The sequence below is a fragment of the Anas platyrhynchos genome, chromosome 15, assembly GCF_047663525.1.
Source record: "Anas platyrhynchos isolate ZD024472 breed Pekin duck chromosome 15, IASCAAS_PekinDuck_T2T, whole genome shotgun sequence".
Taxonomy (NCBI): domain Eukaryota; kingdom Metazoa; phylum Chordata; class Aves; order Anseriformes; family Anatidae; genus Anas; species Anas platyrhynchos.
In genome coordinates, this window is record NC_092601.1 from 859,730 (window position 1) to 929,484 (window position 69,755).

General features: G+C 46.9%; 2 protein-coding genes and 1 long non-coding RNA gene across 3 annotated transcripts; all 3 read right to left on the reverse strand.

The window, feature by feature from the left end:
- Window positions 1-12,490: 12,490 nt before the first annotated feature.
- On the reverse strand, window positions 12,491-17,819 carry LOC113841348 (cysteine protease ATG4A-like). The gene is made up of 7 exons (XM_072023877.1): window positions 17,697-17,819; window positions 16,997-17,184; window positions 16,809-16,887; window positions 15,778-15,923; window positions 14,647-14,703; window positions 13,378-13,489; window positions 12,491-13,107 (listed from the first exon to the last, which is right to left on the reverse strand). Exons 2-7 carry the CDS (start codon window positions 17,177-17,179, stop codon window positions 13,043-13,045), a joined length of 642 nt encoding a protein of 213 aa, XP_071879978.1. The 5' UTR covers window positions 17,180-17,184; window positions 17,697-17,819; the 3' UTR covers window positions 12,491-13,042.
- A 5,257-nt stretch (window positions 17,820-23,076) lies between these two features.
- Window positions 23,077-39,816, reverse strand: LOC119716183 (uncharacterized). The gene is made up of 3 exons (XR_011803596.1): window positions 39,666-39,816; window positions 23,973-24,071; window positions 23,077-23,179 (listed from the first exon to the last, which is right to left on the reverse strand). It is a non-coding gene; the product is annotated as an uncharacterized lncRNA (long non-coding RNA).
- Window positions 33,761-37,078, reverse strand: LOC113841616 (ATPase family AAA domain-containing protein 2-like). The gene is made up of 4 exons (XM_072023762.1): window positions 36,932-37,078; window positions 35,969-36,059; window positions 35,221-35,535; window positions 33,761-33,777 (listed from the first exon to the last, which is right to left on the reverse strand). The coding sequence occupies exons 1-4, from the start codon at window positions 37,061-37,063 to the stop codon at window positions 33,761-33,763; spliced, it is 555 nt and encodes a 184-aa protein (XP_071879863.1). The 5' UTR covers window positions 37,064-37,078.
- Window positions 39,817-69,755: the final 29,939 nt, after the last annotated feature.

Below are 69,755 nucleotides of genomic sequence, written 5' to 3' on the forward strand. Positions count from 1 at the left end.
AACTTTTGGGTAGACCTGTGCGGTGTCAAGAGTTGGACTTGATGATCCTTAAGGGTCCCTTCCAACTCAGGATATTCTATGATTCTATGATTCTATGATACATTATAAATTATCAATATTCTCATTTCTTATTTTGTTTGTTTTTATTCCTTTTGTACCCTATTAAACTCTCTTTATCACAGTGCACTGGTTTGTTCTTATACTTTTTCTTATACTGTGGAGCCCAAAACTGCACTCAGTACTCAGTACATGGAATACCAAGAGAGACTGCCTGTCATTTTCTCTTCTCTGCAGAAGCTCTGTTGCTAACACTGTCCAGAAATCACCACTGTCACAGACAGTAGTAGCATTCCCTCCTCCCACAGTTGGTTCTTCCCCCCCAACACTTAGACACCATCCAGAAAAATAAGAAGAATAATACTAATAAAGTAAATAAAATAAAATAAAATAAAATAAAATAAAATAAAATAAAATAAAATAAATTAAAATAAAATAAAATAAAATAAAATAAAATAAAATAAAATAAAATAAAATAAAATAAAATAAAATAAAATAAAATAAAATAAAATAAAATAAAATAAAATAAAATAATAAAATTAATTAAAATAGTCAAAAGCCGTCAGGAAGGCAGTGGTGCAGACTGTGGAGAGCCTGGGTTCAAATCCTTCTTCTGTGAGGCTCTGAACCTATATCCCACCACAATCTCTCTGCTAATGTATGGCAGGGAAAGGAGGAAGAAAGAACATATCTCCTGCACTTTCCATTTATTGTTGACTGACAATTCTGTAGAGTTATAAAGCCTCAATCAGTGAGATACAGGGTTCTTCTCACATTGTCTCACTGTGCCCTAAGTGGAACAGCTCTCATTTAATAGATGCTTCACCACAAAATCATGAGTCATCTGCAGTTTTGAACTTTTCTGGGATCAAGTCCCTTCAGATGGTTGAGGAATCTGCTCCAGCACCTATGTAAACTGGTGCTCTACTAAGCTAGTGAGTGAACAAGAGAGAAATCCTCTGCTAGATGACTTGACAAATTGGGTCTGAAAACAGTGTTGAGGCAGAATAGTCCACGATTTTTGCCTTGGGTGCACAGAGGGACTGGGTGTTGTAGACTTCTTTTATTCTTCATTAAGATAAACATTTTCAAAAATGTGCTTGTTCAACCTTGCTCCCACTGTGTGCATGGGAGGGAGATAACTGAAGGTGGGGAGCGTTGCTTGGATCCTGCAAGTGGCTGAGGTCCAGTGGGGTTGGAGGCTTTCTTCCTCCTTTTGGAAATGCAAAGCAACCCTGCACCTCCCCTGCACTTGCAGGAGGATCGTGACAGCCCAAAGCACAGCGGCTTTGTAATTGCTGCATACACTTCGATCGGATTTACGTTTGGTAGCAGGGGCCTGCAGGGATGGCGTCTGTGAGAACAGTCCAGACAACAGCCAGCTGCAGATAGCTCCAAAAGGGCCCCGGCGCTTGCCAGAGCTGAGCCAATAAGCGATGTTGTTTGCACCTCTGGGAGAGCAGATGTAAGAAGGGGGAAATACTGCTGCACAACAGAAGCTGGTAGAGCAAGGAGTGAGAAGCAGCCCTGCAGCCCCCAAGGTGAGTGCAGCAGGAGGCAGGAGGTGCTCCAGGCTCACAGCAGCAGTTCCCCTGCGGGCTGTGCAGGGAGAGGCCCCTGGTGGAGCAGGCTGTCCCCCTGCACCCATGGGTCCCACATGGAGCAGATCTCCACGCTGCAGCGCCCCTGTGGGTGGAGGAGCCCCCGGTGGAGCAGGTGGCTGTGGCCTGGAGGAGGCTGCGGCCTGTGGAGAGCCCCCGCAGGAGCAGGCCCCGGGCCGCAGCTGCAGCCATGGAGAGGAGCCCCCGCAGGAGCAGGGGCAGAGAGGGACCTTGGAGGAGGGAACTGTATCCTCTTTTTTCATCGGTGCTGAGATTGAGGATCAGGATTTCGTGGTAGGAATTTGTTTAGATGAACCAATTTACATCCATATGGGTTTTGTATGTTTGTTTCACCTTGTCTTGCAGGACCATCTTGGCTGGGTCTGCAGTGTTGTGCAAAAGTGAAGTTTTTCACAATAAAGAGCAGCTTTATTTTTGGGGAAAAGGCTGAGGTGGCCTTCATCAGAGTCTTGTGACCTGAAAATGCAGAAAATGGGTGCATGGCTGGCTGGGTGGGTGGGTGGGTGGGAGTTGGGAATTCAGCCTTGGGATCAGAACTGGGACATTGTTGGGATAGGAAATGATCAGTGGGATGGGATCAGTGGGATCCCCCCCCCGTGGAGAGGAGCCCCCGCAGGAGCAGGGGGGCTGGGGGGAGCTGCCGCCCAGCCGTGGGGGACCCGTGCTGGAGCAGTTTGCTCCTGGGGGATGGATGGATGGAGCCCGTGGGACAGAGCCATGTGGGAGCAGTGCTTGAGGAGCTGCTGCCTGTGGGCAGCCCGTGTGGGATCAGCTGGGGAAGGACGGCATCCCGTGGGAGGGACCCCACGGGGAGCAGGGGCAGGGAGGGACCCTGAGGGTCACTCTGCTGAGTCTGCTTTGCCCGTCACGATACTTGTTGAGCCATCGCCCTGTCCTTATCTCAGCCCTGGAGCCCTTTGCATCGTATTTTCTCCCCCTTTCCCTTTGAGGAGGGGGAGTGAGAGAGCGGCCGTGGTGGAACTCGGCTGCCCACCCGCTTCGAACCACCGCAGTTGCAAAGTCCTGGGAAAGATTTCTTTCAAGAAATTAAACAAGGTGTTTAACAAAGAAATGCAGAGTTTCCTTTTGAAGGCTTCCTGGAGAATTGGGCTTCTTTCCTATTCCCAGCTCAGAGGAAGGGAATTGTTGATTTCACCTTCTTTTTTCTGACATGGAAATCAAAGGTGAACTGCTCTACAAGGACGGGCAACGTCTCAGAATCAAGCTCTTTTGCTCTGTAGTCCTTTCTCAAGGAAAAGATTGATCACACACCTTCCACAGATGTAGGGGAGCAGAGAATAATTTGGGAACTACTCTAATTCAAGTCAGTTTGGGCATAGTGGTACTTCCCTAGCTGTTTCTGAGACAGACGCATTAGCAACAGAGAGTGTTGTGCCGTCACTGGGAGGCGCCTGCGGTGATGACTTCAGAAACAGAACTGAATTGTGTCACCACAGCACTTTGGCAACAGCTGCCTCCGTGCACGTTTAGCTGGGAGGCACAGAGAAGGGTGCTGGACGCGATGAAACCACGTGAGGATTTGTGGATCTCCCCTTGAGGTGCACAGAGAGGGACCATGCCCTTCTGTAAGTGTTCTGATGCTTGGCTGAGGAAAAAAATGTGGTTTTGTTGTGAATGCTTCATTGTAGTATTCTGTAGTTTGTGTCAAGTCCTTACAGAAGCCTCAAGGTTGGTACTTTGCTCAATGATGGAGCTGCACAGAGTGAGAACAGACCCAATGTACGGGTGAGGGCCTCTGCACGTTCTCTTCTTCCTACAGACGATCAACAAATAAGGGGAGACAGAGAAGAGTGTGCTGTGGTCCTCCCATAGACTGCAAGTACTAAAGCATAAACAAGAGGCTTAAGAGTCCCCCTGTCACGTTAAAATTCAGGACAGCAATGGACTTCCTCACACGGGCTGGCCTGTCGACTAGTGTCTCAGGCTGTGGCGTATGAAGATGCACTCCATCTGCTTTCAGGGTAGCAATGGCAGTGGGCAAGCTGCCTGACCTTAACATTTGTCATTTCATTTCTCACCTGAGTTTTGGTGGTTCTCCACGATTCATTCTTGGTCTAGAAAAAAAAAAAAAAAAAAAAAAAAAAAAAAGTGAATTTGGATCAAAATAAAAAGATAAAAGGATTTCCTTTCCATTAATTACATGTTCTTAACTTAACTAAAAAAAGTGAACTGCGATGAAAATAAAAGGATTTCCTTTCCATTCATTACATGTTCTTACCTTTGTAACAGATTTGGTTATTGACTTAGAAGGCAAATATCTGGCCAGACTGCAAGACTTGTGCTCGCAGCGTGGGACAGCTCTCGTAAAGGTGATTCAGGGCAGTTTCTGGAAAACAAGACATCAGATCTCCAAAACACTTTCTTTGTGCTAATGTAGGAAGGGTGAGTAAGTGTAAAGGTAAGAGCCCAGATACCGTAAGAAGCAGAAAGTGTGAAGGAAACTTCCTTCTGGCTGATACAGCTCCATATCTAGTTGTCAAGTATGAAGAGAGCAGTGCTAAGTTTCTTGGGGAGAGGTAAAAAAGAAGAGACTGGGAGATTGTAAAAGGAAAAAGTGGGATTCCCTATTTCAGGAAATCCTAGGAACTGGAAATAGAGATTGGAAGAGTGCTTTAAGCCAAGACAGACATGTTTTAAAACTAAAACCTAGGAGTTGAATGAACCAAGAAATGAATCCCTTTTGATTATGCAGTTGTGTCCAGTGTTATCTTGGGAAATATGGTTTCCACATAAAACGTATCTGGGGCTTGAAGTTCTCCTAAGGCCCTTCTCTGTGTATTCCCTACTGTTTGGTAAGCGCTGAGGTCACACTGCAGACAGCAGCACGTCCTCTCCCCACTACTTAGCTGTCTGTTCTCACAACACGTCTAGGAACAGAATGGCTTGGACACAACTGCGCCTAGGACCGAGTTCATTCAAGCTGCTGGACGAGGTAAAAGCTCTGGACAAGCGAAGGGGAGGGAGGGATGGGTGGACATACAATATGATCACTTTAATCTCATTTCTCTAAGAATCCTGGCTGAGAAAACAAAACAAAACAGAATCAAAAAGAACAGAACAGAACAGAACAAATGAAGCAAGCAGCTAGCTTGCTGGAGACATTGTCTGGGAAGCAGTGAAAACACTTGCAAACAAAAACACGTCAAAGGACTAACTCTTTGAGCTTAATTCTAATCCAACAGCATAACCTCAAAGTCCTGTTTCTGTTCGTAACAGGCTGGTCCAGTAACATGTCCCATTGGATGACTTTGCAGCATAGATGTCAGGAATGCAGCTTGGGATCCCCTCCTTCTACTCAGAGTTCACTTTGAAGGGATGAGCAAGTAATTCTTCCTGGGTTGACGGAAATCTAAAGTCTGTTTTCTAACACTCTTGCAGACGCTTCTCTGTCCATCGGCCTGTCCTGCCAACTCTGGTGTGAGTGTGAAGTTGTGGCAAGAGGGATTTCCCATTCCTATTTGACCTGATGGACACCAGCTTTCCTCGGAAATGGCTGATGTTGCTGAGGAGGCAGCAGTATCAAAGCCCTTGCTGATGAAGGTACAACCAGCTGGGGAGGCTTTGGCATTTCTGCACAACGCTGCTCCCTGACTGTCACTCCAGACTCAGATTCGGAAAGAAGCAAAGCAAGCTAGAGGAAAACTGGATGTCCTGGTAATTTTCTTTTCCTTTTATTTCTTCATTCTTCACTTGTAAGAAAATCTAAATCTTAACCCTTTGTTTGAAAACACGGCTTTACGGAAATGCTTATGGGTGTGCTCCTTCACCTTGTGTGGAACCTGCTTCACCTCGCTTCAGCTATAGGACACCTATGCTCCAATTTATGCTTCCCATGATAAAGCGGTGTTCTTTCGGTATTCTTTTCTGTGATGCTTGCAGGCGAGGTTGAAAAGAGTTGTCAGTAGGATTCTTCGTTTCCTTTGCAGTATCCAAAGCTCCGTATTACCGTGGATCTTCTCCTCTGATCTGGAAAGCTTCACAGGCCAAAAGAGAATTGAGATGAAGAAGGAAATAGTGAATGCTGACCAATATTGCCAAGTACCACCCGTAAGTTTTGTGAAAGAATCCGGTGCATTTCTGTAGTGGTAGAAAGTTCATAAAATCATCGTCGTGCACTTGAAGGCAAGCAATGCTGTAAAAATGAAGAATGCAAGGCCCTGCTTAAGGACAATCTTCAGGCTGCTTCTAGATCAACAGCTTATTTGCTTCTTCCACAACCTCATCTCCGCTTGCTTAGAAGTTGTGAAGGTCGGAAGCACACTCCGTCTTTTTCATCCCCTCTGTGTATCTTTTCCCTGACAGCAACTTCTGTCTTGGCTCTTCACATCCAGCCAGAGCAGTTGCTTTGCCTCCGCAACCTGCAGGCTGACCTCTCGTGTGTACCTGTGCTGGACTGAGGGTAATGCTTGTAACGCACACAGATGCTGCATTCACTGTGACTTTTAGAAAAGAGAGCAAGAAGCTAACCTGCACAGCAGACTCTTAGGTTTCTCTCTCTCTCTCTCTCTCTCTCTCTCTCTCTCTCTATCTGCATATATATTTCAGTACTTATTTACTTCTTTAAAGATACCTTAAATAGAATAGATACTTTAAGAAAGCTTACTTGTTCTTCCCCTTTCCTTGTTTTTAACGTTTGCTTTTCTAACCAATCCTTAATGTTACAACATTGGATTGATGCAGTACTCAGTCCTTAGAAGTTCTCAAAGCACATCAGTGATTTCTCTATTTCTCAACCTTTCCATCTTCATTGAGATCTCTCATCTGAATTTAGGTATGAGGTGAAGAAGAACACTGCAAGCAGCTGAAGCCGTATCAGACACATGCTTCTGCTAGGAAGTCATTCCGAGTGATTCCACGGTGTACTTTAGACAGGTTTGCTCTGGTCCTCTGGACTCAGCATCCCCAAGGGATATTTCAAAGCTCTCGGAAGGACCCGTCATTATCTCTGACACTGCAGCCTCCAGTAGGAAGGGGTAAATATTCCTTGCCCTTGTGCAAAGGAACTACTCAGTTAGCTGTTTCTAACCCAAATCTCTTTGTTGACTTCTATTGACAGACACCACCTGGCTAGCCAAGCTAAACCACTGAAAATGGAAGGAGTGGGACATCTTCCAAAGCCTGCTGCTGCTTCTAAGCAGAACTGCGCTGTAGGTGGGGACACAGCAAGAGGAAACGTCCAGGCCACGGTGGAACTGCAAGGCACCTGTCTGAGCCACACAACGAAGTCAGCGATTCCCAGTTGGAGACTGTTGCTCGACCAGTGACACAGCAGCTGGAGCACTTCTGGTTGCTGCTGATGGGTTCCCGTGAATCAGCCAGGGATAGGAGCTATGAGAACGACTGAAGCAATTTGAAGTTACCTGAAAGAAAGAAGAGAGGAGAGAAGAAGACAAGAGGGGAGGGAAGGGGAGGGAATAAAAGGAAGGGAGGGCAGGGGAGGGTAGGATAGGATAGGATAGGATAGGATAGGATAGGATAGGATAGGATAGGGTAGGATAGGATAGGATAGGATAGGATAGGATAGGATAGGATAGGATAGGATAGGGTAGGATAGGATAGGATAGGATAGGATAGGATAGGATAGGATAGGATAGGATAGGATAGGATAGGATAGGATAGGGTAGGGTAGGGTAGGATAGGATAGGATAGGATAGGATAGGATAGGGTAGGATAGGATAGGATAGGATAGGATAGGATAGGATAGGATAGGATAGGATAGGATAGGATAGGATAGGATAGGATAGGGTAGGGTAGGGTAGGGTAGGGTAGGGTAGGGTAGGGTAGGGTAGGGTAGGGTAGGGTAGCGTAGTGTAGCGTGTTAGAGGGGAGGGGAGCATAGGAGAGTATAGGGTAGTGTAGGGGATCGGAGTTTAGGGGAGTGTAGGGTAGGATACGGGAGGGGAGTGTAGGAGAGTGTAGGGGAGGGGGGCATAGGGTAATGTAGGGTAGTGTAGCGAACGGGAGTTTAGGGTAGGATAGGGGAGGGGAGTGTAGGAGTGTGTAGGGTAGTATACGGGAGGGGAGTGTAGCAGAGTATAGGGACAGGGAGCATAGGGGAGGGGATGGTAGGGGAGGGGAAGAGACGGGAGGGGAGGGGAGGGGATGGGGGGGAGGGGAGGGGAGGCAAAAGTGGGGAGAGGAGGCAAAAGAGGGGAGGGGAGGGGAGGGGAGGGGAGGGGAGGGGAGGGGAGGGGAGGGGAGGGGAGGGGAGGGGAGGGGAGGGGAGGGGAGGGGAGGGGAGGGGAGGGGAGGGGAGGGGAGGGGAGGGGAGTGCTACCATAAATAAAATTGCCAAATACATGACATTTTGGATCTGGAGCCAAATCTTTGTGTACATGTCCTCTCCCCATAGCCCCACGTGCTGACCACCCACCCGAATCTATCATACTGTTGGTCAGAAAGAACAGGGAGCATAGGGGAGGGCAGGGGAGTTGAGGGAAGGGAAAAGAGGGGATGGGAGGGGTGGGGAGCGCTACCATCAATAAAATTGCCAAATACAATGAAGGAGCAGCAGAGCCTGCAACCTCCAGTCCCCAACATCCTCCAACCACCCCCCACTGCTCCGTGGGAAATAGGTAGAAGAATCAAGACTGAGGTTTAGCCTGGGATGGAGGTAGTGTGGCGAGGTGGTTTTCTGTTTGTTTGTTTGGTTGGTTGGTTGGTTGGTTGGTTTTAAAGTTTTTAAATTCTCACTGTCCTACTTTGTGATCAGTTGGCAATAAATTCAATTACTCTTCCCCAAGCCAAGTCTGTTTTGTCCATGAAGCCATCTTCCAGTCCTGAAATAAGAAAGGAAACAGACCTGCAAGCAACTGTTACACAAGTGCAGGAAGAGTGACAAAGGAGGGTTTTGAGGCATGAAGTTACTGCAAGGATGCTCTGCTCTTTCCTCACTTCAGTATGAAAAGCACGGCACTAGTGGGTGGTCTGTGGTGGTAGTTGTTTTTTTGTTGTTTGTTTGTTTGTTTTTTGTTTTGTCAGCTCCACCCCACAGTATTTTGCTTGTTCTACTTGTTTTGGTGTGCCCCCATTCCCTCCCTCAAGGTAAAACATCCCTAGGGGCCATAACTTGCTGTTAGCAAACAAGATCTTGCAAAAGAGTGAAGTTAACATGGCACCACCTGCACCGGTGTATAAATAGTTCAAATATTTTCCCTCACTTTCCTGTAACTTTCCTGTAAATTGCTGGTCAGGAGATAACAAGTGGAGAAATTTAGGATAAGAGAGAGAAAGTTGTGTTTTCTATTGCCCTGGAGTTTCTGTTGGTCTGGCCACGGAAATGGAGTACTCAAAATCCTCAGGACACTCAGTTTATACCAGATTTATCCTAAAACTGCAGTATTTCTAGGCCCTTGGGATTCTTATCAATTAAAACATACTTTTTCACGCACAGAAGATGCAAAAAAGTGCGTCTACTGCAGTATGCAGACAGAGCCAGTCCTGTCTCTTGATTCCTTCTGCCTTCTGCCTGAAGAGCAGCAGACAATCGAGTTCTTGTCTTCAGTAGCTACGGCCTTAACCAACTGTGCAGTCTGTCCATTCATACACAGAGGAGGAAAAATAGCGTGGAATAACTCCTCTCCTTTGTGCAGCCCCGAAGGTGAGTGCAGCAGGAGGGCAGGAGGCAGCAGCAGTTCCCCTGCGGGCTGTGCAGGGAGAGGCCCCTGGTGGAGCAGGCTGTCCCCCTGCACCCATGGGTCCCACATGGAGCAGATCTCCACGCTGCAGCGCCCCTGTGGGTGGAGGAGCCCCCGGTGGAGCAGGTGGCTGTGGCCTGGAGGAGGCTGCGGCCTGTGGAGAGCCCCCGCAGGAGCAGGCCCCGGGCCGCAGCTGCAGCCATGGAGAGGAGCCCCCGCAGGAGCAGGGGCAGAGAGGGACCTTGGAGGAGGGAACTGTATCCTCTTTTTTCATCGGTGCTGAGATTGAGGATCAGGATTTCGTGGTAGGAATTTGTTTAGATGAACCAATTTACATCCATATGGGTTTTGTATGTTTGTTTCACCTTGTCTTGCAGGACCATCTTGGCTGGGTCTGCAGTGTTGTGCAAAAGTGAAGTTTTTCACAATAAAGAGCAGCTTTATTTTTGGGGAAAAGGCTGAGGTGGCCTTCATCAGAGTCTTGTGACCTGAAAATGCAGAAAATGGGTGCATGGCTGGCTGGGTGGGTGGGTGGGTGGGAGTTGGGAATTCAGCCTTGGGATCAGAACTGGGACATTGTTGGGATAGGAAATGATCAGTGGGATGGGAAGTGATGATGGGGATAGGAACTCATTGGGATGGGATAAATGGGTTTTATTTTTATTGCATTAAATCCACTTTATTGACTGTGTTGTACAGTATGGCGTTGTTTTATTACTATAAAATTATGATGATTATTATTTAATCTTACTAATTAAACAATTTTTATACGTTATTATATTATAAATTATAAATATTAATATTGATTATATTGTTTTTATTCCTTTTCTACCCTATTAAACTCTCTTTATCCCAGTGCTCTGGTTTGGACTTTAGTTTTCCTTCCGAGTCGTTGTGGATTCACTCCAGATGGGGGGACATAGGGAACGCCTGTGTGCTTCAGATCCAAGGTCACCTTTGCCCTCAACTCAAGATACATGTTTGCATCTGTTGTCGTGAAACAATGTTAACAACAGCAACAAAAAAGTTCCCTACTTGCTAGCAGCATCCCTACGTTTGCTGGGGTCTGCTCCGTGCATTTTGAAGACCGTTCCATGCTATTCAGCCCCTTCAGGAGGAAATGGATGGTTCTAGGAAAATGCGTCTTGACCTGATGCAAAGCTGTGACTCAGCACCCTGCAGCCCCCGCAACCCCTGGCATTTTACCTGCAGCCCCCGCAACCCCTGGCATTTTACCTGCAGCCCCTCCAACAACTCCTTCCTTCCTTCCTTCCTTCCTTCCTTCCTTCCTTCCTTCCTTCCTTCCTTCCTTCCTTCCTTCCTTCCTTCCTTCCTTCCTTCCTTCCTTCCTTCCTTCCTTCCTTCCTTCCTTCCTTCCCTCCTTTCGTTCTGTCTGTCTGTCTCTCTGTCTGTCTTTCTCTGTTTCTGTCCAGCACTGATTTTATGGCTACGTGTGCATATCCACAGTGTACAGTTTTCTCCGTTCCGTTTCTTCCCTGAGTCTTGCCCCTCTTCCCTGCAACTGAACAGCATTGCCTTGATCAAGGAAGTGGCAACATGCGGCTTACACAGTAACCTGCTGAAATTACAGCTATAACCATGGAGCACAGCTGCCGATCAACACAAGACCACCAATCGCTCACATTTCTAAACTGCTCGTCACAATTCTTCCGTATGTAGGCTGTGATGCTGCTCATCTCTTAAGCACCCATCCATTTCTTCTCTTCCCAGACCCTCAAGGTGTCCTGGTCAAACCACCTCCCTTCCTCTTGCCCCATCTGGCTCTCCCACCTTCCTTTTCCCTCAAGGCTCAACTTTTTTTTTTTTTTTTTCAGCATAGGAGCTCCATAGAAGCTGCTGCTGCCCACCTCCGAGTTGACTAGGGCTGAACTACTGAAAAAGAAAAGAAAATCTATAAATAAGAGTGAGAGATGGTGAATACTTAACCATCTCTTAAAAGCAGGATTTTAAGAGAATAAGTAATTGATAAATGGAGTTAAGATCGGAGGGAAAAAAATCCACTGTTGCAATCAATAGAGTTAAGAAGTTTTTCAAGTACATTAGGAACAAAAATTAGAGTAATGACACAGATCTGATACGGGATGGGTATTGCTTCAGTGAGAAATGATGGAAAAAAACACAACACAACACATGTGTATGTGTTGTTGGGTATTTGTAAAAAAAAAAAAGAAAAAAAAAACAGGTTAATGAAAACTGCATGCTCAATTAGATGATTTTTTTGTTGTCATTGGTAGGGAATTGTGTGCTTTACAACACAGTATGTGTTATATATATATATTATATATGTTTTATATATGTTTTATATATGTTTTAATAAAATAAGGAAATGATATTTTTTTTCTACGTTTGTGGTTTCCAAACTGTAGTTAATAAACATTAAACAAGATGCAATAGGATCTCGTTAACTCTTCTGTTTGAAAAAACAGTGGCCCTGATCGAGAGGTGCAAGTGAGAGGAGACAATATTCAGTATTTCTCTATGTTGTCATTTATTGGTGAAGATGAAAGTCTGCAGTTCATGTTCATTACACTAGCATGACAAAATGACCACAAGGGGGACTGTCTGGTAGTGAAAAGGAACTTCAGCATGGATTAAAAATCTTTGCCTTTCTTTATTCTGAACTGTTTTTCTTATGGCTGCTAGAGAGAGATTCTCTGCCTTAGAAATAAAACTGCCCAGGCTGTTCTGATAAACCTGTAGGGTTAAGGCACTTCTACCAAAACAGATTTCAAAAGGCAAGAAGTCAAAAAGCAACAATTCAGTAATCTGTGTACACTTATATATTAAGTTTTAAGATAACCTGGTTTATATTTAGTTCACACAAATTAACCAAACATAGCAGCATACTACCTAAGAAAAGCTTAAGAAATTTATTAGATGCACAGATAAAGTGCTGTAACAGAGAAACTTGTGTAAATCTATTCTAAAATAAATAAGGTACAGTTAAACCACCTTTGACTTGTTTTAACTCGGAAAGAAATAACCTAAGTTTTAATCATTTGAATTTTAAGGTCAAGGTGAAATATACCATAACTATAACAGTGGTTGTGATCTGTATCAACTATTTGAGGCTCCTGTTCCTCTTGAGGTCTCCCAGAAACAGGAAGGCTATTGCAAAATGTATACATTAGACATAGCTCCTTTTACAGAAACATTTTTGTAATAAAGTCTGGTTGCTCAAATACATGTTAAAATATTTAACAAGGAAACAATTTTCTCCTGATCCAGTCGATCTTTTAAACAAGACGATGTATTTTTCCTATGACGCAGCCCACAGGAGGGAACAGAAGTAAACATCCTCCTTAACTGAAGACGGTTTTGCTTGAAGAACTAAACTATTGCATTATTATATGAGAGCAAGAAATATCCATTTGGGTTATCCCTTTCTCCAAACATGGTGCCCAGTGATACATGTATTTTTGCCTTAATCTCAAAGGCCCGTTTGTCTCCAGGTAAGGTACGTTAAAAAGAGATTCCCTTTAAGCATCTTATCACAAGATCTCTTACTGCCTTTCCATCCGAGGAAGCTTGTGTGTTAAACTGCCCTTGGAGTTTTGGATGCTACTAGATTTCTGTGCTCTGTTATCCATAATTTCAGGCACTTCGGGGCTAACATGGCTGTTTAAGTCAATGCAATAATATTACCAATATATTCAACACTCAGAAGAGTCACCACAGTTTCCTTCACACACTCAGGATTTCAAATTCTTCTTCCAATTCAAATAGCTTGTCAGTAGATTCAATGAGTTCTGTAAAAAAAGATAAAGAAAAAAATGCTTCTAAAGACATGCCTGATTTTGTTCACTTAAAAAAAAAACTTTGAAAGACGCATTCCAGAAAAGTACTTTGTAAGAGTGAAAAAAAAAATCTGTGCTAGCAATTGTATGGCTTGTTTGGATACATGCCTGCTATATATTGCTTGACACTCACAAAGGATAGTTATTCTACCTGTGATTATTCTTTTATTTGCTAACGAGGAACATAACATTGCACAATTAGGCTTTTAATCGGTGCCTTACCTGCTCCTGTGGTTGTCACTTCTGGTTTTGTTGGAGGTATGAAAGGAGGCCAGTGTGGCGGGTGCTTCTGGACCAGCTCAAACATCCGTAGACTCTGCTGCTTTAGAATCTCCTGAGGACAGAATGCTTTCATTTTAAAAGCTTGCTCGGGAGACGCTTCAAACACAAAACGTGTCTGCTTAATTGAAAGTGTTTTTTAATTACGCATGTCCATCAGGAAAAAAAAGTCTTTATACAGACATACTGTGAAATCCAAGCACCATGGTCTCTGTAATACATCCCTAGTTAAAACACATCTGGAAGACAGATCTCTTGAACTGTACTACAAATTATCAGTCTTATCATCTTTTGATATCAGCTTTGATATCTGCAAACCTGTAATTTTGTTTACATGTAGCAAGCACACTAGGAATGTACAATATTTTCTGCTTTTTAAAAGGAAGTTGCTTGCATAGAACTCTCCTCAAGTTTTCTGTTGATCAATAGCACAAAAGACAGATCTATCAGCTCCTCCAAAGGGAAAAAAAAAAAAACAAAAAAAAACCGCATCAGATTTTGAAGGACAGGTTTTGGTCAGGAAAAAAGGTGTTCCTGAAGCCAAACGCTATTCCTCTTCAAAGAGAAGTTACCTTCTGTCCTGTATTTCAGTTATTTACAAACTGTTTTCCTTAGATGATTTTTTTTTTTTTTAAATAAATGCCTTTAGAGGTTGATGGTACTTTACATTCAGACGTCTGGTGCTTAGCTTAACAGCTGCATGCAGAAACATCCTCAAGTCTGTTTCCTGTGGCAGCCAGCACCTTCTGTTCTCCCTAGATCAGCAGGAGCTAGAGGCCTGCAGCACTTGCAGAATCAGATCTTTAAGACAGCAGGGACTAACAGTCATAATTAGAACACGCAATCTATTATGTCAAACAATAAAAAAGGATCAGGAAGCAAATCATTGATACATCACTACAATATGGCAGTTAAACCTTAGTCATTTAGTGAGAATTAGAAGTTAAAAGCAAGTGTCACCCAGTAACACCTTCAAGTGTGGATGTTTACACCCATTTTCCAACTGGCAGGGTTTGTGGCTGGTAAAGTGCTGAACAATTTCCAATTAGCAATTCAGTAGTATTGCCTTACCCTGATGCTTTAATGCATTCTTCTCTATGGCTCATACAATTTGTATACAAAGGAAAATGCAAAGGAAAATTTTACAAAAAACAAACAATAAAAAACAGACTTTATAAAGAACAAATCGAGATGCTAAGTTCCCACTCTTACCTTTTGTACAAGACTACACCGGTTATCAAAATCACATTCTTCTTTGCAAAAGAAGCCCTTAGGGGAAAAAACAAACACACAGAGTTTTACCTTTGCTGATGGTAGGTATGTGGTACCAGCAGGTAAGGCGGTTTGACCTCTGATACAGTAATGCCCTGTACGATCAGTAGATATAAGACTCCAAATATGTGGCAGCTCTAGGGAGAGAACCCACGGGGAGAACAAGGCCCTGCAAACCCCTAACGAAATAGTCAAGCAAAAAATAGCAGCAGCTCCTGTGTGCTCCTCCATGGAGCGCCACCCAGTTCCTACAGTCCAGGTATCAGCAGAAGCTGAAAACTTGTAGATGATGGACCACCTAAGGAACATTTCCATTCTGGTATCTATACTGAAAATATTTGCTCTTCCTTATGATTTTGTCTGTCTCGTTGCATCATGCCACATTTTGCACAGTTACGTAGTTAAGTATTAAAACAAAACAAAACAAAACAAAACAAAAAAACTTTCTAAAAAGCAGCAGTATTAAAAAACAGGTATGTGAATGAATGGCAGATACCGGTATCTTTACAGATTGTTTAAAGCTTTAGAAACACATCCCACTGGTGACAACTGCCAATCACCCAATCACAGGATACTGGCATGGGATCAGATCCAATTTTTTCAAATACCACACTACCCCCATGACATTTTGGGTGAATTACAAATAATACATTTGTATTTGTAATTTGGGGTGAAATACAATAATTCCACTTAAACATTTTTAACTTATGATATAAAGTAAGTTTAAGTAACTTGTCTTTAAGTAACTTTATGTTTGTGACCAAACCTAAAGTAGTGATAGAATAAAACACGTAAACCTGTTTCAGTTCCTTGCTTTGACCATTATAATGCCTCTTGAAAGAAGTAAAAGCTGCTCAGTAAAGAAAACAAAGCGAGCTCCCTACAGTACAGACAGCTCCCCACTTGCCCTAAGATTCTCCATGTAGTTATGTACAAACTACTATGTGTTGATCACAGAAGACAGCTTTGTGATCTTGGTTCTGTTCAAGGAGATGCATTGCTGCCCTTACCAATGTAGAGAGACATTACTTTGAGGTAAAGTACATGCATTCCAGATTTCCTGACACTTACTAAAGCTACTGAAGGGTCCAAATTCATGATCTTCATTCTATGTGGGGCTTCCTGGCAGTGGAAACTCTCATTGTCAACCGTGCCATTTTCTTCTGAATCTACAAAGCTTTGAGTGGTGTGAGGGTCCAGATAGATCAGCTCATTGCCTGGATGGGTAAAAGCCGTATGTTAAAAATAAGCAAGTGACATTAATAAGCACTTGGTCCAGAACTGTAAAATAGAAATTAGATTGCCATCGCAGTCAGTATAATCTAGACTTTCCAGCTAGGGATTCTTTAAGAGAATCGGAAGGGTTAGACACAACGTTTCCCACAGGGTATTTAGTATAACTTCCTATTGTGACCTATTACTGTAATTTTTTGGTTGGTTATGTTCTATCTTTGTCACATACTTTTATTTTTCCATGTGAGATCCAGTACTTTTTTTTTTTTTTTTTTTTTTAAATCTCAAGTGTTGTAAACACTAACATTTGACAGATTAAAAGGTACAGGATGTTCACAGATGCAATCTGTAATCCCATTAGGCATTCATTCAGAAATTGGAACAAAAAAGCCTAACTAAAACAGGTTAGGTTTTACAAAAGGACAAAATAGGGTTGCAAAATTTTGGCCCAAAGTGGGGTGAAATCTGAAGGAATGCATTTTAAATTAATTAGAGCAATACTTAATAACAGAAGGTATGCAAAAGGTGAAAAAGATACTGCTATCAGAAACAGTTTTGAAATACAAGAAAATAAAAGTGACATTTGACCAATACACTTGTCAAATGCTATCAGCTATTCTTAGTATGCTGCTCTTGTTGATGTCATCACTTATTTTTACACCTAGCTTTGCTGTTAACTTTCTGCTCCTGTTAAGGATCATCTCATACTGTTTCTAAACTCTTTTAGATATGCTTCTTCATTTATTTTATTCTATTCTCATCTTTCTTTACTTCTAGAGGTTCACGCTTAGACTCCTTACTATTTCCCCTTCAAAAAATGTTCTCTTTTGATCATCTGCACATTTGGAATAAGTTTCTTTTTTCCTTACCTAAAAATCCTATGAAATAATAGGCATTATTTGGTTTCCCTCCTACTGCTCCCAAAGACTGTGGCATCTTAAAGCATTCCTAGGAGTTCAAAAGGAATAAAGGAAATTGTAATTCATTTCTTTACTGACATCACAGATACCCAAACTTATTTGACAGTAACGAGCAATGAATCGAAAGAAAACCTTACTTTAAATGCATCAATATATACGGGATTTATGTGATTTATCCCTAGTCGTAGAGGTATAATAAGCAAGAGGGCTTTCCAGCCTGTGCAGAGTCCTCCTGCCTTCTTGCTTCGGCCACGAGCACTTCTGTGCAAATGTGCACTGCTGTGGGACGCGCTGCTGCTCTGAGGAGGGCACCGGCACATTTTTTCTGCGGGAATAAAACTAGAAATCAGTCAACGCACAGAGGAACACAAAGCAGATCTTCCTCTCAGTAGTGAATTAAGCTAGTTTGCCAGGGATCTTTATAGGGCACCCAAGACAAAACAAGCCGGGCATGGCAATTACAGCTATTTAGTAGAAGTGATTCTAGCAGACAGTATGTGCTGGCACGTCCAAGTGAGACGTTAGATAAATGATTGGGGGATGACAATTTAAGACTGCAGTGACATGTCCTATTAATGTTATTAATAGTGTCAAGCTTTGCCTATAAAACGCCAGAGAAATGAAATGGCAGCAATGATGACAGTAGAAATTCTTCAAGGAGCTCTTCACATCCAGTGATGTGAGCACGAAGTTGGCATCAGGGATCAAAAAAACACAACTGAGTTTGTATGTCCTTCTTCCCTCTTCTTACCCTTGCAAGACAAAGCCATGGCCCCCCAAGTATTTGTTCATGTTTAGATACATGCTGGCAAATGGAGTCAAATCAGAAACTGTTACCAGAAAACTGATGAGGTGTCACTTCCTGATGTCTTCAATGACCACCGTATTGCCCATAGATACATAAACTGCTAATGAATTCCATTCATCAAATAAAGCAAGCTTCCTAGAAAACATTAAGGTACTAATTAATATAAACTAGTTGGATCAAAAGGGTAGCTTTACACTCAGAACCATTTGATTTATTTATTTTTTTTTCTTAAAAAAAAATTTCTTTCTGCATTTTTTAAAGTCTCCATGTAAGAAAAAGAAAACTTTAAACATTAAATGTTTAATATCTTTAGAAAAATAGGTACTGAGTGGTACCAGGAAAAACATATGCGCTGCACCATGTGCAAACTGTTTTGTCTTACTGCTAAGTGCAGTGACAGTAACAGTCCAACTACATCAAGTTTATTACTTTTTATTGCACTCGACAGTCTCTGCAATGGGTTCTTGCCCAGTTGTGTCTTTTCTCATCTGGAAAAGAAAAAAATTCCTATGCCAGTTTTGCAGATTACTTTTTGCTTAAGAAATTCCACTGAATTCAGTGGAATTACTTCTGCCTGAGCCTGCGTGCACAGCAGAAATGGGGCATTAAAAGCTAAATCAGCTAAGGGTTTGGGGCACCAAAACTTCAGTGGGAGACAGCAGCACACAGTTTTATGTCCACTTCTGCAAAATCCAAACCTTTGGGGAAGGGAGCTACACTCTTAAGCTGCACTGGCAGAATTAGCTGTTTCAAATAAGCCAGAAAGAAATGGGGGTGAGCGTTTCACCATGAAAAACTTGGCCATGAAAGATCTGGAGTCCAGGGCATGCTTCAGCTCCCCTCCCTCTTCAGATCATGTGCCTGTTCCAGGGTGTCAAAGACTTGCTGCTGAGCTCGCAGGACCTGTAGCCTAGCCCCTGCCTGAGGTAAGACACCTCCACGTACCCCTGGAGAACTGAGCAGCCTCAGTTCCTTTAAGTGTGGCTCCCAGACTATGAGGAGCTGCCCATCTTTATCCAGCAGCCTTGCTGGCAGAACTGCTGCTCAGAAAGGGAGGAATTGCAGCTCAGTTCCCTCCTCAGCCGAGATGGCTTCTCTCTGATGTTTCACACCACCACTCCGACCTACACGGTGGCACTCTCGACCTGCCAGAGCTGTGCCACTGTGCAGAAAGGAATATACATCTGTGGTGTGACTGGTGAGGGCATGCAGACGGCATAGCAGGAGACTTTCCTGCAGTTTCTTCTCCTCAGGCTCTTCCTTTATTAAAATTTAGAGGTCACCCATTCCCAACTCAGTACCTGCACACCGAGCTGTGGCATGACATTCCATGCTGCACTTGTAAATAGATGGCAAGTACATTCCTGACTGTGGGACAGGGGGAGATGCAGCCTTCAAAACTCTGCCTGGGCCTTCTCTTGGCTGCCCCAGGGGAGTACGTTCTGAATGAGACTGGTATGATCTCACTTACTTTAGTACTTGAGCAACTGTATTTGGTCCAAACCATTCTCCAATTGACTTCCCCTCTCCAACACCCACCTGTGCTGTTTTCATAGTGAAAAAAAGACACACGTACACAAAATCAAAGAAAAATGAGACCATAAAGAATGTGGGAACAATATACAGTAAATACCGTGACTGTCAAACATTCTAGAGTAACTGCAATCTGTACTTAGCAATAACAATTATTTTCTCAATCTATGCTCTTTTCAAAACTTAGGGAGTGCCAGTTTCTTTAATAAACAAAAGGCTTCTAAACTATAACGAGAATTACAAGTTAACAAATGTTAGTGCCCTTTATTACAAATTACAGCAATAAGCTACAAGACTGTCTGTTCTAACATTACTGACTCTGGTACCCAAGTGGGTATGGACAGCTGGAAGATGACAAATCAACAGTTTGGATTAATGATGCTATGCTTTACCCTGACCTTGATGCAATTACAGACCTTAAAGGAAACTTAGCTACTGTGGCTGTGCATGTAGCTGAGGTGTTTCACCATGGCATTTAACCATGTATTGTCACAGTATTGCACAGTCACTGGAACATCTCAAAACAGAAAGGACCTAAATCTCTCTACTGTAGTTCTACATGGAAACAAAATATTTTCAAAAGATGAATGGAGTTGGAATGATTCTCTAAGAATGGCTGAACTTTAAGCCATGTCTGGACAAAAAATACAAACTGGTTGCCAAATAACTAAAATAACTGAACCAAATTTTGATTGCTGGTACAATTTTACTTTCACCAAACCTATAATTGTGTACTGTCTCTGAGGCTACAGAGGCACAGAATTACTATTTGAATTCATGGTCAAAGGATATGAAGCCTCTGCCCCTGCAGATATTTGAAAACGAACCGACTCAGCCTCCCATTGGTCTAACTCCTTCCATCTTCAACACAGGTCCTTACATAATTAAAAACGTGGGACAACAATAAATTGTCTTTAACCCTAGTTGGTCCCTAAAAAAGGGCCACAGGATGCAACTAGGTTATTGGGAACAGGATTAGGTATATTAAATAACATTGATGCTGAGGTCTTAATGAGTAGAGTAACTGCTACTACAGATGACCTAAGGAAACTGGAACAACCAATAAAATCATCCTTATTGGCTTTAGGAGCAAATCAATGGCTTCTATCAGATATTTTACCCCATTGGGAACAAATTGAGGAAAATGATCATCAATTAATTGTAAATGCCCTTGGAAAAGCCCAAGGCAATACCTCCCTTGCCTTGAGCTGTATCCAAGTGCAGTTATGGATACAATCTGTAGCAGCAGCTATTATTAGAGAGGGAGAAGGAGGAACTTTGCCCACTGAAATTCGAAAACTGATTTGGGATAATGCTTCAGAATTTGAAAAAGAATTTCAAGCTTGGTGGCAATTAGTCAACTTTACCCATTAAAATGATCAAATTGTTGCCTTTATACTTACTATAAGTAATGCCACCATATACAATGTATATCCAATCATTGCATTAGGACTCAATCACAATGGAACTATACTTTATCCTAAAGAGCATAAAGTATGGGCCCATCAAAAGGGAGGAAAGTGGCAAACAATTGATGTAAATGCATGCATTGTGCGTGAACAAAAAGGTTTCATCTGTGAAAGTAACACGCTGGAATCTCAAGACATTTGTCTTGACACTGAGCAAAATATTTGCCACTTCGAGATACATCCTAATGAAACCCTTGAAACTGTACTTATATATATTGGGAAAGGTTGCGTTTGTATGAGAACTCATTGTGATTCTATAGTCGTAGATAATACAGTGGTAGATACCAGTAATCACTCTAATGTTTGTGTTTGCAATTTTACCAAAATTCTAGGATGTGATTTTAAATACTCAGCTCCTGTCACTTCTCATCAACTTATTGCATCTAATTATATTCTGCTTCATGAACTGCTGCCTACTCCTATTGGAATGAACCTCACCTTGGTGAAGAAATTGCTGGTACATGAGGACCTGAAGCAGCTGATGACACAAGTCCGAGAAAATGGACAAAAGACTCTGATTACTGTCCACCATGATGCACAAGAAATACATCGAGTGATGGAAAGAGTGCAGAGAGATGAGAGACACCGTTGGTGGGACACTTTGTTTGGATGGTCGCCAGCTGCCAAGGGAATCTTCAACAAGATGCTTCACCCTGTTATTGTTCTGCTAATACTGTATTATATTTTATACTGACAATTAGTTTGTATGTTAAACTTTGGTTTATGATGAAACGTTTAGCATCACTACACAATGTACATATATTCGATAAACCACATTCCGAGAATGTATGTGATATCCCCGACACATTCCAACTGTCGTGAAGCTTGAGTGACTATAGTCACGGGGTTGATTATGTGGTGTAAATGCCTGAAGTAACTAGGAAAATAGAACTAACATTCACATTTTTAAGGAAAAGGTACAGCTTTGAAGAGGCTTCCAGGGTAGGGCATAACTGCATTATCTGAGTGTTCCCTAGGCTCCCAACCTTAGATGCTATTGCGCTGGGGAAACTTGGTGTGCTAGCTCTAAGGAACACCACGGAGCGTGGAGTGGAGTGGAGTGGAGACACCACGGCTAGGCTCTGTAATCAGGTGGGGCCTCGATTGTTCTTGTGCACAAAGCTGCACTTTTTGCCACCCTAAGCCAAAGACCTGTCATGTTTTGACAAATGCTGTACCCTAGTGTTCTTTTTGCTCATTATAATATCATTATAATACCAAAACACACCTCCATCCCAAAAGCTACCCGCCTCCAAGGTGCGACCACCCCTCACTGAGCATGCGCTCTGAATTTCTCGGAGCCTATTACTTTAAACGGAGACGGGAAAACTTTACACCAATCATAACTAAGATATGCTTGACTAGAGCCACTCAAGCTCCACCTAAAAGATAGAAAATAATATAAATTGCCCCAAGAGAGAGGGGATGTTAGGGAAGATACCACCGTCAGGGGAGATACCATCCCGAGGACATACAACATCCTTAGGACCTCCTGACTCCTGGGATCAGTCGACGGGCTGAGCCTCTCTTCCCCCCCATTGGGACGCCTTTGGGTGAGATCTGAATATTTGCTTATAAATCTCTATAGAGTCTTTGATCCTTTTAACGCGTTTATTTCTAGGCTGTGCACCTGTAAACACCTGTAACACATGTAACATCTATAACATCTGTAACATCTATAACATCTGTAACATCTATAACACCTGTAACACCCATAACACCTACAACACCTATAACACCTGTAACATCTATAACACCTGTGTATTTCATGCAAACTAGCTTGCTTTTGCAGATAGTCACTATCACTGGCAATCCAAAAGAACCTGATTATCTGTTGCTGTAATAAACCATACTTGATTGCATTGTGATAGCTCTCATTAATGCAACTAGGGTGAGGGTGGTTATCCATGATAGTTCAGTGTTCTGAATCTACCCAGACCCCCAGATGGTTAATGCATTTTTGGTGAATGTCTGAACGGACCCCCAGGTGGTTAATACGTTTTTGGTGAATGTCTGAGCGGACCCCCAGGCGGTTATTACATTTTTGGTGAATGTCCGAACGGACGCCCAGATCGTTAATGTGTTTTTGGTGAATGTCCGACTGGTTCAGTACTCTGAATCCAACCGGGCCCGTAACGGTTAATCAGCTACCCCCCTTTAACGCGACACCAAGGCTTACAGAGTTTATCAAGAGCTAGATTCTAGTACATGGCTTTATTTAGGTCTCAGGGAATGTTTCTGTACTACTAGTCTTTGCGCCCATCTGCATACCTTTTTATTTTTGTATAAGCATACACATTGTCTTCACATCCACTTTTTAAAATTATGAATTAACATACTGCAAATTAGTGATTCAACACAGTAGAAATTTCAGTGGAAAAAACCTGAAAGTTTATGTTTGTTCTTACCCATCTGGTGGATTGAATAACAGCAAGCCTTCCTGTCGAGAAAGCATCGTAGGATTCTGTGATATTCTTCTGGTTGTTTTTTGTGTTTTTCCCATTGCCAATCTGAAAGGAAAAATTGATATAGAATAAAAAATGGTGACGTTTTCATTACACTGATCAAATGTCTAGACAGCAGAAAGCTTTATAATGAGATGTTAAAAGACATTTCAATTCATCTTGAATATTTACATTTTGTGTAGAGCTCCTAGAATTCCAAGCTTGTTATTTATCATCAAGCTGCCCTTTATCATCATAGGCTAGATTGTAAAACCAGGGAAAATAAAACAAAACAAAAACATCAACTGCAAACATATTCTGACGGATCATGCTGCGTGTTGATAGCCATTCCAGTATCTCTGAGCTTCCAAGATTATTTAAAAGTACAGGCTGTGTTTAGACCTTGTTGGATTTCTAAGCACCCATTAAATAACAACATAAGATCCATACAGAAAGTCCAAACACTCCACTGGCAGCATCCTGGGATGTGACATGCATGCTTAAGAGCTTGCACCAGGGGGGTTTGGACCTCGTGCTGCTGACAAGTGAGGAGTGAAGAGAAGGGTAAGAGCACTGTCCCACGGTGGCAGGTTTTCCCTTGGCCTCAACTTGGGTGTTACACTAAAAGGTTTATAAAATAATGGCGACAGGATTCCCCATTTGTTCTCCTTCTATGCCTATTTCTCTGCTTCAGGCTGGGATGATTTCACCCAGCTGAATATGAATTGATTCATTAGGAACTGTTACCAGGGCATCAAAGAAAGTCTCACTAATAAATTCAGGGTTTGTGCTTTTAATGGAGTACTTACGAAGAAGCGTCTGCAGACAATACCGAAGTTCCCTCAGGACCAGCACTCACCTCTCCCTAAGTGTCTGCAGATCAGTGCTTGGGCCAGCATCATCTGCCCGCATCGCAGCATACATCCCCAGCCAGCGTCCGACGAAGGACCCGTGCCTCCTGTTAGGAAAGTTCATCACAATCAGTGCAGGCTTTCAACTGGGTGCAGCACCACAGAGGACATTTCAGAGTGCTAGAAAACAGATAGGGCTGCTGAAGCCTCCATGAACTGTCCTACAGATAAAAGGCACAGAGCAAGACTTTGGTTCCATGCTGTTGGTCTAATTCTCAACTCTGCATTGCACAAATGAACAAAATTCATTTATTCCTTGTGGAGCTGACTTACTCTTTTCATTCTTCAAGCAGCATTCACAAACCATTTACTGCATGCTATACAACATGATCACCTGTTTACATACAGACATAAATAAACACTGATTTTAATAATCTTCATGTTTGCATAAACAGTTAAAATGATGCTCAAAATGCGCTAATACTCTAGAAATATTTTCCCAGCCTACGATGCCATCACTTATCTTGCTATTTAATTTAGAACAATGCAGCAAATCTGCAGTATACTCACCAATAGGCGAAAACTTTCTTCTATACGTAAACCACACGTAAACCACAGTAAACCACACGTGAACACACCTTGGCTTATTGTCTGACTTTGGCTTATGGTGCGTCTGTTGCTGTGTCCAGCACAGTGCAGCCCCTAAATTGCTACCAAAACCTTGCCACAAACCTCAATCCCCCTCTTAAAAGAGACCCTCTTGTTTGTTGCCCTTCTTTCGACACTCTCTAACAGGTTTATGTCTTCATACATATATATACAACAAAACATCAAAGAGCTCAGCAAGGTCCACCAAGGAAAGGAAGCAATGCAGGAGAAAGAAGACAGGACAACAGGGAGAATGGGCAGCATAAGGGAGGAGGCAGCCAGTGGCCTTAAAAACAAAGCCTAGAAAATATCTTCCACTAGTGGGACATAGTGAATTGGAGCTCTGGGGTCTGCATCTAGAGATGTCTTTTCTATTTATCGTCTTGTTGCGGAGATGGGTCCTCTGGCTTTGGTTGTGTTTTTTCTTGTTGGGCAATTATCTCCCAAGAAGAACCCCCTGTTGGACAGAAAGGTAGAGGTGTGCTCCAGAAACACAGTGATGGCAAGGAGTCCTCCACTTCATTCTGGCATTTTTTTCCAGCTGGAAGCATTCCCAGTTGTCAACGGAATTGGTTTTGAGGAGTAGGAAAGACAGCATTGCTGGATTTCTGCTTTCTCCTCCATCCTATCAGACCACATCATGAGAGTTGTCTTTGTTTGATGTTCTTATGTCGCGTTCTGTTATTCTATATTTTTTTCTCTCTTATGTGATTTTATGTTCTTCTGTTATGTTATGTTCTTATGTTCACAACAGGACTCCTTGCCAACACCGCCTCACAGACACCTGGGCCAAAGAGCAGGGCCTTGAGCGGCTAGCTCACCATGACAGAGCTCATTTCCTTCCCAGTAGCTGCCAGGTGCCCTCTGGGGGCATTTCGGGGCTACAGCATGGGAAGACTTCCTTGGGGTGGGAAGCCATTGGGCTAGGAAATGGGCAATGTTCCCTAGGAAGGAAATCCCTGGGAAGCAAAAGCCTTGGGATGGGAAGTCTTGAATGGGGTGGGTACCATTCCCTGGGGAAGGAAGTGCTTGGAGAAGTCCTCCAAGAGAGGGGAATTCTTTGGGACAAGGTCTCTTTGGCTGAAGAAACGCTTCGTGTTGATAGGGCAGATTTCGTCTGGGTTGCTGGGAATGTGCCATGCGGTGAAATGGCAAGGATGGGCACTGCCGCTGAGGCCGAGAAGCTGGTCCTGGGCTGGGCAAGCCTTGGGCCGGGCAAGTGGTGGTGTGGAAGCGTCCTGGGCATGGCAAGTGCTGCGTGGGAGGGAAAGCCTGCTGGGGATGGCCAAGTCTTGCGCTGGGCAGCCTGCTTGGCTCCAAAGCCTGCAGTCCTCCCCAAGATGTCGGCGAGGGGCTGGTCAGCCGTTGGGACGGAACCCCCGTTGCCCGCGTTCCCCAAGCAACCGCCCCACTCTCCAGCCACCATGGCAGGTCCAGCAGCCGGCTCTCGCTCCTCCCAGGGCTGCGGCCCTGCTGGCGAGCCCAGCGCCCCAGAGCTCAGCCCAGCGCCCTTTTTCCCACAGAGGGTTTCCCCAGACGGCTTCTGCGGGTTGCGCAGACGCAAAACTCCCCCTTCGTCGTCCCAGCCGTGCCGCCAACGGTGGCTGCCTGGCTGCTTCCCTCCCTCCCCGGAGCGATGGCGCTGCCCTTGCCTCCCCAGGTACCCACCCTCCCCTCCGCACTGCCCCAGGCCACCGTCTGGCACGTGGTGCCGGGGGTCCAGGGGCAGGTGCTGCAGCTCCCCGCCAGGGTGCAGCTGCCACCTGGGGGGCACCTCCCAGCCCAGGGGCACCACCTGCAGCTTGGGCAGCTCCCCGCCGCCGCCGTGGGGCAGCTCCCTGCTGTGGGGCAGCTCCCCCACAGCGCTCCTGTGGGTGCCCCCAGTGTCTCCCAGCCCCTGCTGATGTGGACGGGGACGCTGGTGCCCCAGGATGGTGCTCCCCTCTGCTTGGGGCCCAGGGCCGTGCTCCATGGGGAGCTCCTGCACCCCGCAGGCACCTGCCTGCTGCAAGCCCCTGCCTACCCCGGCCCCCCGCCACTCCTTGTGCCGGGGCCTCCGCTGCGGGGGCAGGCGCTCCCCGCGCCCCGCACCCTCAGCAGCAGCCGGGGGCAGCTGCCGGAGCCCTGCTTGCATGCCGTGGGGCTCAGCGAGGACCAGGGGCCCCCGCTGCCCGGCCCCACTCCCCCCGAGCCTGCCCAGGCTCCAGCGACTGCCAGCACCCAGACGGCGACGCCCGACGGTGAGTTTGGGGCTGGCCCAGCCGGCCGCTGGGCGCCCCACACCCAGGAGCCATGGCAAAGCTGGCAGCGGGGGATGCTTGGGGGATTGCATTGGCTTGCTTTTTCCTCAGCGGCGACACTTGCAGAGGTGCCTGAGGAGCCCCTGGAGCTGCTGGAGTTGGGCCCCGATGCCTTCGCCGAGGCCTTTCCCCAGCTGGCAGGGGACAGCCAGCAGCTGCAGCACCTGCAGGACCAGCTCCCGGCCGACCTGGACAGCTCTGGCTTGGAGGAGCTGCTCAGCTGCCTGGATGCCGTGGAGCCCCAGGACGCCTTCGCCGCTGTCCCCAGCAGTCCTGTCCTCAAGCGCTTCCTCTCGCAGCTGCCCGACCTCTGCGAGGACATCGAGGAGCCCAGCACACAGGGACTGGCAGCCACCAGAGCGCTGGGTGAGGTCCCCTCAAGCCCTGGGCTGCACCCCGACAAGGTGCAGGCTGGGCGGGCGCTGCAGCCCCCTGCAGCTGCTGTGCCGCCACTCAGCTCCCCCCTCAAGCCTGCAGCCCGGCCCCAGCTCAGGAGAGCCCTGCCCAAAAGGCCCCCCCTGCAGGAATTCATCCCTGCCCGCAGGAGAACCCTGCCCCAGCCTCCCTTGGCTCCCCTCAAGAGGCGCCCCGACCCTGACTGCCTCCCTGCCCGCAAGAGACCCCTGCCCCAGCCTCCCCAGGCTCCCGTCCAGAGCCCCCCCGACCCTGATTTTCTCACTGCCCTCAGGAGAGCCCTGCCCAAGCCTCGCCTGAGTCCCCTCCAGAGCCCCCCCCAGAGCCCCCCCGACCCTGCCCGCAGGAGACCCATGCCCAAGCCTCTCCCCAAAAGGCCCCCCCAGCAGGAATTCATCCCTGCCCGCAAGAGAACCCTGCCCCAGCCTCCCTTGGCTCCCCTCAAGAGGCCTCAACTTCTCCCAGCCCTCAGGAGAGCCCTGCCCAGTCCCCCTCGCAGTCCCCTCCAGAGCCCCCCGCCTACCCCTGCGCCCACCGGCACCAAGTGGGGGGCCAAGCACCCCGCGCCCACCAGCACCCCCAGCACAGTGCAGAGCTCCCAGCACAGGAGGCTGACGTCAGACAAGACACCCGGCTAGGAGAAGACGCTGCTGCTGCTGCTCCAGGCTGGCCAAGGCTCCAAGACGCTGTGCCAGGGTAAGATGGGTGGCCAAAGCGCGCTGGCTGGCAGCAGCAGCCAAGTGGGCAGTGGCAGGCAGCAGCCGGCGAGCGACAGCACCAGGGCGCCCAGCAAGAGAGGGCAAAGCCCGGGGGCTGCTGGGGGGCAAGGAGCAGCGGCGCTGCCTCTCCGCAGAATGCTGCTGCTGCTGGAGGCCCTCCCCATGAAGCCCCATGCCCGTGCCTGTGCCGTGCGGCCCCAGGACAGACTCTGGCCCCAAGCCAGCGGGGCCAAGATGCTGCAGCGCCAGCAGCCGGGGACAAAGACCCCCAGCGAGACTTTGCAGCCGCTGGGGGCCAGGGCCAAGGCGCTGGGGCCAGTGCGCCAGCCGCCCTGTGTACAGCCGCAGCCCACCTCCAGCGGCCCCAGCAGCATGCGACGGCCCCGCCGACGCTGCCAGGCTGCAGCGCTGTGCCCGCTGCACCCCGGCACCCAGCTGACCACAAGTCCCAGGCACTGCTGGCACCACCAGGCAGCACGGCGCCAGCATGGAGAGCTCCCCTAGAGCAGGCGCCCAGAGCACTGGGCCTGCCAGCCGCGGGGGGCCAAGCGCAGAGTCCGGCTCTGCCCACGCAGCTGCACACGCTGCAGCGTCCGGCGCAGCCCTGCGTGCACTACGTGCCCTGTGTGGGGCCCTGGAAGGGCTGTGACGTGGCGCCCACGCCGCTGGAGGAGCAGGAGGCCAAAAAAATCACAAATACAAAAAAAAAAAAAGAGGAGGAGGTGGCCAAAAAAATCACAAATACAACAAAAAAAAGACGATGAGGAGGAGGAGGTGGCCAAAAAAGTCACAAAAACAAACAAACAAAAAAAAGAGCAGGAAAAGCAGGAGGAGGCCAAAAAGTCACAACTAGAAAAAAAAAAAAAGAGCATGAGGAAGAGGAGGAGGCCAAAAAATTCAAAAATACAAAAAAAAAAAAAAGAGAATGAGGAGGAGGAGGAGGCCAAAAAAATCACAAATACCAAAAAAAATAAAGAACATGAGGACGAGAAAGTGACCAGAAAAATCACAAATACAAAAAATATAAGAGGAGGAGGAGGAGGAGGCGGCCAAAACAATCACAAATACAAAAAAAAAAAAAGAGCATGAGGAGGAGAAAGTGGCAAAAATATCACAAGTACAAAAAAAAAGTGGTTGAGGAGTAGGAAGTGGCCAAAAAAATCACAAATACAAAACAAAAAGAGGAGGAGGAGGTGGCTAAAAAACTCACAAATACAAAAAAAAAAAAAAGAGCATGAGAAGAGGAGATGGCCAGAAAATCACAAATACAACAAAAAAGGGGGATGAGGAGGACGAGGTGGTGGCCACAAAAATCACAAATACAAAATAATAAGAGGAGGAAAAGGAGGAGGTAGCATAAAAAAATCAAAAATACAAAAATAAAGAGACTAGTTCAGATGAGGACATACGTATCTGTCTAGATTTTTCACAGCTCAAGAACCTAGGAGAAAAGGGGAAGAAAAGCCAGTGGATGCCCACGTGAAGAGGCCTTTGCTGATCCGCAGGTATAGTCAAGTTACACCTGTCTTTGAAATATACGCCCCTAGTTTAGGCTTATCTAATCAATTAAGGAGAAAAAGGGATCTAAGCAGCCAATTGGAGGAAAAAGAAAACACACTGCACTTATGGTTGATTCCTCTTGAGGAGTTCCAGATGAAACAGAGAACAGGATCTCAAAACTTATTTTTACAAACTGCTGCTCCTATTCCTGTTCCCACAGGAACTGACAGTCCAATAAAGGGCTTTAGACTTCATTAAAGTAGTCCTGTAAGTACCGTTTGTAATTATAAGGAAAGATCTCTGTGCTTTTCAGTGCTGTGACATGCCTACATATCAAAGCCTTTTCACGAGCAAACTGTGTTGGCATTTGGACTGGCTTTTTAGAATGAAACCAGGGCTTTCAGTGAATAATCCGGTAAGAGACATCTGAGAGTCAGCAGAAGTAAAAGCACTGCCTCTGCTTCTTGCAAAATCCTAATAGTGCAGCCCTAAAAACAAAGTTGAACCTTCCCCAAAACGCTGAGAAATACAAACACTGAGAAGTTACAGACACACACAGATCAGCACTAGTTTACCTTCTGTGGGTCAACGGGCTTTGCAAATTCCCCAAAATGTCTGTCAGTGGCAAGTCTGTGAGTAACATCCCTCAAGAAAATTCTAAGTTCACGCAAGGTATCCTCCTCTTCCTCCTCCAGCATCCCTACTTCTTCCTCTTGTGGCTTCTGAGGCTCAGCTGGTGGTGCTACAAGCAGGACTTCCAGTGTCCGATGAATTTCAATTAATCAGGAAAAATTAGTCAATTTACAGTACTCAAATATAAGCATATGACAAATTAATGACAGAAAATGACCACCAAAGCAAATCCCAAAGAGCTAGTAACTTCGATAGGAAAGTTTTAGATGTACTTCTTATATCCTCCTTACCTGTTTTCTTTACAGGAGGCTTAGCCACTTGATTTAGAATTAGGTCCTCAAAAAAAGCTGCTCTCGCTGCCCTACCAGGCAACTCAGTATTGCACACTTCTCCAAATTCCTTATTAAATAATTTTTGGATCTAAAGCAGAAGGAGGAAAGACATTTCAGATTTAAGGCCACAAAAACTCATCTTCTATTCCAAAAAGATGAGTACCTTTTAAAATGAATAATAACCTGAAGAACACAAACTGAAAAAAGTTGTCTTCCTGGCCTTAAAAGGCTACATTTTCACAGGCTGGCACGGCAAATTCAAATATCACCTTTAAGAATCACCTGTAGAATTAAATCTTGGTGAAGGGATTGTACGCTACACTGATAAAGTAATGCCTTTCACCACATCCAACATCGCTTCCTTTGTATTTACTTGCCTTGCTGCATCCTTTACTTAGAACCTTTATGGCTATAGAGGGAAAAGAAAGGCTTCAGCAGACAAGTGAGGGCTTTTTGCTGAGTTTTTATTTCTCTACCAAAAGGTGTCTGAAGTAGCTAGTACCTCTACGTCTTCCTCCATTTTCAATTTCTAGTATTAAAAGGTAGGTAAGGAATTTCACTACTTATTTTAGAAGGAATTTAGAACCTGTACAAAAACTTCTGTGGGAACTCAAGCACTTTCAAAGCAGTTGATAATAAACACATCTAGGTAAGACCTGTTCTCTTCCCCCAGTAACTGAGACAAAATAATCGGAATGAGAACAGCGTGTTCCTGTTTTGGGCACCTTCCCTTAATGTAAACTCTCAGAAGTCAATGAAGTTCTGCATGTACTTTTACTACAGTCTATTTAGGAATACAACTAGAATTCCATTCCAAAGTTACTTGAGCAGAAATTGGAACTCAGCTTTCCAGCTTGGAAAGCTTTGGCCTATATGAAGAAAGAAACTGATTTTTTTTTTTTTTTTTAATCAAAGTGTTTCAATTCTCTACTAAATTGCATTATTAGCAGTTTACCCAACATAGCATGGAATGGCAGACTGTCAGAAGAAATCTCTTCAGTAAAAACATCCTCTTGTCATTTCAAGCACTGCATATTCTTGACTGAACCACTTTGTAGCCACCGGAATTATTGTATTAATTTATTATTTGCATGCATGAGAAGGGGGTGAAAGTCACTTGCTTGACTCAGAAAAAAACCTTAAGCAGATGCTTTCACAGTATTCTTTTTCTCTAAGCAAATTTTAAGTGATTTGTTAGGGTGCCTGAGTAATAACAGTAGGCATTTAAGAAAGCGCAGCATTTTGATGCTGAAAGCATTCATAAATTACAAGAAACTGAAGAAATAGTAAGAAAAGTATTGACAAATACCTCTTCTGGGAGATCTGAGTGACGTACATCAGACGTAGCAAGCAGCAAAACTGGCGAAAATGCTGGAAGAATTAGAGTTAGAAAAGTAAGTTTCAAGGCAGGTCCAACGTTGTCCCACCATAAATGGATATCTGGGACATAAATTATGCTTGGTGCTGTCTTCTGAACATTTCGGATCAGCTAGTAAAAAGGAAAGCTTGGGTAAGAAAACTAAAACACGTAGAATAACCTGTTAATACATAGCTACATAGCCACCTGACTGCCCCATGAAAGGAAACTATGTGAACAGAGTGGCAAGCATCCTTTCACATAAGGAATTTCTCTGTGCACCCTTTCAGATTACCAGTATTCGAAGAACTCTAGTCAGAAGATGGGAAGGATATATTCAGGCAGTGGCTAGACACCGTAGCTATATGGCTACAGCCACAATCTTCGCATAACAAAGAAAGGAAATGTCCCTCTTATGGGACACATCAGTATTCAGTCGTGTAACATGTCTGTCCTTACTTGTATGGCTCTCAAATGTTTCCACTAAAGGTAAAAATATTTTAAGGTAGTGGTGCCAAACAATAAAATGGATTTCCTGCCTAAAAGTAAAAACACCAGATCTGTTTATTTTTTCTAGTTAAAACCACATCAGCGTGCAAATGAAGCGTTTTGTGAATGTTAATGCTTTTATTGCACATACTGCAACGGCACAAGTTGTGTATGTCCGTGTGAAAACAAAATAAACAGAAGCCCCAAACCTTGGTTGTCTTACTAATATAATTTAGAAGAAGGCTACAAAAAGTAGCCGACGTGCAGTCTGATACAGAGCCATCTACTGGGAGCACACAGTCTTAGGAGGCAATGAGAACTACTTTCTGGATCCCAGGGAGATGAGCAGCATTTCTTTCCACAAAGAGATGTTTATTAGCAACACCGCCCAGCTTCCTGAGCTGCTAGCAACATTGTCACTGTAAAATTGGATATGGAAAATGTGGACATGTACAACATCCAGATTGTTTGTGGTTTTGTCTAAAAGAAAAGGGGATTTTCAGACAGAAGCAAACGTCCCAGCACATTAAAACAAGGCCACCTCCATTACCAATGAATTTTGCTCACCTTACTTGCAACTCGATTGATCCTTTACATACAGTCAGTGAATCCGATGAGAATAAAAAGAAAAAAGGTACCTGTCCGCAGATTTCTTCTCGTGGTGCGACGTTTGTAAGCAGAACAGAAAGGTCCAGGGTGTGAACGGGAAACTTCTCCAAAGTGTGCAACACCGCGGGTGCCACGTAAGAAACCTGGCCGTACCCTTCTTTTCCTACTATTAGCAGACGGGGCCGGCGTGATGTTGGTTCGCAGAAAGCACTCCTAGAACAAGAGTTAAGAAAACAAGTTTATAAATGAGGTGCTGAATAGACACACACAGATGTTCCAAGTAATTTTCCTATAGACTTTCTTTTCCATCCCCAAATAATCCAAATGGCAGCGGTACATTAAATACATGTAAGATTTCCAGTTAAGTTATTCAGTCATTCCAATTGTTTCATCTTCTTCCCTTGTGTTTCCTATTCTTTACTAAACCAAGACTGCAAATTAATTTCTTTGCAATCTTGCTTTACTACTAGGAAATAAATTTGTGAGGAGCATTTGTTTCCCCACTACAATCAGGCTGTACCTTTGCTGGCTTAAATCAAAGATGCTAGAGACTTCGCCTTGCTCTAGAGGACAGAAAATCTTCTGGACAGCACAGCAATAGAAACTGAGAAAAATAACCGATCCAGCTGTGACAACATGATCTAACTTTCCAACAGTGGGCTTGCATGACTTCCATACTAAAATACCACAAGACTAACACAACTTGGTGGCTTAACAAATAAAGACACCACTCAAATTTTTTCTCAAGGTGTTTTAACAAGCCATTTCTCAGTTTTCTTTCTGCTACATAATTCACTACTGGTTTAACACTCCTGGAAAACAGAAGGGCAAAAGCTGGCAACACAAACCCATAAAGTTGGGGTATTTTTAGCTAAAAGGACAGACAGGACATTTATGTGGTCTTGAGTCTTTCAAAGAATGCCATGGATTAAGTCAGCGTGTTCTGGTAGTCTACGGATCACTTTGGCTTAGGAAGAGAAGCCTGGGCTTTTCAATTTGGTCATTCAGAGCAACTTCATTACAACTTTAGTCCCTTCACTCTTTCTTCTTGTGAATACCAAGCACCCCTTCAACACACAAACTTGATGTTACCCCTACTTCTACCACCCCTCGCACTTTTAACAGCTGGAACTGTTTACAAAGACTCAGCAGTCCTGAGAATTTAAACATAACACGGATCTATCTTTCTTTACCTGCTGAAACAGAGGCGTTTTTTCTCTGGTCTGTCAGGCATTCCATATTTTAATTCATCTCCAGAAACCAAGGATGCATTGTCATCACTGTCAAACATATCATCTTGTAAAATAGGATTTAAATGGTCTGAAAGACAAAAGAGGTTTGTTAACTTTCCTGAATAGCCTTTGTCTCTTTCTCTTACATGAATACAGCTTCTAAATCAGTGCCAAAACCCTTTCTTCATTTGAGAGCACACACTGAAAGCTATTTCCTAGAGTTCATCCCACCACAGATCTAGGGAGATGGCACAAGGCCCTACAAAGCTGTACTAAGTCCCACTGATGTGTACGTATAAGGTACGCTACTATTGGTGATTTTTTTCTCCCCCTTAGAATAAAGGAGATTACGAACAATTTCTGCAGTTGCTAAATAGCTAAAAAAAAAAAAAAAAAAAAAAAGACCATTTCTTTCTGGAGGAGGTTCCCACAATGAAAGCACAGGGATTAAGGGTGTGATGGCCACAGAATTCCATTCATCTAGTAAATATCAATGCTAATTGATCTCACATGCACATGTATAGTACGATCTACAAACATTTAAATTAGGAGACTGGTTAAAAATGATGATAGCTAAAACAATATTTAGCTTAGACCAGTTATACTTGTATCCTGGTCCTGACATTCTTCAGAAAGGAATTAGAAACATTGACCTAGAAATGCTTCCCCTCCAAATATCTGAGTTTTGATTTTTTAAAGAAAAATAGGTGCCTTATACTTCAAACCTCAAGTCAACCTCTACAAATGCTAATTATCTTAGCTGCCGTCAGAAGCAGGATGCTTCAGTAGAGAACGCATCGTCCTTTACTGTGTATTGAGTCATTCAGGGCTTCCATTTGGCATTTCAGTTTCGAATCCAGAATAAAACCTATGCGTTATCTTCCAGACATGCCCAAAAGAAAGACATGCACATGCAAATAATAAAATTCTACCATCATTATGTCTGAAAGGTTTAAGTTGATTGCACAAACCACAAGTTTTTGCTTTAGCAGAATTATAAAGAAGTGGATGCTGTGGTTATACCTTGCTGTCGGTCCTCCTTTAGTGCGAGCTGTGCATGCGGGAAGATCTTCTGCACAACTTGTAAAATATTCGCTCCTGATCTTTTAAAAAGTGGCTTGAAAATGGGTGATAGTGCTTGTCCGGGTGAAACCACGATCCTGTTTGATGCCGGAACAACCTTCTTCAGAGCCATGAAAAAGTCCTTTGCTTTTATTTTAATAGAATTAACGTCTAGTAGCAACTTCTCCCTACTTGCATAAATCTGAGGATAGCATCGGCGTAGAGAGCACAGCGCAGCTTCAGTACATAAAGATTTGATATCTGCACCACAGTATCCTAACAGACAAAAATCAAACATTACATCAGTCAAGGCCCAGGTTTACAACATGCAACATTTAAAGAATTTGTAATGCCAAAACCAAACAGGTTAACAGGGAATTCAAAGTGCTACTGCTCTGCAGGGAAGTTTCATGTTGCGCACTGTCTGATATCCTGCGCTTATGCAGCTGAAGCAGACTCCTCATCAAAAACTATACTCTTGAGGAAGATGCCCCAGAACCACTTAACGTTCTCAGACAACAAGAGGAAAGACAACAAAGAGTAAATAGATGAAAGCATCTAACTCTGATTGCTATGAAGGCGTGCCAGCTGCCTTGTTGACTAGTTGTGCAGCAAGGCACAAGAGCTTGTACTGCCTGGTACAAGCAAAGGTGCTAAGGTTCTTTACAACTTGCTCACAAGCAAGAATCCATTTTGGTTTCAGTCTTACCAATGCATTTCTCAGCTAGTTCATCAAGCAACATGTCCGGTGGCTTAGGGGTCCAGTCACGAGTATGAATCTTGAAAATTTCTTTTCTAGCCTGGAAGCAAAATCATTGCGTTTTAGCTTGCCCCAAGTTTTCCTTAAAAATACCAACAAGAAACAAACAAACCAAAAAGCAAACAAACAAACAAACAAACAAACAAACAAACAGTCCTCCCTGAAAACCCCTCATCTATTAATACGCTTTTCTTATTTGCTCAACTTTCAAGTATTTTACAGTTATTTAATATACACTCTGCATTTTCAACCAGGAAATTGAATATTTCTTATTTGTTATACTGAACTTTTTCTAGGAACCTACAATGAAAGAAAAGGCATTTATAGCTTCAATAACAAGTTTCCAAACTACGAGACCTAATGACCCAGAGGAAAATACTGTAATGAAAAATTTATCCAGAAACATTTCTTTGTTGTCCAAAAATCTTCTCTAAAACTTAGCAAGCTTTCATTGTGACAGTCTCATTACTTCATCACATTTGCTTTTCAGGCACTAAATTCACAGAAAGCACTTCTGGCACAATGCTTCAAATTGCTACAATTACTATAAAGAAGAAAATAATTATGACTCAAACTACTACCACCGATCCGGGGCACAATCAAATGCAAACACGTCCCCTATTCATTCAGAAGTGAAGGATTGAGACCAAAAACACAACTTCATGATGAAAACACCCAAGTGGACTAAATACTTAAGCAAACAGGTACAACTTTGGGAATGAAAGGTTTGATTATAGAACTAACTATTTGGTGGTATCATCCTGACCATATATATCCAGTACCAGATTTGCCCTCCATGGAACAACGCAGTGTCTCCACATATCACTCTTTTGTTCAAGTTGTCAATTATTTTTTTTTCCTATAAAGTTGGACTTTGCCATGGTAGCACTAACATTCAATTTAAGTTCTCACCTCTTTATTTGGCAAGTTGAAGAGGAACTCTCTGCCAAAGCGTCCTGGTCTTCGTAAAGCAGGATCTATAGAATCCAGTCTGTTGGTAGCTCCGATTACCACGATCTCCCCTCTGTTATCTATGCCATCCATAAGCGTCAGAAGAGTTGAAACAATGGAACTAATAGAAAAATATAGTTTTTATTTACTGGTTCAGTAAATTTTATTACATTCCATGTGACTTTCTTGATGCCGGAACAACCTTCTTCCTAGTAGTCATTGAAAACTGGGAAAAAAATAGTCTACCAAGTTGGTTTTTTTTTGGTTTGATAATAAATCTGCAGACTGGTAAGTTGTCAAGCACTTCAAGACTGCTTGAAATAATCTCTACATTAATAGAAAAGGAGTACTGCACACTTCTGCTCAGGAAGAAAATCACGGAAAATGTAAACTTTGATTTTAGCTGTTGAATTTGTTGCAGTGAGATCTTCCTCATCGCATGATTCTGTTTGGATTTAAACCATAGTATCTATGGAGAGACCAAGATTAGGACAAGAACAGCACAGAATTCAGCATGAAGCCCATCAGGAGCTCAAGTTTGTATTCTTTGTATTCAAGTTGATCCTTCTCTTGCTGGAAGGACCTGCTTTTTGACTCTCCTTCTCTTCACTAGGAGCATGTTCCCTCTTGCTTTGGTAATGCTCTTTCTCAGTGTTTTTCGTCTCGTCCTTTGTACCTTGGCATCTCTCTGCAATAGCTGAGGAGGAAAGCTTTTTAGAGCTACATTCAGTGTCACACTTGAGAGAGGAAGTTTGCCGCAATTTCTCACCAGGCTCAGAAGACTCTTTGCCGTACAAAACGTTTTCTATTGAAATGAGTCCATCAACTTTTTTTTAATATCCAGCAGACTGTTAAGTCACCAAGCACTTCAAGACTGTTGGAAATAATCTCTACATTAATAGAAAAGGAATTCCTCAAACACACTGTGGCCGCTTACCTTTAATACACTCGTTGGATGAGACGGAGGTGTATTTCTTGCTTTCGCCTGCACTGGAAGGCTTCCCTTCCTTGTAAGGTTGTTTACTGCTCTCACTTCTGCATTGCTCACATGAAGAGCCATCTGGAGGATGGGATTCTTCCTTCTTCTCCCGTGTTATCTTCTGGAAACGAGGATCTAAGTGTTCCAAGGAGCCTTTCACTTTCCTGCTGTTTCTCTTTTTTCTTCTTTTTCTTCTCCTTTTTCTTCTTGTTTTACGCTTGGGATTGGCATTGTCAAAGTGGAGCACACAGAAACACAAATCGTGAAGTCTGAAAGAAACATGCAAGTTTAAAAGAGAAAAAAAGATGTGGCACTTGTTGCCTATATGAAACTTTATTTATTTTACCACAGGTGATGATTTGCAGCATGTCAGCTATTTTGTGGTGCTTTGTGCACACGCAACTTACTTTAGATGTAGCAAACTTAAGCCCTCAGATTGGAGGACCATAGGTCCTGGTTTGTACACAGATCATTAACAATGGCTAGCTCTGGAATACGTGCAAGCAGAAAAAAACTTTTAACCTAATCCAGAATGGTGTACGGATGTGTTTCCAACTATGTGGTCCAAAGCTAGTGCTCTGACACAATTCAGCAATAGCTTTCCTATCTTCACTGATCAACCTAACAACATGATCCCCAGCCAGCTGATGCTATCTAAGTAACTTAGAAACTACCAGAAAAAAAAAAAAAAAAAAGGAGAAAAAAAAAAAAAAAGAAGGAATACATGAGAAGCACCCAGAAAAGAATTAGGATAAAAAATGCGGAGTATGCTGGAATCCTTGCTTACTTGGAATCCTTCTCTCCATGTTTATCCTTAGACATCTTTTTCTTCTAGAACTTGTGATATTTTTTTCACCACCTAAAAGCTCCTTTTCTATCTTTCTGTCTTTCCTTTCTATTTCACTTTCACTACCTTCTGCATGGGTACATTTTCTTTTTCTGTTTCATTTTTCTGGCGACAGTTCTCCAAATGAGCTGACACAGGTGGAAGCGCATGTCTTTCACGAGAATGTCTTCCAGAATGTTGCTGAGATACCGAGCAACGATGCAAGTCTGCTCGGGGTGTGCTAAAGCGACGTCCATCTTCATCTCTCAAGAGGGAACCGTGAGGCCATCCACTTTTGTAATGATAATGCTTATGTGACCTGCCGTAGTAAGTTGCAGTCCATTTGTCAAAGGCTGCATCGCCGTGAGAGAACTTTCTCTCTCTACTGTCTCCTGTCGCATGAGGTGAATAGTAATCATTGTAATAGCTACATCTTTCCCATCTCCATGCTTCATCTCGATAGTATCTTTCTCTGCTCCAACTTCTTTCCCCTTTGGATCGGTAATATCTATTGCTACCTCGTTCTGATCTTCCTCCGCTGCCAGATCTGTACTTTGAATATTTGTCTGCTCTTCTGCCATTCTCAGGGCTGTTTCTTTCACCAGGGAAAGATCTGCACCTGCTTCCCTCCCAGTGCTCCTGCTTGTGACGCTTTTGCTCAACAACTTCCACGCTCTGAGAACACCTCCTCTTGCTGGAAGGACCTGCTTTTTGACTCTCCTTCTCTTCACTAGGAGCATGTTCCCTCTTGCTTTGGTAATGCTCTTTCTCAGTGTTTTTAGTCTTGTCCTTTCTACCTTGGCATCTCTCTGCAATAGCTGAGGAGGAAAGCTTTTTAGAGCTACATTCAGTGTCACACTTGAGAGAGGAAGTTTGCCGCAATTTCTCACCAGGCTCAGAAGACTCTTTGCCGTACAAAACGTTTTCTTTTGAAATGAGGTCACGTTCTTTTGATCTTCTTGGTTTCTCCTTGTCTCCACCGTCATCACATTGGTACTGTGCGAGGTATTCATCATTCCCAGTAGATTTCGGAGGGTCCGCGACACTGCACAAAATAAAATCACATTTCTCACTTCTGCTGAAGGACGTGAAGTTTAAGATTAAAACCTTCCAAAGGCAAACAAACAAACCAAAACCTCCGGACTACAAGAACACTCTCAAAGATATGCCATTTAGAAACCTCTCCTGTGATAATGACACCTTCTCCAGCTCCCAGAGAAAGTGTTTTTTCCCCTTTTGCTTCTGAAGCCATTGCACTATAAAAGCAAACGTATCCGTCTGGAGCCATATTTTGAATACCTTTCTGATACCAGGGAGGGCTATGTTTAGGGTTCCTCAGAAAGAGCGAAGACAGAGGGTCCAGTTGCATGTGGGGCTGCGTGAAGGCTCCCCTGCGGAGTTCAGTTGTACCCAAAGCCTTACTTTGGGGGCACTTTTGGATGGGCAAAAGGGGATTGGAATGTGTTTTCTGAGGCCCTGTTTTTAATTCGTCTCAGATTCCGGGTAGGGCTATGTTTCGGGTTGCTCAGAAACAGCAAACACAGAGGGTCCAGTTGCATGTGGGGCTGCGTGAAGGCTCCCCTGCGGAGTTCAGTCATACACAAAGCCTTTCTTTCAGGGCACTTTTGGTTGTGTGAAAGGGGCTTTGAAGGCATTTTCTGGGGGCATATTTTCAATTCCTCTCCCATGCCGGGTAGGGCTATGTTTCGGGCTGCTCAGAAAGGGAGAACACAGAGGTTCCACTTGCATATTGGGCTGTGTGAAGGCTCTCCTGGGGAGTTCAGTTTTACCCAAAGCCTTCCTTTGGGGCACTTTTGGTTGGGCATAATGGACTTTCTACGCATTTTATGGGGCCCTCTTTTGAATTAGTCTCCCATGCCGGGTAGGGCTATGTTTAGTGTTGCTCAGAAAGAGCAAATACAGAGTATCCACTTGCATGTGGTGCTGCGTGAAGGCTCCCCTGGGAAATTCAGCTGCTTCCAAAGCATTCCTTTGGGGGCACTTTTGGATGGGCGAAAGGGGATCAAAATGCGTTTTCTGGGGCCATATTTTTCATTCGTCTCAGATTCCAGGTAGGGTTATGATTCGGGTTGCTCAGAAAGAGCGAACACAGAGGGTCCAGTTGCATGTAGGGCTGTGTGAAGGCTCCCCTGGGGAGTTCAGTTGTACACAAAGCCTTCCTTTGGGGCACTTTTGGATGGGCAAAAGCGACTTCGTACGTTTTTTCTTGAGCCCTCTTTTGAATTCCTCTCCCATGCAGGTTAGGGTTATGTTTTGGGTTGCTCAGAAAGAGCGAAGACAGAGGGTCCAGTGGCATGTGGGGTTGCGTGAAGGCTCCCCTGGGGAGTTTAGTTGTACCCAAAGCCTTCCTTTGGGGGCACTTTCGGATGGGCGAAAGGGGTTTGAAGGTGCTTTCTCGGGCCATATTTTCAATTCCTTGCCCATGCCTGGTAGGGCCATGTTTCGGGTTGCTCAGAAAGAGCGAAGACAGAGGGTCCAGTTGCATGTGGGGATGTGTGAAGGCTCCCCTGCAGAGTTCAGTTGTACCCAAATCCTTTTAAGGGGGCACTTTTAGATGAGCAAAAGGGGCTTTGAACGCTTTTAATGGGGCCCTATTTTGAAATCTTCTCCGAATCCGGGTAGGGCTATGCTTCGGGTTGCTCAGAAAAAGCGAAGACAGAGGGTCCAGTGGCATGTGGGGTTGCGTGAAGGCTCCCCTGGGGAGTTTAGTTGTACCCAAAGCCTTCCTTTGGGGGCACTTTCGGATGGGCGAAAGGGGTTTGAAGGTGCTTTCTCGGGCCATATTTTCAATTCCCTGCCCATGCCTGGTAGGGCCATGTTTCGGGTTGCCCAGAAAAGCGAAGACGGAGAGTCCAGTTGCATGTGGGGCTGCGTGCAGGCTCCCCTGCGGAGTTCAGTTGTACCCAAATCCTTTTAAGGGGGCACTTTTGGATGAGCAAAAGGGGCTTTGTACGGATTTTCTGGGGCCCTATTTTGAAATCTTCTCCGAATCCGGGTAGGGCTATGTTTCGGGTTGCTCAGAAAAAGCGAAGACAGAGGGTCCAGTGGCATGTGGGGTTGCGTGAAGGCTCCCCTGGGGAGTTTAGTTGTACCCAAAGCCTTCCTTTGGGGGCACTTTCGGATGGGCGAAAGGGGTTTGAAAGTGCTTTCTCGGGCCATATTTTCAATTCCTTGCCCATGCCTGGTAGGGCCATGTTTCGGGTTGCTCAGAAAGAGCGAAGACAGAGGGTCCAGTTGCATGTGGGGCTGTGTGAAGGCTCCCCTAGGGAATTTAGTTTTACCCAAAGCCTTTCTAAGGGCGCACTTTTTGATGGGTGAAAGGGACTTTGAAGGTGTTTTCTGTGGCCATCCTTTGAATTCCTCTCCCATGACGGGTAGGCCTATGTTTCGGCTAGCTCAGAAAGAGCAAACAGAAAGGGTCCAGTTGCATGTGGGGCTTTGTGACGGCTCCCCTGGGGAGTTTAGTTGTACACAAAGCCTTTCTAAGGGGGCACTTTTTGATGGGCGAAATGGGCTTTGAACGCATTTTCTCGGGCCATATTTTCAATTCCTCTACCATGCCTGGTAGGGCTATGTTTCTGGTTGGTCAGAAAGAATGAACACAACGGGTCCAGTTGCATGTAGGGCTGTGTGAAGGCTCCCCTGGGGAGTTCAGTTGTACACAAAGCCTTCCTTTGGGGGCACTTTTGGATGGGCAAAAGAGGATTGGAATGCGTTTTCTGAGGCCCTGTTTTTAATTCGTCTCAGATTCCGGGTAGGGCTATGTTTCGGGTTGCTCAGAAACAGCAAACACAGAGGGTCCAGTTGCATGTGGGGCTGCGTGAAGGCTCCCCTGGGGAATTCAGTTGTACCCAAAGACTTCCTATGGGGCCATTTTTGGATGGTCGAAAGGGGATTTGAATGCGTTTTCTGGGGCCCTATTTTTCATTCGTCTCAGATTCCAAGTAGGACTATGTTTCGGGTTGCTCAGAAAGATCAAACACAGAGGGTCCAGTTACATGTGGGGCTTTCTGAAGGCTCCCCTGGGGAGTTCATTTTTTCCCAAAGACTTTCTAAGGGGGGGACACTTTTGGTTGGGCGTAAGGGACTTTGTTCACGTTTTATTAGGCTCTCTTTTGAATTCCTCTCCCATGCTGGGTAGGGCTATGTTTCGGGTTGCTCAGAAAGAGCGAAGACAGAGGGTCCAGTTGCATGTGGGGCTGTGTGAAGGCTCCCCTGGGGAGTTTAGCTGTACCCAAAACGCACCTTTGGGGGCACTTTTGGATGGGCAAAAGGGGCTTTGAACGCATTTTCTCGGGACATATTTTGAATTCTTCTCCGAATCTGGGGAATGATATTTTTGGGGTTGCTCAGAAAGTGCAAAGACAGATGGTCCAGTTGCATGTGGGGCTGTGTGAAGGCTCCCCTGGGGAGTTTAGTTTTACCCAAAGCCTTTCTAAGGGGGCAATTTTTGATGGGCGAAATAACATTTGAATGCGTTTTCTGGGGACCTCTTTTGAATTCCTCTCCCATGCTGGGTAGGGCTATGTTTCAGGTTGCTCAGGAAGAGCAAAGACAGAGGGTCCAGCTGCATGTGGTGCTGCGTAAACGCTCCCCTGGGAAGTTCAGTTGTACCCAAAGCCTTCCTTTGGGTGCACTTATGGATGGGTGAAAGGGGCTTTGAACTCATTTTCTCGGGACATATTTTGAATTCTTCTCCGAATCTGGGGAATGATATTTTTGGGGTTGCTCAGGAAGAGCGAATTCAGAGGGTCCAGTTGCATGTGGGGCTGTGTGAAGGCTCCCCTGGGGAATTCGGTTGTACCCAAAGCCTTTCTAAGGGGGCACTTTTGGATGGGCAAAAGGGATTTTGTTTGCGTTTTTTGGGGCCCTCTTTTTAATTCGTCTCCCATGCCGGATAGGGCTATGTTTCGGGTTGCTCAGAAAGAGCGAAGACAGAGGGTCCAGTTGCATGTAGGGCTGTGTGAAGGCTCCCCTGGGGAGTTTAGTTGTACCCAAAGACTTCCTCTGGGGCACTTTTGGGTGGGTGAAAGGTGCTTTGAAGTTGTTTTCTGGGGCCCTCTTTGTCATTAGTCTCAGATTCCGGGGAGAGATATATTTCGGGTTGCTCAGAAAAAGCAAACACAGAGGGTCCAGTTGCATGTGGGGCTGCGTGAAGGCTCCCCTGGGGAATTCAGCTGCACCCAAAGCCTTCCTTTGGGGGCACTTTTTATGGGCAAAACGGGCTTTAAACTCATTTTCTCGGGACATATTTTGAATTCTTCTCCGAATCTGGGGAATGGTATTTTTGGGGTTGCTCAGGTAGAGCGAAGTCAGAGGGTCCAGTTGCATGTGGGGCTGCGTGAAGGCTCCCCTGGGGAGTTTAGTTGTACCCAAGCCTTTCTAAGGGGGCAATTTTGGATGGGTGAAAGGGGCTTTGAAGGCATTTTCTGGGGCCCTCTTTTGAATTCCTCTGCCATGCCGGGTAGGGCTATGTTTCGGGTTGCCCAGGAAAGCGAAAACAGAGGGTCCAGTTGCATGTGGGGCTGCCTGAAGGCTCCCCTGGGGAGTTTAGCTGTACCCAAAAAGTACCTTTGGGGGCACTTTTGGATGGGCGAAAGGGGCTTTGAACGCCTTTTCTCGGGCCATATTCTGAATTCCTCTCCCATGCCGGATAGGGTTATGATTCGGGTTGCTCAGAAAGAGGGAACACAGAGTGTCCAGTTGCATGTGCGGCTGCGTGAAGGCTCCCCTTGTGGAGTTTAATTGTACCCAAAGCCTTCCTTTGGGGGCACTTTTGGATGGGCGAAAGGGGCTTTGAACGCCTTTTCTGGAGCCCTATTTTTCATTCGTCTCAAATTCCGGGTAGGGCTATGTTTCGGGTTGCACAGAAAAGGGAAGTCAGAGGGTCCCGTTGCATGTGGGGCTTTGTGAAGGCTCCCCTGGGGAGTTCACTTGTACCCAAAGTCTTTCTTTGGGGAACATTTTGATGTGCGAAAGGGGCTTTGACCGCCTTATCTGGGGCCCTACTTTGAATGTTTCTCCGATTCCAGGTATGGATATATATTTGGGGTTACTCAGAAAGAGCGAACACAGAGGGTCCAGTTGCATGTGGGGCTGTGTGAAGGCTCCCCTGAGGAGTTCAGTTTTACCCAAAGCCTTCCTTTGCGGGCAATTTTGGATGGGCAAAAGGGACTTTGTTTGCATTTTCTGGGGCTCTCTTTTGAATTCCAATCCCATGCCGGGTAGGGCTATATTTAAGGTTCCTCCGGAAGAGCAAAGACAGAGGGTCCAGTTGCATGTGGGGCTGTGTGAAGGCTCCCCTGGGGAGTTTAGTTGTACCCAAATCTTTTCTAAGGGGGCACTTTTGGATAGGTGAAAGGGGATTTGAATGCGTTTTCTGGGGCCCTATTTTGAATGCCTCTCCGATTCCAGGTAGGGTTATGATTCGGATTGCTGAGAAAGAGTGAAGACAGAGAGTCCAGTTGCATGTGGGGCTGTGTGAAGGCTCCCCTGGGGAGTTTAGTTGTACCCAAATCTTTTCTAACAGGGAACTTTTTGATGGGCGAAATAATATTTGAATGCGTTTTCTGGGGACCTCTTTTGAATTCCTCTCACATGCCGGGTAGGGTTATGTTTCGGGTTGGTCAGAAAGAGCAAAGACAGAGCGTGCATTTGCATGTGGTGCTGCATGAAGGCTCCCCTGGGGAATTTAGTTGTACCCAAAGGCTACCTATGGGGCCATTTTTGGATGGTCGAAAGGGGATTTGAATGCATTTTCTGGGGCCCTATTTTTCATTCGTCTCAGATTCCAAGTAGGACTATGTTTCGGGTTGCTCAGAAAGATCAAACACAGAGGTTCCAGTTACATGTGGGACTGCGTGAAGGCTGCCCTGGGGAGTTCAGTTATACCCAAAGCCTTCCTTGGGGGGCACTTTTGGATGGGCGTAAGGGGCTTTGAACGCTTTTTCTGGGGAACTATTTTGAATTCCTCTCCCATGCCGGGTAGGGCTATGTTTCAGGTTGTTCAGAAAGAGCGAAGACAGAGGGTCCATTGGCATGTGGGCTTGCGTGAATGCTCCCCTGGGGACTTCAGCTGCACCCATAGCCTTCCTTTGGGGGCAATTTTATGGGCAAAACTGGCTTTGAACGCCTTTTCTCGGGACATATTTTGAATTCTTCTCCGAATCTGGGGAATGATATTTTTGGGGTTGCTCAGAAAGAGCGAAGTCAGAGGGTCCAGTTGCATGTGGGGCTGCGTGAAGGCTCCCCTGGGGAGTTCACTTGTACCCAAAGCCTTTCTAAGGGGGCAATTTTTGATGGGTGAAAGGGGCTTTGAACGCATTTTCTGGGGCCCTCGTTTGAATTCCTCTGCCATGCTGGGTAGGGCTATGTTTCGGGTTGCTCAGAAAGAGCGAAGACAGAGGGTCCAGTTGCATGTGGGGCTGTGTGAAGGCTGCCCTGTGGAGTTTAGTTGTACCCAAATCTTTTCTAAGGGGGCACTTTTTGATGGGCGAAATAGCATTTGAATGTGTTTTCTGGGGACCTCTTTTGAATTCCTCTCCCATGCCGGGTAGGGCTATGTTTCGGGTTGCTCAGAAAGAGCAAAGACAGAGGGTGCAGTTGCATGTGGTGCTGCGTGAAGGCTCCCCTGGGGAATTTAGTTGTACCCAAAGTCTTCCTTTGGGGGCACTTTTGGGTGGGTGAAAGGTGCTTTGAAGTGGTTTTCTGGGGCCCTCTCTCATTAGTCTCAGATTCCGGGGAGAGATATATTACGGGTTGCTCAGAAAGAGCGAAGACAGAGAGTCCATTTGCATGTGGGGCTGCATGGAGGCTCCCCTGGGGACTTCAGCAGCACCCAAAGTCTTCCTTTGGGTGTACTTTTTGATTGGCAAAAGGAGCTTTGAACACAGTTTCTCGGGACATATTTTGAATTCTTCTCCGAATCTGGGGAATGATATTTTTGAGGTTGCTCAGAAAGAGCGAAGACAGAGGGTCCCGTTGCATGTGGGGCTGCGTGAAGGCTCCCCTGGAGAGTTTAGTTGTACCCAAAGCCTTCCTTTGCGGGCAATTTTGGATGGGCATAATGGACTTTGTTTGCGTTTTCAAGGGCCCTCTTTTGAATTCCTCTCCCATGCCGGGTAGGGCTATATTTCAGGTTCCTCAGAAATAGCGAAGACAGAGGGTCCAGTTGCATGTGGGGCTGTGTGAAGGCTCCCCTGGGGAGTTTAGTTGTACTCAAATCTTTTCTTAGGGGGCACTTTTTGATGGGCGAAATAAAATTTGAAGGCGTTTTCTGGGGCCCTCTTTTGAATTCCTCTCCCATGCCGGGTAGGGCTATGTTTCGTATTGCTCAGAAAGAGCAAAGACAGAGGGTCCAGCTGCATGTGGTGCTGCGTGAAGGCTCCCCTGTGGAATTCAATTGTTCCCAAAGCCTTACTGTGGGGCCATTTTTGGATGGTCGAAATGGAATTTGAATGCGTTTTCTGGGGCCCTATTTTTCATTCGTCTCAGATTCCAAGTAGGACTATGTTTCGGATTGCTGAGAAAGAATGAAGACAGAGGGTCCAGTTGCATGTGGGGCTGCGTAAAGGCTCCCCTGCGGACTTCAGCTGCACCCAAAGCCTTCCTTTGGGGGCACTTTTTATGGGCAAAACGGGCTTTGAACGCATTTTCTCGGGACATATTTTGAATTCTACTCCGAATCTGGGGAATGATATTTTTGGGGTTGCTCAGAACGAGCAAAGAGAGAGGGTCCAGTTGCATGTGGGGCTGCGTGAAGGCTCCCCTGGGGAGTTCAGTTGTACCCAAAGCCTTTCTAAGGGGCAATTTTTGATGGGCGAAATAAAATTTGAAGGCGTTTTCTGGGGCCCTCTTTTGAATTCCTCTCCCATGCCGGGTAGGGCTATGTTTCAGGTTGTTCAGAAAGAGCGAAGACAGAGGGTCCATTGGCATGTGGGCTTGCGTGAATGCTCCCCTGGGGAATTCGGCTGTACCCAAAGCCTACCTTTGGGGGCAATTTTGGATGGGCAAAAAGGGGCTTTGAACGCATTTTCTCCGGACATATTTTGAATTCCTCTCCGAATCCGGGGAAGGATATTTTTGGGGTTGCTCAGAAAATGCGAAGTCAGAGGGTCCAGTTGCATGTGGGGCTGTGTGAAGGCTCCCCTGGGGAGTTTAGTTGTACCCAGAGCCTTTCTAAGGGGGCACTTTTTGATGATCGAAAGGGGATTTCAATGCATTTTCTGGGGCCCTCTTTTGAATTCCTCTCCCATGCCGGGTAGGGCTATGTTTCGGGTTGCTCAGGAAGAGCGAAGACAGAGGGTCCAGGTGCATGTGGGGCTGCGTGAAGGCTCCCTTGCGGAGTTCAGTTGTACCCAGAACCTTTCTAAGGGGGCACTTTTTGGTGGGCGATAGGGGCTTTGAAGGCATTTTCTGGGGCCCTCGTTTGAATTCCTCTCCCATGCCGGGTAGGGCTATGTTTCGGGTTGCTCAGGAAGAGCGAAGACAGAGGGTCCAGGTGCATGTAGGGCTTCGTAAAGGCTCCCCTGGGGAGTTCAGATGTACTCAAAGCCTTCCTCTGGGGGCACTTTTGGGTGGGCGAAAGGGACTTGTAACGCATTTTCTGGGACCCAATTTTTCAGTCGTCTCCCATGCTGGCTTGGGTTATGTATAGGGCAGCTCGGAAAGAGCGTACACAGAGGGTCCAGATGCATGTTGGGCTGCTTAAAGTCTCCCATGGGGAGTTCAGATGTACCCAAAGGCTTCCTTTGGGGGCACTTTTGGATGGGCGAATGGGGCTCGAAACCCGTTTTCTGGGGCCTGAGTTTTCAGTCGTGTGCCATGCGGGACAGGGCTATTATTAGTGTTTCTGTGAAAGAGAGAATACTGAGGGTCCAGCTGCATTTGGGGCTGCGTAAAGGCTCCCTTGGGGAGTTCAGATGTGCCCAAAGCCTTCCTTTGGGGGCACTTTTGGATGGGCGAAACGGGCTCAAAACGCGTTTTTCGTGGCCCGAGTTTTCAGTCGTCTCTGATGCCAGCCAGAGCTATATTTAGGGTTCTTGGGAAAGTGCGAATTCGGAGGGTCCAGTTGCATATGGGGCTGCGTAAAGGCTCCCCTGGGGAGTTCACATGTACCCAAAGCCTTTCTTTGGGGGCACTTTTGGATGGGTGAAAGGGTCTTGTAACGCGTTTTCTTTGGTCCGATTTTTCAGTCGTCTCTGATGCCGGCTAGGGTTATATTTAGGGTTGCTCGGAAACAGCGAATACGGAGGGTCGAGTTGCATGTGGGACTGCAAAAAGGCTCCCCTGGGTAGTTCACTTGTACCCAAAGCCTTCCTCTGGGGGCACTTTTGGATGGGCGAAAGGGGTTTGTAACGCGTTTTCTTTGGTCCGATTTTTCAGTCGTCTCCGATGCCGGCTAGGGTTATATTTAGGCTTGCTGTGAAAGAGCGAATGCGGAGGGTCGAGTTGCATGTGGGGCTGCATAAAGGCTCTCCTGGGGAGTTCGCTTGTACCCAAAGCCTTCCTCTGGGTGAACTTTTAGATGGGCGAAAGGGACTCGCAATGCGTTTTCTGAAGCCCGCTTTTTCAGTATTCTCCCATTGCGGCTAGGGTTATATTTATTATTTCGGTGAAAGAGTGAACCCGGAGGGTCCAGCTGCATGTGGGGCTGCGTAAAAGCTCCCCTGAAAAGTTCACTTGTACCCAAAGCCTTCCTCTGGGGGCACTTTTCGATGGGCGAAAGGGGCTTCTAACGCATTTTCTTTGGCCCGATTTTACAGTTCTCTCCAATGCCGGCCAGGGATGTATTTAGGGTTGTTGGGAAAGAGCGAATCTGGAGGGTCCAGTTGCATGTGGGACTGCAAAAAGGCTCCCTTGGGGAGTTCTCTTGTACCCAAAGCCTTCCTTTGGGGGCACTTTTGTATGGGCGAAAGGGACTTGTAACGCGTTTTCTTGGTCCCAATTTTACAGTCATCTCCCATGACAGCTAGGGCTATGTTTAGGGTTGCTCGGAAACAGCGAATACGGAGGGTCCAGTTTCATGAGGGGCTGCGTAAAGGCTCCCCTGGGGAATTCGGTTGTACCCAAAGCCTTCCTTTGGGGGCACTTTTGGATGGGCGAAAGGGGTTTGAACGCATTTTCTCCGGCCATATTTTGAATTCCACTCCGAATCCGGGGAAGGATATTTCTGGGGTTGCTCAGAAAATGCAAAGTCAGAGGGTCTAGTTGCATGTGGGGCTGTGTCAAAGCTCCCCTGGGGAGTACTGCTGTACCCAGAGCCTTTCTAAGGAGGCACTTTTTGATGGGCGAAAGGGGCTTTGAACGCTTTTTCTGGGGCCCTATTTTGAAATCTTCACCGATTCATGGTAGGGTTATGATCCGGATTGCTGAGAAAGAGTGAAGACAGAGAGTCCAGTTGAATGTGGGGCTGCGTGAAGGCTCCCCTGGGGACTTCAGCTCCACCCAAAGCCTTCCTTTGGGGGCACTTTTTATGGGCAAAACGGGCTTTGAACACATTTTCTCGGTACATATTTTGAATTCTTCTCCGAATCTGGAGAATGATATTTTTGGGGTTGCTCAGAAAAAGCGAAGACAGAGAGTCCAGTTGCATGTGGGGCTGTGTGAAGGCTCCCCTGGGGAGTTTAGTTGTAACCAAAGCCTTTCTTTGGGGGCAATTTTGGATGGGTGAAAGGGGCTTTGAACGCATTTTCTGAGGCCCTCGTTTGAATTCCTATCCCATACCGGGTAGGGCTATGTTTCGGGTTGCTCAGAAAGAGCGAAGACAGAGGGTCCAGTTGCAGGTGGGGCTGTGTGAAGGCTGCCCTGTGGAGTTTAGTTGTACCCAAATCTTTTCTAAGGGGGCACTTTTTGATGGGCGAAATAGCATTTGAATGTGTTTTCTGGGGCCCTCTTTTGAATTCCTCTCCCATGCCGGGTAGGGCTATGTTTCGGGTTGCTCAGAAAGAGCAAAGACAGAGGGTGCAGTTGCATGTGGTGCTGCGTGAAGGCTCCCCTGGGGAATTTAGTTGTACCCAAAGTCTTCCTTTGGGGGCACTTTTGGGTGGGTGAAAGGTGCTTTGAAGTGGTTTTCTGGGGCCCTCTCTCATTAGTCTCAGATTCCGGGGAGAGATATATTTCGGGTTGCTCAGAAAGAGCGAAGACAGAGAGTCCATTTGCATGTGGGGCTGCATGGAGGCTCCCCTGGGGACTTCAGCAGCACCCAAAGTCTTCCTTTGGGTGTACTTTTTGATTGGCAAAAGGAGCTTTGAACACATTTTCTCGGGACATATTTTGAATTCTTCTCCGAATCTGGGGAATGATATTTTTGAGGTTGCTCAGAAAGAGCGAAGACAGAGGGTCCCGTTGCATGTGGGGCTGCGTGAAGGCTCCCCTGGAGAGTTTAGTTGTACCCAAAGCCTTCCTTTGCGGGCAATTTTGGATGGGCATAATGGACTTTGTTTGCGTTTTCAAGGGCCCTCTTTTGAATTCCTCTCCCATGCCGGGTAGGGCTATATTTCAGGTTCCTCAGAAATAGCGAAGACAGAGGGTCCAGTTGCATGTGGGGCTGTGTGAAGGCTCCCCTGGGGAGTTTAGTTGTACTCAAATCTTTTCTTAGGGGGCACTTTTTGATGGGCGAAATAAAATTTGAAGGCGTTTTCTGGGGCCCTCTTTTGAATTCCTCTCCCATGCCGGGTAGGGCTATGTTTCGTATTGCTCAGAAAGAGCAAAGACAGAGGGTCCAGTTGCATGTGGTGCTGCGTGAAGGCTCCCCTGCGGAATTCAATTGTTCCCAAAGCCTTACTGTGGGGCCATTTTTGGATGGTCGAAATGGAATTTGAATGCGTTTTCTGGGGCCCTATTTTTCATTCGTCTCAGATTCCAAGTAGGACTATGTTTCGGATTGCTGAGAAAGAATGAAGACAGAGGGTCCAGTTGCATGTGGGGCTGCGTAAAGGCTCCCCTGCGGACTTCAGCTGCACCCAAAGCCTTCCTTTGGGGGCACTTTTTATGGGCAAAACGGGCTTTGAACGCATTTTCTCGGGACATATTTTGAATTCTACTCCGAATCTGGGGAATGATATTTTTGGGGTTGCTCAGAACGAGCAAAGAGAGAGGGTCCAGTTGCATGTGGGGCTGCGTGAAGGCTCCCCTGGGGAGTTCAGTTGTACCCAAAGCCTTTCTAAGGGGGCAATTTTTGATGGGCGAAATAAAATTTGAAGGCGTTTTCTGGGGCCCTCTTTTGAATTCCTCTCCCATGCCGGGTAGGGCTATGTTTCAGGTTGTTCAGAAAGAGCGAAGACAGAGGGTCCATTGGCATGTGGGCTTGCGTGAATGCTCCCCTGGGGAATTCGGCTGTACCCAAAGCCTACCTTTGGGGGCAATTTTGGATGGGCAAAAAGGGGCTTTGAACGCATTTTCTCCGGACATATTTTGAATTCCTCTCCGAATCCGGGGAAGGATATTTTTGGGGTTGCTCAGAAAATGCGAAGTCAGAGGGTCCAGTTGCATGTGGGGCTGTGTGAAGGCTCCCCTGGGGAGTTTAGTTGTACCCAGAGCCTTTCTAAGGGGGCACTTTTTGATGGTCGAAAGGGGATTTCAATGCATTTTCTGGGGCCCTCTTTTGAATTCCTCTCCCATGCCGGGTAGGGCTATGTTTCGGGTTGCTCAGGAAGAGCGAAGACAGAGGGTCCAGGTGCATGTGGGGCTGCGTGAAGGCTCCCTTGCGGAGTTCAGTTGTACCCAGAACCTTTCTAAGGGGGCACTTTTTGGTGGGCGATAGGGGCTTTGAAGGCATTTTCTGGGGCCCTCGTTTGAATTCCTCTCCCATGCCGGGTAGGGCTATGTTTCGGGTTGCTCAGGAAGAGCGAAGACAGAGGGTCCAGGTGCATGTAGGGCTTCGTAAAGGCTCCCCTGGGGAGTTCAGATGTACTCAAAGCCTTCCTCTGGGGGCACTTTTGGGTGGGCGAAAGGGACTTGTAACGCATTTTCTGGGACCCGATTTTTCAGTCGTCTCCCATGCTGGCTTGGGTTATGTATAGGGCAGCTCGGAAAGAGCGTACACAGAGGGTCCAGATGCATGTTGGGCTGCTTAAAGTCTCCCATGGGGAGTTCAGATGTACCCAAAGGCTTCCTTTGGGGGCACTTTTGGATGGGCGAATGGGGCTCGAAACCCGTTTTCTGGGGCCTGAGTTTTCAGTCGTGTGCCATGCGGGACAGGGCTATTATTAGTGTTTCTGTGAAAGAGAGAATACTGAGGGTCCAGCTGCATTTGGGGCTGCGTAAAGGCTCCCTTGGGGAGTTCAGATGTGCCCAAAGCCTTCCTTTGGGGGCACTTTTGGATGGGCGAAACGGGCTCAAAACGCGTTTTTCGTGGCCCGAGTTTTCAGTCGTCTCTGATGCCAGCCAGAGCTATATTTAGGGTTCTTGGGAAAGTGCGAATTCGGAGGGTCCAGTTGCATATGGGGCTGCGTAAAGGCTCCCCTGGGGAGTTCACATGTACCCAAAGCCTTTCTTTGGGGGCACTTTTGGATGGGTGAAAGGGTCTTGTAACGCGTTTTCTTTGGTCCGATTTTTCAGTCGTCTCTGATGCCGGCTAGGGTTATATTTAGGCTTGCTGTGAAAGAGCGAATGCGGAGGGTCGAGTTGCATGTGGGGCTGCATAAAGGCTCTCCTGGGGAGTTCGCTTGTACCCAAAGCCTTCCTCTGGGTGAACTTTTAGATGGGCGAAAGGGACTCGCAATGCGTTTTCTGAAGCCCGCTTTTTCAGTATTCTCCCATTGCGGCTAGGGTTATATTTATTATTTCGGTGAAAGAGTGAACCCGGAGGGTCCAGCTGCATGTGGGGCTGCGTAAAAGCTCCCCTGAAAAGTTCACTTGTACCCAAAGCCTTCCTCTGGGGGCACTTTTCGATGGGCGAAAGGGGCTTCTAACGCATTTTCTTTGGCCCGATTTTACAGTTCTCTCCAATGCCGGCCAGGGATGTATTTAGGGTTGTTGGGAAAGAGCGAATCTGGAGGGTCCAGTTGCATGTGGGACTGCAAAAAGGCTCCCTTGGGGAGTTCTCTTGTACCCAAAGCCTTCCTTTGGGGGCACTTTTGTATGGGCGAAAGGGACTTGTAACGCGTTTTCTTGGTCCCAATTTTACAGTCATCTCCCATGACAGCTAGGGCTATGTTTAGGGTTGCTCGGAAACAGCGAATACGGAGGGTCCAGTTTCATGAGGGGCTGCGTAAAGGCTCCCCTGGGGAATTCGGTTGTACCCAAAGCCTTCCTTTGGGGGCACTTTTGGATGGGCGAAAGGGGTTTGAACGCATTTTCTCCGGCCATATTTTGAATTCCACTCCGAATCCGGGGAAGGATATTTCTGGGGTTGCTCAGAAAATGCAAAGTCAGAGGGTCTAGTTGCATGTGGGGCTGTGTCAAAGCTCCCCTGGGGAGTACTGCTGTACCCAGAGCCTTTCTAAGGAGGCACTTTTTGATGGGCGAAAGGGGCTTTGAACGCTTTTTCTGGGGCCCTATTTTGAAATCTTCACCGATTCATGGTAGGGTTATGATCCGGATTGCTGAGAAAGAGTGAAGACAGAGAGTCCAGTTGAATGTGGGGCTGCGTGAAGGCTCCCCTGGGGACTTCAGCTCCACCCAAAGCCTTCCTTTGGGGGCACTTTTTATGGGCAAAACGGGCTTTGAACACATTTTCTCGGTACATATTTTGAATTCTTCTCCGAATCTGGAGAATGATATTTTTGGGGTTGCTCAGAAAAAGCGAAGACAGAGAGTCCAGTTGCATGTGGGGCTGTGTGAAGGCTCCCCTGGGGAGTTTAGTTGTAACCAAAGCCTTTCTTTGGGGGCAATTTTGGATGGGTGAAAGGGGCTTTGAACGCATTTTCTGAGGCCCTCGTTTGAATTCCTATCCCATACCGGGTAGGGCTATGTTTCGGGTTGCTCAGAAAGAGCGAAGACAGAGGGTCCAGTTGCAGGTGGGGCTGTGTGAAGGCTGCCCTGTGGAGTTTAGTTGTACCCAAATCTTTTCTAAGGGGGCACTTTTTGATGGGCGAAATAGCATTTGAATGTGTTTTCTGGGGCCCTCTTTTGAATTCCTCTCCCATGCCGGGTAGGGCTATGTTTCGGGTTGCTCAGAAAGAGCAAAGACAGAGGGTGCAGTTGCATGTGGTGCTGCGTGAAGGCTCCCCTGGGGAATTTAGTTGTACCCAAAGTCTTCCTTTGGGGGCACTTTTGGGTGGGTGAAAGGTGCTTTGAAGTGGTTTTCTGGGGCCCTCTCTCATTAGTCTCAGATTCCGGGGAGAGATATATTTCGGGTTGCTCAGAAAGAGCGAAGACAGAGAGTCCATTTGCATGTGGGGCTGCATGGAGGCTCCCCTGGGGACTTCAGCAGCACCCAAAGTCTTCCTTTGGGTGTACTTTTTGATTGGCAAAAGGAGCTTTGAACACATTTTCTCGGGACATATTTTGAATTCTTCTCCGAATCTGGGGAATGATATTTTTGAGGTTGCTCAGAAAGAGCGAAGACAGAGGGTCCCGTTGCATGTGGGGCTGCGTGAAGGCTCCCCTGGAGAGTTTAGTTGTACTCAAATCTTTTCTTAGGGGGCACTTTTTGATGGGCGAAATAAAATTTGAAGGCGTTTTCTGGGGCCCTCTTTTGAATTCCTCTCCCATGCCGGGTAGGGCTATGTTTCGTATTGCTCAGAAAGAGCAAAGACAGAGGGTCCAGTTGCATGTGGTGCTGCGTGAAGGCTCCCCTGCGGAATTCAATTGTTCCCAAAGCCTTACTGTGGGGCCATTTTTGGATGGTCGAAATGGAATTTGAATGCGTTTTCTGGGGCCCTATTTTTCATTCGTCTCAGATTCCAAGTAGGACTATGTTTCGGATTGCTGAGAAAGAATGAAGACAGAGGGTCCAGTTGCATGTGGGGCTGCGTAAAGGCTCCCCTGCGGACTTCAGCTGCACCCAAAGCCTTCCTTTGGGGGCACTTTTTATGGGCAAAACGGGCTTTGAACGCATTTTCTCGGGACATATTTTGAATTCTTCTCCGAATCTGGGGAATGATATTTTTGGGGTTGCTCAGAAAGAGCGAAGTCAGAGGGTCCAGTTGCATGTGGGGCTGCGTGAAGGCTCCCCTGGGGAGTTCAGTTGTACCGAAAGCCTTTCTAAGGGGGCAATTTTTGATGGGCGAAATAAAATTTGAAGGCGTTTTCTGGGGCCCTCTTTTGAATTCCTCTCCCATGCCGGGTAGGGCTATGTTTCAGGTTGTTCAGAAAGAGCGAAGACAGAGGGTCCATTGGCATGTGGGCTTGCGTGAATGCTCCCCTGGGGAATTCGGCTGTACCCAAAGCCTACCTTTGGGGGCAATTTTGGATGGGCAAAAAGGGGCTTTGAACGCATTTTCTCCGGACATATTTTGAATTCCTCTCCGAATCCGGGGAAGGATATTTTTGGGGTTGCTCAGAAAATGCGAAGTCAGAGGGTCCAGTTGCATGTGGGGCTGTGTGAAGGCTCCCCTGGGGAGTTTAGTTGTACCCAGAGCCTTTCTAAGGGGGCACTTTTTGATGGTCGAAAGGGGATTTCAATGCATTTTCTGGGGCCCTCTTTTGAATTCCTCTCCCATGCCGGGTAGGGCTATGTTTCGGGTTGCTCAGGAAGAGCGAAGACAGAGGGTCCAGGTGCATGTGGGGCTGCGTGAAGGCTCCCTTGCGGAGTTCAGTTGTACCCAGAACCTTTCTAAGGGGGCACTTTTTGGTGGGCGATAGGGGCTTTGAAGGCATTTTCTGGGGCCCTCGTTTGAATTCCTCTCCCATGCCGGGTAGGGCTATGTTTCGGGTTGCTCAGGAAGAGCGAAGACAGAGGGTCCAGGTGCATGTAGGGCTTCGTAAAGGCTCCCCTGGGGAGTTCAGATGTACTCAAAGCCTTCCTCTGGGGGCACTTTTGGGTGGGCGAAAGGGACTTGTAACGCATTTTCTGGGACCCGATTTTTCAGTCGTCTCCCATGCTGGCTTGGGTTATGTATAGGGCAGCTCGGAAAGAGCGTACACAGAGGGTCCAGATGCATGTTGGGCTGCTTAAAGTCTCCCATGGGGAGTTCAGATGTACCCAAAGGCTTCCTTTGGGGGCACTTTTGGATGGGCGAATGGGGCTCGAAACCCGTTTTCTGGGGCCTGAGTTTTCAGTCGTGTGCCATGCGGGACAGGGCTATTATTAGTGTTTCTGTGAAAGAGAGAATACTGAGGGTCCAGCTGCATTTGGGGCTGCGTAAAGGCTCCCTTGGGGAGTTCAGATGTGCCCAAAGCCTTCCTTTGGGGGCACTTTTGGATGGGCGAAACGGGCTCAAAACGCGTTTTTCGTGGCCCGAGTTTTCAGTCGTCTCTGATGCCAGCCAGAGCTATATTTAGGGTTCTTGGGAAAGTGCGAATTCGGAGGGTCCAGTTGCATATGGGGCTGCGTAAAGGCTCCCCTGGGGAGTTCACATGTACCCAAAGCCTTTCTTTGGGGGCACTTTTGGATGGGTGAAAGGGTCTTGTAACGCGTTTTCTTTGGTCCGATTTTTCAGTCGTCTCTGATGCCGGCTAGGGTTATATTTAGGGTTGCTCGGAAACAGCGAATACGGAGGGTCGAGTTGCATGTGGGACTGCAAAAAGGCTCCCCTGGGTAGTTCACTTGTACCCAAAGCCTTCCTCTGGGGGCACTTTTGGATGGGCGAAAGGGGTTTGTAACGCGTTTTCTTTGGTCCGATTTTTCAGTCGTCTCCGATGCCGGCTAGGGTTATATTTAGGCTTGCTGTGAAAGAGCGAATGCGGAGGGTCGAGTTGCATGTGGGGCTGCATAAAGGCTCTCCTGGGGAGTTCGCTTGTACCCAAAGCCTTCCTCTGGGTGAACTTTTAGATGGGCGAAAGGGACTCGCAATGCGTTTTCTGAAGCCCGCTTTTTCAGTATTCTCCCATTGCGGCTAGGGTTATATTTATTATTTCGGTGAAAGAGTGAACCCGGAGGGTCCAGCTGCATGTGGGGCTGCGTAAAAGCTCCCCTGAAAAGTTCACTTGTACCCAAAGCCTTCCTCTGGGGGCACTTTTCGATGGGCGAAAGGGGCTTCTAACGCATTTTCTTTGGCCCGATTTTACAGTTCTCTCCAATGCCGGCCAGGGATGTATTTAGGGTTGTTGGGAAAGAGCGAATCTGGAGGGTCCAGTTGCATGTGGGACTGCAAAAAGGCTCCCTTGGGGAGTTCTCTTGTACCCAAAGCCTTCCTTTGGGGGCACTTTTGTATGGGCGAAAGGGACTTGTAACGCGTTTTCTTGGTCCCAATTTTACAGTCATCTCCCATGACAGCTAGGGCTATGTTTAGGGTTGCTCGGAAACAGCGAATACGGAGGGTCCAGTTTCATGAGGGGCTGCGTAAAGGCTCCCCTGGGGAATTCGGTTGTACCCAAAGCCTTCCTTTGGGGGCACTTTTGGATGGGCGAAAGGGGTTTGAACGCATTTTCTCCGGCCATATTTTGAATTCCACTCCGAATCCGGGGAAGGATATTTCTGGGGTTGCTCAGAAAATGCAAAGTCAGAGGGTCTAGTTGCATGTGGGGCTGTGTCAAAGCTCCCCTGGGGAGTACTGCTGTACCCAGAGCCTTTCTAAGGAGGCACTTTTTGATGGGCGAAAGGGGCTTTGAACGCTTTTTCTGGGGCCCTATTTTGAAATCTTCACCGATTCATGGTAGGGTTATGATCCGGATTGCTGAGAAAGAGTGAAGACAGAGAGTCCAGTTGAATGTGGGGCTGCGTGAAGGCTCCCCTGGGGACTTCAGCTCCACCCAAAGCCTTCCTTTGGGGGCACTTTTTATGGGCAAAACGGGCTTTGAACACATTTTCTCGGTACATATTTTGAATTCTTCTCCGAATCTGGAGAATGATATTTTTGGGGTTGCTCAGAAAAAGCGAAGACAGAGAGTCCAGTTGCATGTGGGGCTGTGTGAAGGCTCCCCTGGGGAGTTTAGTTGTAACCAAAGCCTTTCTTTGGGGGCAATTTTGGATGGGTGAAAGGGGCTTTGAACGCATTTTCTGAGGCCCTCGTTTGAATTCCTATCCCATACCGGGTAGGGCTATGTTTCGGGTTGCTCAGAAAGAGCGAAGACAGAGGGTCCAGTTGCAGGTGGGGCTGTGTGAAGGCTGCCCTGTGGAGTTTAGTTGTACCCAAATCTTTTCTAAGGGGGCACTTTTTGATGGGCGAAATAGCATTTGAATGTGTTTTCTGGGGCCCTCTTTTGAATTCCTCTCCCATGCCGGGTAGGGCTATGTTTCGGGTTGCTCAGAAAGAGCAAAGACAGAGGGTGCAGTTGCATGTGGTGCTGCGTGAAGGCTCCCCTGGGGAATTTAGTTGTACCCAAAGTCTTCCTTTGGGGGCACTTTTGGGTGGGTGAAAGGTGCTTTGAAGTGGTTTTCTGGGGCCCTCTCTCATTAGTCTCAGATTCCGGGGAGAGATATATTTCGGGTTGCTCAGAAAGAGCGAAGACAGAGAGTCCATTTGCATGTGGGGCTGCATGGAGGCTCCCCTGGGGACTTCAGCAGCACCCAAAGTCTTCCTTTGGGTGTACTTTTTGATTGGCAAAAGGAGCTTTGAACACATTTTCTCGGGACATATTTTGAATTCTTCTCCGAATCTGGAGAATGATATTTTTGGGGTTGCTCAGAAAAAGCGAAGTCAGAGAGTCCAGTTGCATGTGGGGCTGTGTGAAGGCTCCCCTGGGGAGTTTAGTTGTAACCAAAGCCTTTCTTTGGGGGCAATTTTGGATGGGTGAAAGGGGCTTTGAACGCATTTTCTGAGGCCCTCGTTTGAATTCCTATCCCATACCGGGTAGGGCTATGTTTTTGGTTGCTCAGAAAGAGCGAAGACAGAGGGTCCAGTTGCATGTGGGGCTGTGTGAAGGCTCCCCTGGGGAGTTTAGCTGTACCCAAAACGCACCTTTGGGGGCACTTTTGGATGGGCAAAAGGGGCTTTGAACGTTTTTTCTCGGGCCCTATTTTGAATTCATCTCCTATTCCGGGTAGGGTTATGATTCGGGTTGCTCAGAAAGAGCGAACACAGAGGGTCCAGTTGCATGTGGGGCTGCGTAAAGGCTCCCCTGCGGACTTCAGCTGCACCCAAAGCCTTCCTTTGGGGGCACTTTTTATGGGCAAAACGGGCTTTGAACGCATTTTCTCGGGACATATTTTGAATTCTTCTCCGAATCTGGGGAATGATATTTTTGGGGTTGCTCAGAAAGAGCGAAGTCAGAGGGTCCAGTTGCATGTGGGGCTGCGTGAAGGCTCCCCTGGGGAGTTCAGTTGTACCGAAAGCCTTTCTAAGGGGGCAATTTTTGATGGGCGAAATAAAATTTGAAGGCGTTTTCTGGGGCCCTCTTTTGAATTCCTCTCCCATGCCGGGTAGGGCTATGTTTCAGGTTGTTCAGAAAGAGCGAAGACAGAGGGTCCATTGGCATGTGGGCTTGCGTGAATGCTCCCCTGGGGAATTCGGCTGTACCCAAAGCCTACCTTTGGGGGCAATTTTGGATGGGCAAAAAGGGGCTTTGAACGCATTTTCTCCGGACATATTTTGAATTCCTCTCCGAATCCGGGGAAGGATATTTTTGGGGTTGCTCAGAAAATGCGAAGTCAGAGGGTCCAGTTGCATGTGGGGCTGTGTGAAGGCTCCCCTGGGGAGTTTAGTTGTACCCAGAGCCTTTCTAAGGGGGCACTTTTTGATGGTCGAAAGGGGATTTCAATGCATTTTCTGGGGCCCTCTTTTGAATTCCTCTCCCATGCCGGGTAGGGCTATGTTTCGGGTTGCTCAGGAAGAGCGAAGACAGAGGGTCCAGGTGCATGTGGGGCTGCGTGAAGGCTCCCTTGCGGAGTTCAGTTGTACCCAGAACCTTTCTAAGGGGGCACTTTTTGGTGGGCGATAGGGGCTTTGAAGGCATTTTCTGGGGCCCTCGTTTGAATTCCTCTCCCATGCCGGGTAGGGCTATGTTTCGGGTTGCTCAGGAAGAGCGAAGACAGAGGGTCCAGGTGCATGTAGGGCTTCGTAAAGGCTCCCCTGGGGAGTTCAGATGTACTCAAAGCCTTCCTCTGGGGGCACTTTTGGGTGGGCGAAAGGGACTTGTAACGCATTTTCTGGGACCCGATTTTTCAGTCGTCTCCCATGCTGGCTTGGGTTATGTATAGGGCAGCTCGGAAAGAGCGTACACAGAGGGTCCAGATGCATGTTGGGCTGCTTAAAGTCTCCCATGGGGAGTTCAGATGTACCCAAAGGCTTCCTTTGGGGGCACTTTTGGATGGGCGAATGGGGCTCGAAACCCGTTTTCTGGGGCCTGAGTTTTCAGTCGTGTGCCATGCGGGACAGGGCTATTATTAGTGTTTCTGTGAAAGAGAGAATACTGAGGGTCCAGCTGCATTTGGGGCTGCGTAAAGGCTCCCTTGGGGAGTTCAGATGTGCCCAAAGCCTTCCTTTGGGGGCACTTTTGGATGGGCGAAACGGGCTCAAAACGCGTTTTTCGTGGCCCGAGTTTTCAGTCGTCTCTGATGCCAGCCAGAGCTATATTTAGGGTTCTTGGGAAAGTGCGAATTCGGAGGGTCCAGTTGCATATGGGGCTGCGTAAAGGCTCCCCTGGGGAGTTCACATGTACCCAAAGCCTTTCTTTGGGGGCACTTTTGGATGGGTGAAAGGGTCTTGTAACGCGTTTTCTTTGGTCCGATTTTTCAGTCGTCTCTGATGCCGGCTAGGGTTATATTTAGGGTTGCTCGGAAACAGCGAATACGGAGGGTCGAGTTGCATGTGGGACTGCAAAAAGGCTCCCCTGGGTAGTTCACTTGTACCCAAAGCCTTCCTCTGGGGGCACTTTTGGATGGGCGAAAGGGGTTTGTAACGCGTTTTCTTTGGTCCGATTTTTCAGTCGTCTCCGATGCCGGCTAGGGTTATATTTAGGCTTGCTGTGAAAGAGCGAATGCGGAGGGTCGAGTTGCATGTGGGGCTGCATAAAGGCTCTCCTGGGGAGTTCGCTTGTACCCAAAGCCTTCCTCTGGGTGAACTTTTAGATGGGCGAAAGGGACTCGCAATGCGTTTTCTGAAGCCCGCTTTTTCAGTATTCTCCCATTGCGGCTAGGGTTATATTTATTATTTCGGTGAAAGAGTGAACCCGGAGGGTCCAGCTGCATGTGGGGCTGCGTAAAAGCTCCCCTGAAAAGTTCACTTGTACCCAAAGCCTTCCTCTGGGGGCACTTTTCGATGGGCGAAAGGGGCTTCTAACGCATTTTCTTTGGCCCGATTTTACAGTTCTCTCCAATGCCGGCCAGGGATGTATTTAGGGTTGTTGGGAAAGAGCGAATCTGGAGGGTCCAGTTGCATGTGGGACTGCAAAAAGGCTCCCTTGGGGAGTTCTCTTGTACCCAAAGCCTTCCTTTGGGGGCACTTTTGTATGGGCGAAAGGGACTTGTAACGCGTTTTCTTGGTCCCAATTTTACAGTCATCTCCCATGACAGCTAGGGCTATGTTTAGGGTTGCTCGGAAACAGCGAATACGGAGGGTCCAGTTTCATGAGGGGCTGCGTAAAGGCTCCCCTGGGGAATTCGGTTGTACCCAAAGCCTTCCTTTGGGGGCACTTTTGGATGGGCGAAAGGGGTTTGAACGCATTTTCTCCGGCCATATTTTGAATTCCACTCCGAATCCGGGGAAGGATATTTCTGGGGTTGCTCAGAAAATGCAAAGTCAGAGGGTCTAGTTGCATGTGGGGCTGTGTCAAAGCTCCCCTGGGGAGTACTGCTGTACCCAGAGCCTTTCTAAGGAGGCACTTTTTGATGGGCGAAAGGGGCTTTGAACGCTTTTTCTGGGGCCCTATTTTGAAATCTTCACCGATTCATGGTAGGGTTATGATCCGGATTGCTGAGAAAGAGTGAAGACAGAGAGTCCAGTTGAATGTGGGGCTGCGTGAAGGCTCCCCTGGGGACTTCAGCTCCACCCAAAGCCTTCCTTTGGGGGCACTTTTTATGGGCAAAACGGGCTTTGAACACATTTTCTCGGTACATATTTTGAATTCTTCTCCGAATCTGGAGAATGATATTTTTGGGGTTGCTCAGAAAAAGCGAAGACAGAGAGTCCAGTTGCATGTGGGGCTGTGTGAAGGCTCCCCTGGGGAGTTTAGTTGTAACCAAAGCCTTTCTTTGGGGGCAATTTTGGATGGGTGAAAGGGGCTTTGAACGCATTTTCTGAGGCCCTCGTTTGAATTCCTATCCCATACCGGGTAGGGCTATGTTTCGGGTTGCTCAGAAAGAGCGAAGACAGAGGGTCCAGTTGCAGGTGGGGCTGTGTGAAGGCTGCCCTGTGGAGTTTAGTTGTACCCAAATCTTTTCTAAGGGGGCACTTTTTGATGGGCGAAATAGCATTTGAATGTGTTTTCTGGGGCCCTCTTTTGAATTCCTCTCCCATGCCGGGTAGGGCTATGTTTCGGGTTGCTCAGAAAGAGCAAAGACAGAGGGTGCAGTTGCATGTGGTGCTGCGTGAAGGCTCCCCTGGGGAATTTAGTTGTACCCAAAGTCTTCCTTTGGGGGCACTTTTGGGTGGGTGAAAGGTGCTTTGAAGTGGTTTTCTGGGGCCCTCTCTCATTAGTCTCAGATTCCGGGGAGAGATATATTTCGGGTTGCTCAGAAAGAGCGAAGACAGAGAGTCCATTTGCATGTGGGGCTGCATGGAGGCTCCCCTGGGGACTTCAGCAGCACCCAAAGTCTTCCTTTGGGTGTACTTTTTGATTGGCAAAAGGAGCTTTGAACACATTTTCTCGGGACATATTTTGAATTCTTCTCCGAATCTGGAGAATGATATTTTTGGGGTTGCTCAGAAAAAGCGAAGTCAGAGAGTCCAGTTGCATGTGGGGCTGTGTGAAGGCTCCCCTGGGGAGTTTAGTTGTAACCAAAGCCTTTCTTTGGGGGCAATTTTGGATGGGTGAAAGGGGCTTTGAACGCATTTTCTGAGGCCCTCGTTTGAATTCCTATCCCATACCGGGTAGGGCTATGTTTTTGGTTGCTCAGAAAGAGCGAAGACAGAGGGTCCAGTTGCATGTGGGGCTGTGTGAAGGCTCCCCTGGGGAGTTTAGCTGTACCCAAAACGCACCTTTGGGGGCACTTTTGGATGGGCAAAAGGGGCTTTGAACGTTTTTTCTCGGGCCCTATTTTGAATTCATCTCCTATTCCGGGTAGGGTTATGATTCGGGTTGCTCAGAAAGAGCGAACACAGAGGGTCCAGTTGCATGTGGGGCTGCGTAAAGGCTCCCCTGGGGACTTCAGCTGCACCCAAAGCCTTCCTTTGGGGGCACTTTTTATGGGCAAAACGGGCTTTGAACGCATTTTCTCGGGACATATTTTGAATTCTTCTCCGAATCTGGGGAATGATATTTTTGGGGTTGCTCAGAAAGAGCGAAGTCAGAGGGTCCAGTTGCATGTGGGGCTGCGTGAAGGCTCCCCTGGGGAGTTCAGTTGTACCGAAAGCCTTTCTAAGGGGGCAATTTTTGATGGGCGAAATAAAATTTGAAGGCGTTTTCTGGGGCCCTCTTTTGAATTCCTCTCCCATGCCGGGTAGGGCTATGTTTCAGGTTGTTCAGAAAGAGCGAAGACAGAGGGTCCATTGGCATGTGGGCTTGCGTGAATGCTCCCCTGGGGAATTCGGCTGTACCCAAAGCCTACCTTTGGGGGCAATTTTGGATGGGCAAAAAGGGGCTTTGAACGCATTTTCTCCGGACATATTTTGAATTCCTCTCCGAATCCGGGGAAGGATATTTTTGGGGTTGCTCAGAAAATGCGAAGTCAGAGGGTCCAGTTGCATGTGGGGCTGTGTGAAGGCTCCCCTGGGGAGTTTAGTTGTACCCAGAGCCTTTCTAAGGGGGCACTTTTTGATGGTCGAAAGGGGATTTCAATGCATTTTCTGGGGCCCTCTTTTGAATTCCTCTCCCATGCCGGGTAGGGCTATGTTTCGGGTTGCTCAGGAAGAGCGAAGACAGAGGGTCCAGGTGCATGTGGGGCTGCGTGAAGGCTCCCTTGCGGAGTTCAGTTGTACCCAGAACCTTTCTAAGGGGGCACTTTTTGGTGGGCGATAGGGGCTTTGAAGGCATTTTCTGGGGCCCTCGTTTGAATTCCTCTCCCATGCCGGGTAGGGCTATGTTTCGGGTTGCTCAGGAAGAGCGAAGACAGAGGGTCCAGGTGCATGTAGGGCTTCGTAAAGGCTCCCCTGGGGAGTTCAGATGTACTCAAAGCCTTCCTCTGGGGGCACTTTTGGGTGGGCGAAAGGGACTTGTAACGCATTTTCTGGGACCCGATTTTTCAGTCGTCTCCCATGCTGGCTTGGGTTATGTATAGGGCAGCTCGGAAAGAGCGTACACAGAGGGTCCAGATGCATGTTGGGCTGCTTAAAGTCTCCCATGGGGAGTTCAGATGTACCCAAAGGCTTCCTTTGGGGGCACTTTTGGATGGGCGAATGGGGCTCGAAACCCGTTTTCTGGGGCCTGAGTTTTCAGTCGTGTGCCATGCGGGACAGGGCTATTATTAGTGTTTCTGTGAAAGAGAGAATACTGAGGGTCCAGCTGCATTTGGGGCTGCGTAAAGGCTCCCTTGGGGAGTTCAGATGTGCCCAAAGCCTTCCTTTGGGGGCACTTTTGGATGGGCGAAACGGGCTCAAAACGCGTTTTTCGTGGCCCGAGTTTTCAGTCGTCTCTGATGCCAGCCAGAGCTATATTTAGGGTTCTTGGGAAAGTGCGAATTCGGAGGGTCCAGTTGCATATGGGGCTGCGTAAAGGCTCCCCTGGGGAGTTCACATGTACCCAAAGCCTTTCTTTGGGGGCACTTTTGGATGGGTGAAAGGGTCTTGTAACGCGTTTTCTTTGGTCCGATTTTTCAGTCGTCTCTGATGCCGGCTAGGGTTATATTTAGGGTTGCTCGGAAACAGCGAATACGGAGGGTCGAGTTGCATGTGGGACTGCAAAAAGGCTCCCCTGGGTAGTTCACTTGTACCCAAAGCCTTCCTCTGGGGGCACTTTTGGATGGGCGAAAGGGGTTTGTAACGCGTTTTCTTTGGTCCGATTTTTCAGTCGTCTCCGATGCCGGCTAGGGTTATATTTAGGCTTGCTGTGAAAGAGCGAATGCGGAGGGTCGAGTTGCATGTGGGGCTGCATAAAGGCTCTCCTGGGGAGTTCGCTTGTACCCAAAGCCTTCCTCTGGGTGAACTTTTAGATGGGCGAAAGGGACTCGCAATGCGTTTTCTGAAGCCCGCTTTTTCAGTATTCTCCCATTGCGGCTAGGGTTATATTTATTATTTCGGTGAAAGAGTGAACCCGGAGGGTCCAGCTGCATGTGGGGCTGCGTAAAAGCTCCCCTGAAAAGTTCACTTGTACCCAAAGCCTTCCTCTGGGGGCACTTTTCGATGGGCGAAAGGGGCTTCTAACGCATTTTCTTTGGCCCGATTTTACAGTTCTCTCCAATGCCGGCCAGGGATGTATTTAGGGTTGTTGGGAAAGAGCGAATCTGGAGGGTCCAGTTGCATGTGGGACTGCAAAAAGGCTCCCTTGGGGAGTTCTCTTGTACCCAAAGCCTTCCTTTGGGGGCACTTTTGTATGGGCGAAAGGGACTTGTAACGCGTTTTCTTGGTCCCAATTTTACAGTCATCTCCCATGACAGCTAGGGCTATGTTTAGGGTTGCTCGGAAACAGCGAATACGGAGGGTCCAGTTTCATGAGGGGCTGCGTAAAGGCTCCCCTGGTGAATTCGGTTGTACCCAAAGCCTTCCTTTGGGGGCACTTTTGGATGGGCGAAAGGGGTTTGAACGCATTTTCTCCGGCCATATTTTGAATTCCACTCCGAATCCGGGGAAGGATATTTCTGGGGTTGCTCAGAAAATGCAAAGTCAGAGGGTCTAGTTGCATGTGGGGCTGTGTCAAAGCTCCCCTGGGGAGTACTGCTGTACCCAGAGCCTTTCTAAGGAGGCACTTTTTGATGGGCGAAAGGGGCTTTGAACGCTTTTTCTGGGGCCCTATTTTGAAATCTTCACCGATTCATGGTAGGGTTATGATCCGGATTGCTGAGAAAGAGTGAAGACAGAGAGTCCAGTTGAATGTGGGGCTGCGTGAAGGCTCCCCTGGGGACTTCAGCTCCACCCAAAGCCTTCCTTTGGGGGCACTTTTTATGGGCAAAACGGGCTTTGAACACATTTTCTCGGTACATATTTTGAATTCTTCTCCGAATCTGGAGAATGATATTTTTGGGGTTGCTCAGAAAAAGCGAAGACAGAGAGTCCAGTTGCATGTGGGGCTGTGTGAAGGCTCCCCTGGGGAGTTTAGTTGTAACCAAAGCCTTTCTTTGGGGGCAATTTTGGATGGGTGAAAGGGGCTTTGAACGCATTTTCTGAGGCCCTCGTTTGAATTCCTATCCCATACCGGGTAGGGCTATGTTTCGGGTTGCTCAGAAAGAGCGAAGACAGAGGGTCCAGTTGCAGGTGGGGCTGTGTGAAGGCTGCCCTGTGGAGTTTAGTTGTACCCAAATCTTTTCTAAGGGGGCACTTTTTGATGGGCGAAATAGCATTTGAATGTGTTTTCTGGGGCCCTCTTTTGAATTCCTCTCCCATGCCGGGTAGGGCTATGTTTCGGGTTGCTCAGAAAGAGCAAAGACAGAGGGTGCAGTTGCATGTGGTGCTGCGTGAAGGCTCCCCTGGGGAATTTAGTTGTACCCAAAGTCTTCCTTTGGGGGCACTTTTGGGTGGGTGAAAGGTGCTTTGAAGTGGTTTTCTGGGGCCCTCTCTCATTAGTCTCAGATTCCGGGGAGAGATATATTTCGGGTTGCTCAGAAAGAGCGAAGACAGAGAGTCCATTTGCATGTGGGGCTGCATGGAGGCTCCCCTGGGGACTTCAGCAGCACCCAAAGTCTTCCTTTGGGTGTACTTTTTGATTGGCAAAAGGAGCTTTGAACACATTTTCTCGGGACATATTTTGAATTCTTCTCCGAATCTGGAGAATGATATTTTTGGGGTTGCTCAGAAAAAGCGAAGTCAGAGAGTCCAGTTGCATGTGGGGCTGTGTGAAGGCTCCCCTGGGGAGTTTAGTTGTAACCAAAGCCTTTCTTTGGGGGCAATTTTGGATGGGTGAAAGGGGCTTTGAACGCATTTTCTGAGGCCCTCGTTTGAATTCCTATCCCATACCGGGTAGGGCTATGTTTTTGGTTGCTCAGAAAGAGCGAAGACAGAGGGTCCAGTTGCATGTGGGGCTGTGTGAAGGCTCCCCTGGGGAGTTTAGCTGTACCCAAAACGCACCTTTGGGGGCACTTTTGGATGGGCAAAAGGGGCTTTGAACGTTTTTTCTCGGGCCCTATTTTGAATTCATCTCCTATTCCGGGTAGGGTTATGATTCGGGTTGCTCAGAAAGAGCGAACACAGAGGGTCCAGTTGCATGTGGGGCTGCGTAAACGCTCCCTTGGGGAGTTCAGTTGTACACAAAGCCTTCCTTTGGGGGCACTTATGGATGGGTGAAATGTTTTTTGAAGGTGTTTTCTGTGGCCCGATTTTTCATTCGTCTCAGATTCCGGGTAGGGCTATGTTTTGGGTTGCTAAGGAAGAGCGAAGACAGAGGGTCCAGTGGCATGTGTGGTTGCTTGAAGGCTCCTCTTGGGATTTCAGTTGTACCCAAAGTCTTCCTTTGGGGGAACTTATGCATGGTCGAAATGGTCTTTTAATGCGTTTTCTGGGGCCCGATTTTTCATTCGTCTCAAATTCCGGGTAGGGCTATGTTTCGGGTTGCTCAGGAAGAGCGAAGTCAGAGGGTCCAGTTGCATGTAGAGCTGTGTGAAGGCTCCCCTGGGGAGTTCAGTTGTACCCAAAGCCTTCCTTTGGGGGCACTTTTGGGTGGGTGAAATGTGCTTTGAAGTTGTTTTCTGGGGCCCTCTTTGTCATTAGTCTCAGATTCCGAGGAGAGATATATTTCGTGTTGCTCAGAAAGAACGAAGACAGAGCATCCAGTTGCATCTGGGGCTGCGTGAAGGCTCCCCTGGGGAATTCAGCTGCACCCAAAGCCTTCCTTTGGGGGCACTTTTTATGGGCAAAACGGGCTTTAAACTCATTTTCTCGGGACATATTTTGAATTCTTCTCCGAATCTGGGGAATGGTATTTTTGGGGTTGCTCAGGTAGAGCGAAGTCAGAGGGTCCAGTTGCATGTGGGGCTGCGTGAAGGCTCCCCTGGGGAGTTTAGTTGTACCCAAGCCTTTCTAAGGGGGCAATTTTGGATGGGTGAAAGGGGCTTTGAACGCATTTTCTGGGGCCCTCTTTTGAATTCCTCTGCCATGCCGGGTAGGGCTATGTTTCGGGTTGCCCAGGAAAGCGAAAACAGAGGGTCCAGTTGCATGTGGGGCTGCGTGAAGGCTCCCCTGGGGAGTTTAATTGTACCCAAAGCCTTCCTTTGGGGGCACTTTTGGATGGGCGAAAGGGGCTTTGAACGCCTTTTCTGGAGCCCTATTTTTCATTCGTCTCAAATTCCGGGTAGGGCTATGTTTCGGGTTGCACAGAAAAGGGAAGTCAGAGGGTCCCGTTGCATGTGGGGCTTTGTGAAGGCTCCCCTGGGGAGTTCACTTGTACCCAAAGTCTTTCTTTGGGGAACATTTTGATGTGCGAAAGGGGCTTTGACCGCCTTATCTGGGGCCCTACTTTGAATGTTTCTCCGATTCCAGGTATGGATATATGTTTGGGGTTACTCAGAAAGAGCGAACACAGAGGGTCCAGTTGCATGTGGCGCTGTGTGAAGGCTCCCCTGAGGAGTTCAGTTTTACCCAAAGCCTTCCTTTGCGGGCAATTTTGGATGGGCAAAAGGGACTTTGTTTGCATTTTCTGGGGCTCTCTTTTGAATTCCAATCCCATGCCGGGTAGGGCTATATTTAAGGTTCCTCCGGAAGAGCAAAGACAGAGGGTCCAGTTGCATGTGGGGC

What these genes read in the sequence shown, in the direction of transcription:
- LOC113841348 (XM_072023877.1), bottom strand. Translation starts at nt 17,179, where the DNA reads ATGTGCCGGTGCCCTCCTCAGAGCAGCAGCGCGTCCCACAGCAGTGCA. An exon ending in TATATATTGATGCATTTAAA is followed by an intron (nt 16,888 to 16,996) that starts GTAAGGTTTTCT and finishes TTGAACTCCTAG; the next exon opens with GAATGCTTTAAGATGCCACA. An exon ending in AGTGACAACCACAGGAGCAG is followed by an intron (nt 13,108 to 13,377) that starts GTAAGGCACCGA and finishes CTTTTTTTACAG; the next exon opens with AACTCATTGAATCTACTGAC.
- LOC113841616 (XM_072023762.1), bottom strand. Translation starts at nt 37,063, where the DNA reads ATGGATGGCATAGATAACAGAGGGGAGATCGTGGTAATCGGAGCTACC. An exon ending in TCAACTTGCCAAATAAAGAG is followed by an intron (nt 36,060 to 36,931) that starts GTGAGAACTTAA and finishes TTTTGCTTCCAG; the next exon opens with GCTAGAAAAGAAATTTTCAA. An exon ending in ACTAGCTGAGAAATGCATTG is followed by an intron (nt 35,536 to 35,968) that starts GTAAGACTGAAA and finishes TTTGTCTGTTAG; the next exon opens with GATACTGTGGTGCAGATATC.